The 70609-nt window shown below is 46.2% G+C and overlaps 4 protein-coding genes across 4 annotated transcripts in view; 1 reads left to right on the top strand and 3 right to left on the bottom strand.

Annotated features, from left to right (window-relative positions):
• Positions 1–38818: 38818 nt before the first annotated feature.
• Positions 38819–45573, top strand: Fcer2 (Fc epsilon receptor II). Its single transcript, XM_051161934.1, has 9 exons — positions 38819–38983; positions 39180–39233; positions 40290–40352; positions 40544–40606; positions 40783–40845; positions 40954–41016; positions 41155–41244; positions 44943–45094; positions 45232–45573. Exons 1-9 carry the CDS (start codon positions 38851–38853, stop codon positions 45340–45342), a joined length of 792 nt encoding a protein of 263 aa, XP_051017891.1. The 5' UTR covers positions 38819–38850; the 3' UTR covers positions 45343–45573.
• A 3031-nt stretch (positions 45574–48604) lies between these two features.
• Trappc5 (trafficking protein particle complex subunit 5) lies at positions 48605–52573 on the bottom strand. Its single transcript, XM_051162919.1, has 2 exons — positions 52446–52573; positions 48605–49597 (listed from the first exon to the last, which is right to left on the bottom strand). The coding sequence occupies exon 2, from the start codon at positions 49586–49588 to the stop codon at positions 49022–49024; it is 567 nt and encodes a 188-aa protein (XP_051018876.1). The 5' UTR covers positions 49589–49597; positions 52446–52573; the 3' UTR covers positions 48605–49021.
• A 6567-nt stretch (positions 52574–59140) lies between these two features.
• Mcemp1 (mast cell expressed membrane protein 1) lies at positions 59141–62527 on the bottom strand. The gene is made up of 6 exons (XM_051162861.1): positions 62473–62527; positions 62182–62271; positions 61091–61222; positions 60915–60965; positions 60675–60821; positions 59141–59279 (listed from the first exon to the last, which is right to left on the bottom strand). The coding sequence occupies exons 1-6, from the start codon at positions 62525–62527 to the stop codon at positions 59164–59166; spliced, it is 591 nt and encodes a 196-aa protein (XP_051018818.1). The 3' UTR covers positions 59141–59163.
• Positions 62528–70004: 7477 nt separating this feature from the next.
• The window catches only part of Retn (resistin), a 1696-nt gene continuing 1091 nt past the window's right edge, over positions 70005–70609 (bottom strand). The window contains exons 3-4 of the mRNA XM_051161935.1: positions 70460–70537; positions 70005–70194 (exon numbers count right to left, since the gene is read on the bottom strand). Of these exons, the coding sequence (XP_051017892.1) occupies positions 70049–70194; positions 70460–70537 (224 nt within the window). The 3' untranslated portion in view covers positions 70005–70048. The remainder of the gene's footprint in view (positions 70195–70459; positions 70538–70609) is intronic.

Here is a 70609-nt window from a genome sequence, read left to right on the forward strand (position 1 = left end):
AGTTCCCATAAACCTTGACGCTAAGAAACTGAAGCTTCCAGCCATGGAGATGGCTCAGTGAGTGAAGTGTTTGTTCTGCAAGCATCAGGATCTAAGTTCGATCCCCAGCATTTTTTTTTAATTCTGAATGTGGTGGGATGAGGTTGAAGCCCCAGTGCTTGGAATTAGAGACAGGGGGTCCCTGGAGCTTGCTAGTCAGCCAGCCTAGGATAATCAACGGGCTCCAGGTCTGGGCAAGACTCAAAAATCAAAGTGCATGACTTCTGAAGAACAAAACCCGAAGCTGACTTGACCTACACACACACACACACACACACACACACACACACGTCCAGTGTGACCACAAACTAGAGTCTCCTGGAAAAGAGAACCTCAACTGAGGAGTTACCCCCATCAAATAGGTCTCTGAGCATGTCTATAGGACATTTTCTTGATTGATGATCGACATTGGGAGATTTCCCCCCACCATCAGTAGTAGTGTTACCCCCGGGTTGGTGATCTTGGGGTCTAATAAGAAGGCTAGCTAAGCAAGCCTTGGGGAGCAAGCCAGTGAGCGGCACCCCTCCATAGTCTTGGCTTCAGTTTTGTGATCCTACCTGATTTCCCTCACTGGTGAACAGGGACCTGTAAACTGAGGTAAATCCTTTCCTTTTCCAAGTTAATTTTGGTTAGTATTTTGTCACTCAGCAGAGAAATAAACTAGAACCTGCACCTACACACACACACACACACACGTGAACCCACAGGGACACACACATACTCCACATACATTGAGTGTATTACATGTACACATTGAACCATATAGGACACATAACCTACTATCTCTAGACACTTTCAGCATGTTTTCTTAACATCATCCATGCCCTTACATGAATCAGTGTTTTGCCCTTTTTATTGCAAAGTCATATGACACTGTGTGACTTGACCATCATTTAAATATATGAGTACCTGTCGATAGATGTTTAGATTGCTTGCATATAAATTAATATATATTAAACCTCCATGAATGTTCTTTTACAGCTTTCTGTTGCTATAACAAATCACTTGAGACTAAATCATTTGTAAAGAACAAAAATGTACTTGGCCTTGGAATCTGGGCAACCCCAAAAACATGGTAACGATATCTAGGAAAAAGCTTATATTAGATTTATTTATTCGTTTATACGGAGGTGTATGCGGGTTAGCATGCACACATACATTAATTAGGGTGTCCATGGAGACCAGAAGAGGGCATCGGAGTTATACGTGTTTATGAACTACCCATTGTGAGTGCTGGTAACTGAACTCTGGTCCTCTGCAAGAGCAGAAGGTGATCTTAACCACTGAGTCATCTCTCCAACCACATGTAAGGGCCCTTTTGATTCATGTATTCACCTATTTTTCATTACTCAAACAAAAAGACCCATGGCAAGATACATTGTAGAGAAAAGAAAAGGGCTGAGGTCATGGTTCGATAAGTAAAGTGTTAGGACCCGACTTCAGGTCCCCTGGACCCACATAAATACCAGGCATGACAGGGCACGTCTGAAGGTCACTGTTGTGGAAATGAAATGAATGGATCCTGGCATGGGGATTTGCATCCAGCCAGTAAAGGCAGAATGACAAGCCCCAGTCTAGTAAGACCCTGCCTCAAAAAAGTAAGGTGAAGTGAGGAATGAAGGGCTGAGAAAATTCCCTGACACTGACCTCTGGCTTCCATATGCAATTGTACGCCCATACACACACATCCATACATATATGTGTTCACACATACACACATATACACACAACCAAAAAAGATAAGTAAATAAATATTAAAAATTGAAATTGTCTGATTTTTTTCGCCCAAAGCAAAGGAGTTTGTTTGTCACATTATTGGAAGGTTAAAAGCTGAAACAGCTCTGGTCAGAGTCACTTGGCCACATCACATCGTGACAGATAACGTCATGACGGAAATACACGGCTTGGTTACTTTTCCATTGTGGTGACCAAATAAGCAACAAGCAGCCGAACAAAAGGAGGATTTATTCTGCCTCACAGTTCAAGAGGTTCTGTGCGTTGTGATGGAAAAGTCACAGCGGAGGCGAGAGCTTGAGGCAGTGGGTCACGTGGGACCCACAGTCGGGGAAGCAGAGAATAGCGGACACTCCAATCAGCTCACTCTCTGCTTTTTATTCCGTCTGGAACCCACCACATGGAACCGGTGCCACTCATAGGTCTTCCTGCCTCAGGCAACCTGATCTGGAAACCTTCTCACAGAAATGCCCAGAGGCTTGTCTCTTGGGTGCTTCTAGAGTCCAGAATCTAGACCTTTTCAAACAGTCAATGGTAACAATCAAAGTCGGTGCTTAACTTTGAAAAAAAAAAAAAAACCTGCCAGTTTCTCACGGTTTCTGTATCATCCAACACTCCTACTACCTCTCCCTTGGAGTTTCAGGGAACATCCTAGAAGATAAAGAATTTAAGGGCAAGAAAATTCGGGGGGAGGAGAGGGCTGTGAAATGCTGTCTTCTTGACATGACATGAGCATTGCAGTCATGACCTCACAGGAGCAGAAGTCATCTGAGTGGGTGGGCCTGCACCAGACTCAGCCTGTCAATAGTCAATCGTGAATCAAGGAAGAGCTCTCAGGACCCTACCACCCCCTGCTGAATTATTGGCTATTGTTGAATTCTCAGGGGAGGAAGGCATCATCTGCAGTGGCATACCCAACCTTAAGCCTATCAGGCCCCAGCAAATAATGGTTCCGAACCTACGGTCACACAAATGGTCTTAGTCAAACTCAGTAGGTCACAAAATAAAACAAAAGTCTTGCATGGGGGATAGGGGCCTGTAGGAGGTTTAAAAGGTTTGAGGAAATCAGAGAGGTGACAGTAATCAAAAGACACTGTGTGCGTGTTCAAAACTGTCAAAGAACAAAAATCAATCTTTTATTATTTATTTACCCTGGATGAGATGGGCACACCTTGGGTGGGAGGTTGGAAGACAATTCAATGAAATCTATTCTCTCCTTACATTATCTCTCCTTCCAAGTGCCAAACCTGGTGGTCAGCATCTTTATCTGCTGACCTATCTTGCCAGCCTGGGAGACCCAAATGTAATGAAAGCAAAAAGGAAAAGGTGGTTGGGGGGGGGGCCAGGGGGAGGGAAACAAACCCTACCACAATCAAAGCATGGACACCCTGGTTACTCCAGGAGGAGAAATTTTTCTTTTAGCCCAGAGTTTGTGTAATTCTGTAGCCCAGATGGAGTTGCTTAGTTTGACACTGAGGAGAAAGGCAGGAAGTGAAACAAGAAGTTGAGGCAGATAATGGAGTTGGACAGGAAACGGTGGTAACATGTGTTTGGCTGCATGTGTTTTTGTGGAATGCAATTCCCTTCTGTGGTTTTGGTTGGGTTCTGTTTTTGCTTTTTTTTTTTTTTTTTTTTTTTTTTGTTTCTGTAAGGTGGGGTCTCATCTATCCCCAGGATGGCCTCATACTATGTAATCTAGGCCACCTCCAAGCCCACCAACACCCTGCCTTTGCCTCTGGGGTGCTGAGGTTGTGGATGTGCACCACCAAGGTGCAGCTCAGATACACCTAGAAAGAGATCAAAAGATGTTAAGGACACTCAGCAAGTTAATGTCCCCTGCTCTTGTGACCAGAGCAGCGGTTAACATGGATGTGCAGGTGTCTCTCCGGTAGGATACAGATCCCTTTGGGGACATGCGCAGGAGTGGTTTCACTGTATCATATAGTAGATTGTTCTAGAATGCTTTCTATTGCTGTGATAAAACACTTACCAAAAGCAACTTGAAAAAGTAAGGGTTTATTTATTTGGCTTGCAAATACCAATCAGTTGACCACTGAAGTCAGGCATGAACTCAAGAGGAACAGAGGCAGAAACCATGGAGGAATGGTGCTTGTGGTCTTGAGCTCAGGTGTGTGTTCAGCTGCTTTCTCATACATGTCAAGTCCAGCTGCACAGGGGTGGCACCACCCACAGTAGTTCATAAAAAGAAAAAAATCAGGGAAAAGGCACACAGGCACGCTCAAGGTCAATCTGATGGTGACAATTCCTCAGCTGAGGTTCCATTCTTCCCAGGGAACTCTAGCCTGTCAAGTCGACGAAAATTAACCAACACAACTGACCTCTTGTCAACTTAACACATGAACGTAACACTGCTGAACCATAGCCTTTCCTTTCCCGTTTACCCCCGAGATTGCACGTTACTATCACAGCTTCAAAATTAATATAACTCTCAAATTCCCCACAGTCCTTGAATTTTTTCAGCACCTTAAAAGTCCAAAAGTCTCTTTTAAAGTTCAGTGATTCTTAACTGTGGGATCCTGTACAGTCCAAAATAGATTAAATACTGTCTTAGTCCAAGAGAGAAGAGCCAGGGCACGATTACAATACGATCGAAGAAAAAAACCAAACGCTAACCGTAACTAGGTCAGCTCCCGATGTCTGGTAACTACTATTCATAATCATCCAGGCTCCATAGGACTTGAGTTGTCCCGTCTCTCCAGTTCTGCCATCTGAAACATCTACAGCTTTTCTTGTAAGCTCAGGAAAGCCCTACTCATACCTGCCACTGTCCTAGCTAGTTATCCTACAGTTGTGACATTTCCAATATGCGGCAGTTTCACCTTCCCTAGTGACCTTTCCTGACCTCTCCCAGTGCCAAGCTCCAGCCACACTCTCCAGAAACTTCAGCCACGTGGCTTTTATACCACCAAAGCCAATATACGTGGGAAACTGTTACAGGTTGCCAAGTTCATCTGCCAGCCTGAGATGCCCTCTCTGGACCACAGCTGGCTCAGCTGTGTGCTGAGCCTGAGGAAACGCTCCCAGGTGATTTCACCTCAGTGATGCTGGTCTCTTGTGAGTTACAGATGATTCTTCAGCCCTGGCTAACCAGCACCAATTGTCTCAGTAAAGCAAAGGTTTCACTTCAGTGTTTCTAGTCTCCTGTTTATCACAGATGATTACAACCCGCCCCCCACCCCACCCCCGCCGGCTCACCAGAAACCACAGAGTCTCACTTAAAATATTACACAAACAGCCGATAGAGTTTTTGAAGACTGTCAAAATGTTCTTTTAAAACTTCACTTCCAGGCCACATTGTCTGCATTTCTCCCAGTATTCTCGTCCTCCAGTCTCCAACACTATAGACCAATAAGATCTAAGTGTTCAACGGCTGTTTCAGCTCAAAGTGCTTCCACAATCCTGCCAAAATAACAACACTGTCAGATCCATCACAGCAAGATCCCATTTTCTGGTGCCAATTTCTGTTCTAGTTTGATTTCTGTTGTGATAAAAAAAAAAAACTTACCAAAGTCAACTTGGGGAGAAAAGTATTTGACTTACACGTCTTGGTCACAGTTGACCACTAAGGAAACTTGAGCAGGGACTCAAAGAAGAGCAGAGGCGGGGACCTTATAGTCATCAGCTACCTTTCTTACGCCTTTCAGACCCACCTCCCTCCCACGTCAATCAACAATCAAGAGAAATACCTCACAGATGTACCCACAAGCTGATCTGCTAGAGGTAATTCATCCACCGAGGTTCTCTCTTCCCAAGTGATTCTGGCTTGTGTCAAATTGACAGAAACTAATGAACACACAGATCTAATTTTTTTTTTAGTTTTTCCAGAAAGCTCCCCAATTGATTTCCATATCTCAACTAGATTATGCTTCCACCAGAAGTGAATGAGGTTCCCTTTCCTCAAATCCTAGGAAACGTTTGTTGTCAGGACTTTTCTTTTAAATTTTTTAAATTACATTTATCTATTTCTTTACTTAGTAGCAGGGCCGGCACTACCACCGTGGGTTTGTGGAAGTCCAGAGGACAAATTTCAAGACAATTTTCTCCTTCTACCACATGAGCCCTGGGCATGGAATTCAGGTCATCAGATTCAACAGCTATGCCTTTGCCCACAGAGCCATTCAGCCAATGCAGTCCATAGATTTCTTAATGGTAATCTTTCTGACGGGGCTGAGAAGTCTATCAACAGATGCGTAGATAATGAAAATGGGATTGTGTGTATACACACACACATACACACACACACACACACACACACACACACACACACACACACTGGAAATTTATCCAGCTGTAAGGAAAAATAAAATCCTCAAGTTTGGGGACCTCAGGCCACCTGGCGGGACAGGGCTGCCGCGCGTCGAGGAGCCGTGCGGCCCCAGGGCCAGGGGTTCAAAAGATGAGGTCCTCAATGCATTCTGAGGAGGAGGATTCTGTTCCAGAGCTACACAGAAATGTTCACCCCGGAGAGCAGCCTGATTGGGAGGAAACACTTAGCACAATGTATTAGAAATACCCAAGCTGAGATCATTCAAGATGGCATCAATCGTACACTGTCTGATCCGTGGAACAGCAGTGACTGCACAGTCAACAAAGGACCATACTGCGAGCTCCAAAACACAGTGCTGGTGTTTCCCAGAAAGAAAGAAATTCTGCCATGTGGATCATCCATGCCCTCCCACCACAGGACCATGGGATCACGGTCAAGTGAGCTCCCAGGGACCCCAGGCCATCATCACTGCCTCTGATTTTAGGGATGGCATTTGAAGAGGGGGTGCTGTTCGAGTCGAGCCCAAGCAAGGACTGCACCACCCACACCATAGGCCTCATGGACCTCCTCTCACGGGCTTGGGCCATGCTCAGTGCTGAGAGGTAGATTGTGCAGAGGTGGACACGAGAGGCAGCACCGAGGCAGGAGCCCATGGCAGATGGAGCAGGCGATGGAACCAGAGCCACAAGTTCCCTGGGACAAGCAGCTGAGCTGGCCCAACATCAATGGTTTCTGCGAGCTACTCAAAGAAGACTTTGAGGGGCCTCCACTTGCCACCTGCTTGATGTCTCACAAGATCCAGTACCCACAGGAGTAGGAGGCCATATAGACCTTGACGGCCAGTAACAATCTGGCAAATTGAACGGGAGCAGGAGAGCTGGCCCTTAGGACGCGGGAGTAGGTGAGCCAGCCCTGGGGACATGGGAGCCTGAGAGCTGGCCCTGCCTTGAGGATGCAGGAGCTGGAGAGCCGGCCCTGACCTGAGGACACAGAAGCCGGTAAGCCGGCCCTGCCCCAGTGGCATGGTGGTGGGAGAGAGGGCCCTGCCCTGGAGACGCAGGAGCAGGTGGGCCGGCCATGCCCTGATGGCCCTGCCAGAATGACATGGGATCAAGAGAGAAGGCCCTGCCCTGAGGACAAGGGAGTGGGCCCTGATCCAGGGCTCTGAGTGAACCTCACCCCAACATATACCCCATGTATGACCTGCTGGAACACATGAAGTGACCGGACCTGAAGATTCAAAGATTAAGAATCTCCTTGACAGGCTGGGTGTAGTGGCACACGCCTTTAATCCCAGCACTCAGGAGGCAGAGGCAGGTGGATCGCTGTGAGTTCGAGGTCAATCTGATCTACAAAGCGAGTCTAGGACAGCTAAGGCTACACGGAGAAACCCTGTCTCGAAAAAGAAAAAAGAAAAAATCTCCTTGACACACAGCAACAATGGGATATCCAACAACAGTCCCAGTGAGGATCCGGAAACAATAGTGTAGGCCTCAAACCAGACCCACGACTATAGCAATGAACACTTGAAAATAAACATGTGCAGGCAAAAGGCTATATGACATGATGCACTGCAGCTTCTATGACAAGACTTTTTGTTTGTCTGTTTGTTTTATTTTACTGGGCGAGGGGAGAGGGATTTTGGTGCATGATGTGTAAATCGTAGACATTCAATAAAAGTACAAAAATAAACCAAAAAAGCCTAAATAAATAAAAATTTTTGTAGCACATGCTGGCAAGGCAGGCCTATATTTCACTTTAATGTGTCTCGAGTGTGCCCCATGATAACAGATGAGAGGTAAATACTTTTGATTAATGACATTTTTGCTACATTTGAAATTGGTTTTGATAACGACAGGACGCTACTCACTATTTTTCTAGCATGAGGAAGGACACACTAATAAAACTGTAGTTCTCACTGAAGGAACTAAGGGACCCTCCTGCTATGTTCAGACTCAGCTGACAGTGTCTGACAAACCTTGTACATTGTATATTCATATGCAATTTAAGTAGGTTCATAATAATTAAATTATATAATTGTATAATTATATAATAATAAATTAGATTTCTGTAACATAGTATATTTTTGAGCAAATAATGAAAACAACACCAAGAAGAATACATAGCCAGCCAAAAATATCTGCATGCTGCATTTGAATCATTTGTTAGTGTTTAAGTAAAATTATTTCATTCTTCTGAAAAAAAAAAATAAAATAAAATAAAAAATTTTTTAAATCCTCAAATTTAAAAAAAAAAAAAAAAAAAAAAACAAAAAAAAAAAAAATAAAAAATAAAAAATAAAAAAAAATAAATCCTCAAATTTGCAGGTTAAAAAGAAATGGATGGACCTGGAAAGTGTATCAAGTAAGGTGAACCAGACTTAGAAAGACAAAAACTGCATGTTCTGTCTCATGTGCAGATCCATACGTATAATATTTATATGTGTGCATGTAAGCCAGGCTGAATGTGGGCACAGGCTATGTAGTGAGAATGGAAACCACAAGACTGGGGAAGGGACTTCCAGGAGAGGGGGAGAGCAATGGGACACATGACACTTGAAATGGAAAAAGGGGCAGATGGTAGGGTTCAAAGTGGGGAGGCCTGGCGGCACTCAGAGGAAGGACAGCAGGCTACCAAGAAGAGACTGGATACCCTATGAGCATACACACAGGGAGGAAGTCCCCCTCAGGAACAGTCATAGGGGAGGGGAGTAAGGGGAAAATGGGAGGGAGGGAGGAATGGGAGGATACAAGGGATGGGATAACTGTTGAGATGTAATATGAATAAATTAATAAAATTTAAAAAAAAAAAACAAAGTGGGCAGTGAGATGGGAGACTAAAAGAGGGAGGAGACTCAACAAAACCAGCTCTAGGGTGGAGGATGAGAACAATGGCTTCCTGAGACCAAAACTCTGTATGCTCATTTTTTTTTTTAATTTTCATATTAGATATATTTTGAGATAGTGTATTTTACAATGAGTCAAAAGTGACAGTTTACTTGCAAAGCAATGTTGTTTTCATATGGAGCATTTATTTTTTTAGCAATAATTAAAACATGCAATGGATCAAATGTTACGTTGGTCAGATTGATATGTTGACTCTTAATTCCTAATGCAATGATAGGCACACAGGCCTTCGAGAGGGCCCACGTCTGAGGCCATATAACTGACAACGGTCTGATAAGCTCAGCTGGGTTTTATCTGGCAACTTGAACTTTTCAAAACAACTTAAGCAAATAATTCATTATCATTTTGATGCATTATTAAAATCAAATGCTGAGATGGGAGAAAAATATTTGGGGAAAAGAAAGTGGTAAATATTGATCTATGTTCTGTTAGGTGGATCAAATCTGTGATATGAACATTGACAATTTAATAAATGGCTAAAAAGAATGAGAGTCACAGTGTAAATGAAGAATAAACTAAAATAGTCAAAGAGAATTGAGACATATTTATGATGAAATATAAAGATATAAGGAAACTAGTTGAAAATAAATCTGTTTATAGGGACATACTTAAAATGTCAAAGCACTGACATGTTTGTGTGTTATTTGGTTTTAGGTACCTTAAAACCTATAGCAGTTGATACATAAAAAGGTCTATCAATATTTATCCAATGGATAGAAGACTAAATAAATATGATCCGAATATCTAGAGCCTATACTTAAGATATGGCCATCATATTTCTCTCCTTAAACATGTAGGGGTATTTACTCATAACTAAAATGGTTTTATGTCAGAATATATCCTGAATATGTCTCTTCTCATTGGGAAACCTGATTCACTGACTTCAATTTTGTATGCTCATTTTTTAAAAGGAGGGCGTGGGGGCGAGAGAGGAGATAGCTCAGCTCTGCAAGAGGACCTGAGTTTGGATTCGCAGAATTTACATAAGCACCTGGTGGACATGGCAACCTGCCTGTAGTTACAGCCTGGGAAAGTAGCCAGTAGATCCCCGCAGGAGGCAGGCTGGTGAGGCTTGAAGTATTGGAGAGACTTCGCAAGTTGCCTTGCGAGGGGGTCTGAGGAAAAGGAACTTGACTAAAGGGTCAAGAAATAGCTTTCCATGTATGTGTGACAGTAAGTATGGCTTACCAGCCCCACAACTGGAAGAAATTCCGTTTTGTGTGCTTCGTTCTAGGGTAATTTTCTTTAAATGATTATATTTGGCACATTAAACTTGCATTACAGGTATTTACAAGTTTGGAAGGTGGCTGAGCAGATCAAAATTCTTGCTTCACACGCATGAGGAGCAAAACAGATAAATTTGTGGTAAGATTAGAAATTAGGAAGCTGTGGACTGTGGAATCTAGCAAGAAGCTGCCGCTCATTGCAAAATTCAAATGTCTTGAGTGCCTGAAAGTTGTCCTAATGAAATGTTGAGGTTCTGGTAGTGATCGCTGCTCTTTTGGGAGTGACACACAGCCCAGGAGAGAGTTGGAGAGGTGATGAGGATGACTATAAGTAGTGTACTTGTGTGGTATGGTTGCAAATGGAAAATTCTAGAAAAGCAGGCTCCCTTTGCCAGCATTGCTGATTGAAGGCAGAGAGCTATTGGAGAATGAGGAGGGAGAGCAGGGTCAAAGGAGTCACCTCCAGTTATCCCCATCCCTTTGCAGAAAGTGACTCCACAGCAGCAGGTCTCTGGAGTGTCACATGACCACCTTATCTGAGGCTGATTCAGTGACTCCTGGAGTCTGTAGGAGCCAAGCCCCACCATCACAGCACTCCCCAGAAAACGGCCTTGTGATGGGGCACTTCAACCCATCCCAGGAAACTCCCTTGCATTCCAGTTTCTTCTTCCCAGTAAGGCCGAAGCACCTGGGGAAGCTCCCAGGGGAATCTCCAAATGGGGGGTTGAGGGGACTGACTATTCTCCTCAAGCTCTCAGGAGCCTTTTCCCTCATCAGACTCATCCTTCTGTACTTAGACTCTTGTCACTCAGGAGACCTAGCACAGACATCTCTGACAAATGGGTTCACAGAAGCACAGAAAGCTGTGCTGGATGCTGGCTGTGTGAGCTTGGACTTATGGCTTTGCCACTCTGGGGTTCTTTTCTGATATGTACCCACTGAGCATAACAGTAGCATTTACCTCCCCAATGTGACCTTTAAGGGTACTCCCCCCACTTCCTAATTCCTGGAGTCTGTGAGCGCTAGCCCTTCTGACAAAAGAAATGCTACAGACCTGTTGACATTCCCTAAGGATTGGTAGGCAGGTGGCTGTTGCTAGGAGAGCTGGTAGGACCCTGCTTCATCCTGGGGATCCCTGGCCAGTCGATGTTGTTCCAGGGAGAGAGAGCCACTTTCTTTAGTGGTGTGATCATTGGTAAGATGCACACATTCCTGGAAATAACCCTCATCCGCACTACTGCAGGGACCCCAGTAAAAGTAAATAGAAGGGGAGTTAATTGGAAGAGGAAGGCATAAAGGGAGCTGGAGAGAGACAAGAGGGCTCCAGGGTGACGATGATCACAATACACATGTATGAAAATGCCATAATGAGAGCCGGACGCGGTGGTGCACGCCTTTAATCCCAGCACTCGGGAGGCAGAGGCAGGCGGGTCGCCGTGAGTTCGAGGCCAGCCTGGTCTACAAAGCGAGTCCAGGACAGCCAAGGCTACACAGAGAAACCCTGTCTTGAAAAAAAACAAACAAAAGAAAAATGCCATAATGAAACACGCTGTTATATAGAATTAATATCCAATAACATAAGGCTTTAAAAATGGCTGGGGATGTGGCTCAGCTGGTGAAGTGTTCACACGTCACTTGCAAAGCCCTGGATTCCGTCCCCAGCATCTCATAAGCCAAACATAGAAGCCCATGCCTCTCACCCCAGAACTGGGGAGGTAGAGGCAGGAGGGTGAGAATTTCAAGGTTAATCCCAAGTACATGGTAAGTTTGAGGCCAACCTGACCTACATGAGATCTTTTTTTTTTTTTTTCTTTTTGTATGTGTGAGTGCTCCATCTGCATGTACACCTGCATGCCAAAAGAGGGCATCAGATTCGAGTATAGATGGTTAAGAGCCACACCGTGTGGTTGCTGGGGATTGAACTCAGGACCTCTGGAAGAGCAGACAGTGCTCTTATCCACTGAGCCATCTCTCCAGCCCCAAGTTATTATATTTTTTAAAATCTTTTAAGGAAAAACATATAGGAAAAATTTATAAAATTCACATTTGTGTACATGTGAAATGCCTCAGACACAATGTAAAGTATATGTGTGAGCTGAGTACCAGCTGTCCTCCCTCTTTCCTTTTTGACAGTGATACAATTAGATAGCTGCCTCAGGCTCCTGCCACCGTGACTTTCCTACCATACAAGGATTAAGTGTGTGTGTGTGTGTGTGTGTGTGTGTGTGTGTGTGTGTGTGCTCACAACTGCCTGTAGTAACTCTAGCTACAAAGGATATGATGCTCTCCAGAAATAGATCGAAAGAAAGGAAACAGGAAGGGAGGGAAGGAAGAGAGAGTCTGGAGAGGTGATCTAGGCTGAAGACAGAGTCACTGGATGTCAGAAGAGAGTTGGGGTGATTGAACCTGAAAGGTGGTGGCGAGGAGGGATACAAATGAAGCCTACATGCAGGGAGGAGAGCAGAAGGGAGCCAGAAAGCCCATCAGCACCTCCTCTCCTCCTCTTTTCCCTCCCCCTCATCCTCCCTCATCCTCCCGCCCCCTTTTCCTCCTCTTCCTTCTCCAAAACACTCTGCAGGCAACCAGCAGAGGGCGCCTGCATCTGGATAACTGCTTGTCCTTGCGTGTGTGTCTGTGGAAGTGATAGGAATGTGCTGTGTCTGCATATGGCATGTGCGCTTATCCGTGCACGTGCTTTGTGTCTGTGTCTGCCTGTGCTCCGCGTGCGTTTGGTTATGACCGAACTACCATAGTGCCCTTCACTCTTGCAACCTCCCCATCTCAAAAAAACACACATAGAAAGATTATGGAAACTATAGTATTTCACAATGTGTCCCACAGTATATCCCTCTGTCCACACGTCTTCACTTGCCAAAGTCTATTGCAGTGTCTTTGGGCTGTTTCAAGGTCTCTGGCTTCTGTGACATCAACATTGAATCCTCATCAGAACTCCTCCCAGTTATCCTGTTGTTGCTGTGTGTCGTAGAGAGCCTGCAGCTTTTGGATCAGCAAGACCGGCCCTTTCATGTCTTCCCAACTATTCAAAGATTATATAGATTTTTGGTATGAGCCAACTCAGAGGCCTGGATCTGGGCCTGGGTAGGAACTGAGCTGGTCAGCGCACTGGCTCTCCCTTATCCACACCACCAGGGTGAATTCTCCAGTACTGCTCAATCTAGGCCACCCAATGCCACCACTGGCAAGAGGCAGGGCCAACTTTCCCTTGCTCTCACTCTCAGGGGTGGCACACCCACACCCAGGTGAGGTGCTGGACCCGCTCTCCCAAGTGCTGCAGCCAGTAAGAGGCAGGGCCTGCTCATCCTCTCTCATGATCCTCGGGTCAGCTCTCAGACTGCCTCTAGTGGCAAGGGAGCAGAGAGCAGCTGCCAGCTCTGCCACCAGGCCACTTCACAGCAGAGAAGTATTGGATCCAGCTCTCACTCACTCACATCCTTGGGGCCTGCTCACCCGTGCCCCTGCCGTCAATGCCATCTCTGCTGCTCAGGTGAGATGCAGGGCCTAATTACCCGCATGCTGCAGCTGGTGAGGAACAGAGATAGTTATTCCATGCTCCTGGCCCTATGGGCAGCTTTCACAAGATGCGCCAGCACACAATAAGAACCATGTTCATAGCAGCCCTATTCAAAATAGCCAGAACCTGGAAACAGCCTAAGTGCCCCTCAGTAGAAGAATGGATAAAGAAACTGTGGTACATTTACACTATGGAATACTACTCAGCTATTAAAAACAAGGAATTTCCGAAATTTATGGACAAATGGATTGAACTAGAAATGATCATAATGAGTGAGTTAACCCAGAAGCAGAAAGACTCAAATGGTATATACTCACTGATATCTGGACACTAGCCCAAGGGACATGTCCCATGAAAATCTTTACTTATCAGGAAAGTGGGATAGAGGGGAGGACATCCTACCGGACTCTAGGTGAGAGAAGCATGGGAGAAGAGCAAAGTAGAAGGATCCAGAGGGTCCTAGAAACCTACAAGAATAACAATATGATGGGCAGATCTGGGTCCAAGGGTTCTGTTCAAACTATAACACCAGCCAAGGAGAATATGTGCAGTAAACATCGAACCTCTACCCAGATCTAGCCAATGACAGGACATTCTCCACAGTTGAGTGGAGTGTGGGGACTGACTTTCACATGAACTCTGGTGCCCTGTATTTGACCATGTCCCCTTGATGGGGAGGTTTGGTGGCACTCAGAGGAAGGACAGCAGGCTACCAAGAAGAGACTTGATACCCTATGAACATATACAAGGGGAGGAAGTCCCCCTCAGTCACAGTTATAGGGGAAGGAAGTAGGGGGAAAGCAGGAGGGAGGGAAGAATGGAAGGATACAAGGGATGGGATAACTATTGTGATATAATATGAATGAATTAATAAAAAATAAAAGTAAAAAAACATTTATGCATCAAACCCAAGGGCAGTTAAGTTCACAAAAGAAACACTACTACATGGCTGAAGAGATGGCTCAGAAGTTAAGAGCACTGACTGTTCTTCTGTTCTTCCAAAGGTCCTGAGTTCAATTCCCAGAAACCACCTGGTGGCTCACAACCATTTATAATGTGATCTAATGCCCTCTTCTGGCCTTCAGGCATGCATGTAGGGAGAGCACTGTATACATAGTAAATAAATAAATGACCTAACAAAAACAAAGACAAAAAAACACTACTACAGCTGGAATCCCATGTTGACCCTCACACAGTGATAATGTGTGACTTCATTATCCCACCCTCACCAATATATAGGGCATCCAGACAAAAACTAAACAGAGAAAGGCTGGAAATAAATTATGTCACAAATTGAATGGACTTAGCAGATATCTACAGAACATTACACCCAAACACAAAAGAACATGCCTTCTTCTCAGCTCCGCATACACTTTCCTCAAAATTAGCCACACACATAAACACCAAAAAAAAAAAAAAAAGTCTTCACAGATACAAGAAAACTGAAATATTACCCCGCATCCTTTCTATCATGGAGTAAAGTTAAATATCAATAATGACAGACACAACAGACAGTTTAAAAACTAATGGAAACTGTACAATGCCCTACTGAATGAAAAATGGGTCAAGACAGAAATTAAGAGAGAATTTTTTTTAGTTAGAACTGAAATAAAATGAAAGCACAACACACCCAAACCTATGGGACACCACAAAGGCAGTAGTAAGAATCAGGTTCACAGCACTAAGTGCCTATATCAAAATAAATTGCAGAGATCTCATGCTAGTAGCTTATCAGCATATACCAGGAAGCTATAACAACAGAAAAAGCAACACCCAAAAGGAGTAGATAGCAAGAAATGGTCAATGAAATAAAAACAAAAAAGAAAAACAGTACAAAGAATCAATGAAACAAAGAGTTGGGTCTTTGAGAAAATCAATGAGATTGGCAAACCTTTGACCAATCAAATAAGAAAATGGAAAGAGAAGATCCAAATTAACAAAATTTGAGATTTTTAAAAAAAAAGTGGAGCATAAGACCAGGCAACAAGGAAGTCCAAAGGATCCTAAGGATATACTTTAAAAACCTGTACTGCACCAAACTGGAAAACCTAAATGAAATGGATACGTTTCTGGATATATACCACCAATCGAGCTTAAATTATTATTAAGTAAGCAATTTAAAAAGACTCAGAACTACCCTGCAGCCAGAACCACACAAAGTCCCAACCAAAAAAAAAGACCAGAAAAATTATAATCCAATATCTTCAGTGAACATACATGCAGAAATTATCAATAAGGAGGAGGGACAAGATGGTGGTGCACAGTATCTACCGTGTCTAGAGGACAGAGGCGCAGAGGCCGGGAAACGGACTGAAGACAGCAAACCAGGAGCACCAAGCTCCCCTCTCAGTGCAGCTGGACAACTCCCAGTTTGGAAGGAACCCTGTGTTCCTCCAATTATGAGAGACAGCATGGACCCCCTGGGGAACAGAGGCTCCTAGCAGCGGCCAGCTGTAAATCAGGTGAGCAAAAGGGCTTCTACTCAAAACCCAGTCTTGGAGACTTCTCGGACTGAACAATTGGGAAGGTTCAGTAGAAACCTTTCCCACCACCCAACCCCGGCTGCACTTCCCCTGGGTTTGGGAGCCACAGACCCTGAACACCCTGCACTCCTCCCAGGGGGAACAGAGGTTCAGAGGCTCAATAATACCCTGACTGAACCAGCTGCTGAGTCAAACCACAGTCTTGGAGACTTCTCAGACTAAACAAGTGGGGAGGATAAGAAGAAGTCCTCACCCCAGGCCCCAGGCCCCAAGCCCCCCCTACATCTCCACCGTGACTGGACTCCCACTCACTCACCCCCCCCCTCATTGGGAACCACAAGCTCCAAGCACACTGCACTCTTTTGAGTACCGGAGCAGGGTAGGCCCCCTGCAGAACAAAGCATCAGCACAGTGGAAACAGCACAGCATTCTGGCATCCAAGCCGCTGTTCTACACTGTGGCTGATTCCTCTGAGGAGAACAAGTAGCCAGAGGAAACCTACAAAATCACAGATCCTAGGTGGCAGAGCCCAGAAGAATCTAGCTCCAGGAAGACAGTGTCTGCCAATCCAGTATATGAAGCAGCTTCCCTCCAAAGGTACGCACCCCTGTGACTACGAGCTTAGAAATTCCAAGCCTTCTCAGCAGATGCCTAAAGGAAAGGGTAAGAAAACAAACAACACAAACCAGGACAGGATGGCTATACCAGAAAGCCCAGACATTAACAGATACTCTAATGCAGACAAATCTCAGGAAAATGACCTTAAAGCTATGGTTATACAGTTATTTGAGAATTATAAAGAGGAAATGAATAGATCCTTCCCTGAACCTTAGGATAATACAAACAAATGAATACAGGCCATCAAGGAAAAACAGGAAACCATAATAAAACAGGTGAGGGAAATGGGTAAAGCTCTTCAAGACATGAAATCGGAATTAGAATCCACTAAAAAGAAAATCAAAAATTGAAAAAAGCGCTTGAAATGGAAAAATTACAGAAGAAAGCAGGAATCCAACAGACAAGTATAACCAACAGAATCCAACACATGGAAGAAAGAATCTCAGGGGCTGAAGATACAATAGAAGAAATTGATACATCTCTCAAAGAAGATATTAAAACAGAAAAATTGGTGACACAAAGCATCCAAGAAAACAAGGACACCATGAGAAAGTGCAACCTCAGGATTATAGGAGTAGATGAAAAGGAAGATATCAGATTCCCAGGACCAGAAAATGTTTTCAAGAAAATCATAGAAGAAAATTTCCCCAACCTAAAGAAAGAGATACCCTTGAACATACAAGAGGCCTACAGAATACCAAATAGGCTACACCAGAAAAGAAATTCCTCCTGCCACACAATAATCAAAACACTATATCTGCAGAACAAAGAAAAAATATTAAAAGCAGCAATGGAAAAAGGCCAAGTAGCTTATAAAGGCAGACCCATCAGAATTACATCTGATCTCTCAACAAAGACCATGAAAGCCAGAAGGGCCTGGGCTGAAGTCATCAAAAGACTAAGAAACCACAGATGCCAACCCAGACTACTATATCCAACAAAATTTTCAATCACCATAGATGGATAAAACAAGATATTCCATGACAAAACCAAATTTAAACAATAAACACCAACCCAGATCTGCAGAAGATAGTAAAAGGAAAACTCCATCACACTGAGGTCAATCAGACCCAAGAAAACACAATATATAGATAATCTCACAACAGCAAAACCGAAACAGGCACAGACACACACAATCATCTCCAACTCCGCAGTAAAAAGGATCCAACAATCATTGATCACTAATAACTCTGAACATCAATGGCCTCAGCCCCCCAGTAAAAAAGACACTGGCTAACAAAATGGATGCAGAAACAAGATCCATCATTCTGCTGGATTCAAGAAACACATCTCACCAACAAAGATAGCCATTATCTGAGATTAAAGGGCTGGAAAAAGATTTCCAAGCAAACGGACCCAGGAAGCAGGTGAGTGTAGCCATTCTAATATCTGATAGAAAAGACTTTCAGTTAAAACTGATCAAGAAAGATGGAGAAGGACACTTCATTCTCATCAAAGAAAAAAATCCACCAAGAGGACATTTTGATCCTGACTATCTATGCCCCAAATACTACGGCACTTACATCCATAAAAGAAATAGTTTTTAAATTTAAACTCTGCCAAGACAGGGTAAGCAAGTCCTCAATAGTTCCTGCCTCACAAATGTCTGCAACATATACTGGGTCAGAAGGCTGAAGACGATGCTCCAACGGTTTAGAGAGCTACGGGTGAATATTCAAGCAACAAATTGTCTCTGTCATTTTTTAGTGAAATTTGAAATGTGTAAACCCGCACTTCCTGTTTACTCAGGTAATTAATTTTACTCCTTCTCAAGTCTCTGATATGAGTGAAAGACCAAATAGTTGAGTTTCACAATTAAGCCTAGTTGTTTAGGAGTTAAGACATTTTTAGGTCTAGATAGAGGTTTTAAGTTGAAAGAGATGAGATATGATAGATATTGAGTTACATTCAGAATTTTAGACTCACTGAGATAGGAAAATGTTTTCTTCAAGGTTGCCAAATACAAACCGCCAAAACACTATGAATGTAAGATGAATATAATTCCTGAATGTTCTGTACATATGTAGTTTATTTTATATAGGTATAATAATATAAATGTATATGTAAAAAGTTAAAAATTAAAGCCGGGCATGGTGGCGCATGCCTTTAATCCCAGCACTCGGGAGGCAGAGACAGGCGGATCGCTGTGAGTTCGAGGCCAGCCTGGTCTACAAAGTGAGTCCGGGACAATCAAGGCTACACAGAGAAACCCTGTCCCAAAAAAACCATAAAAACAAAACAAAAAAAAAAACAAAATAAAAAGTTAAAAATTAATAATAAAAAATTATCAATAAAATACTTGCAAACTGAATCCAAGAGCACGTCAAAAAAGATCACTCACCATGACCATGTTGGCCTCATCCCATATGCGTGGATGACGCAACATACATAAATCAATAAATATAACCCACCACATAAGTAGACTGACATACAAAAACCACATGATCATCTCACTCAATGCAGAAAAGGCCTGTGACAAAAACCAACACGCTTTCATGTAAAAGTCCCGGAGATACTAGGGACACAAGAGACATAGCTAAACATAGTAAAGGCAATTTACAGCAAGTCCATAGCCAACACCAAACTAAATGGAAAGAAACTCAAAGCATTTCCACTAAAATCAGGAATAAGACAAGATTTCCACTCTCTCCATACCTACTCAATAAAGTCCGTGAAGTCTTCAATAAAGCAATAAAACAGCTGAAGGAGATGAGGGGGATACACATAGGAAGAAGGTAAAGTATCTTTATTAGGAGATGATATTATTTTAATCATTAAACACTCTAAAAACTCTACGAGGAAACTTATACAAATGAAAAACACCTTCAACGCAGTAGCAGGACACAAAATTAATACATAAAAATCAATAGCCCTCCCATATACAAATCAAATGAACTGAGGAAGAAATCATGGAAATAATATCTTTCATAATAGCTTCACATAATACAACAGATCTTGGGGTAACTCTAATCAAGCAAGTAAAGACTCATATAATTTAAGACTTAAAGAAATTCATAAATAGACTGGAAAAGACATCAGAAGATGAAGAGGTTTCCCATGTTCTCGGATAAGTAAGATTAATAATGTGAAAATGGCCATCCTACTGAAAGCCATCCTACTGAAAGCAATCTACACATTCAAAGCAATCCCAGTCACAGAGTTTGAAAGGACCATAACACACATGCAGAGAGAGAGAGAGAGAGAGAGAGAGAGAGGAGAGAGAGAGAGAGAGAGAGAGAGAGAGAGAGAGGAGAGAAGAGAGAAGAGAGAAGAGAGAGAGAGGAGAGGGAGAGAGAAGAGAGAAGAAGAGAGATGGAGAGAGGAGAGAGAGAGGGAGAGAGAGAGAGAGAGAGGGAGAGAGAGGGAGAGAGAGAGAGAGAAGAGAGAGAGAGAGAAGAGAGAGAGAGAGAGAGAGAGAGAGAGAGAGAGAGAGAGAGAGAGAGAGAGAGAGAGAGAGAGAGAGAGAGGCAGGGGGGCAGGAATTGTTAAAACAATTCTGAATAATAGAAGAATTGCAGAAAGTGTCACCATCCCTTATTTCTCAAGTTGTACTACAGAAGCATAGTAATAAAAATAGCATGGCATTGTCACAAAAACAGACATGCTGATCAATAGAATTGAACTGAAGACTCAGACATAAATCTACACCCCTATGGACACCTGACTTTTATAAAGAAGCCAGAAATAGAAAAGCACACTGGGATAAAAAAAGACACATCTTCAACGAGTAGTGCTGGTCAAACCGGATGGCTGCATATAAAAGTATGGAAATATATCCATACTGATATCCCTGCATAAAACTCAACTCCCAATGGATCAAGAACCTCAACATAAGGCCAGACACACAAATATGTTAGAAAAAAAGAAAATGGGGAATAGCCTTGAGTTCATTGGCCTAGGAAAAGACTTTCTGGACAAAACTCCAACAGCTCAGGCACGAAGATCATCAATTGATAAATGGTACCTCATGAAACTGAAAAGCTTCTGTATGACGAAAGGATACCATCATGCAGGTAAAATGCATCCTAGAGGACATAACAACATTTTTGCCAACTACACATCCAATAGAGTATTAGTATAAAAAATATATAAAGAACTTTCAAAACTGGACATTAAGAAAACAAAATACCCAATTTAAAATAAGGTACAAAAATAACATAGAATTCCCTAAAGGAGAAACACAAATGGCTGAGAAACAGTTAAAGAAGTATCCAACATCCTTGCCCATCAGGGAAATACAAATTACGTACTTTTTTTAATGTATGTATTTATTTTTACATATACATTTATATTATTACACATATTACAGTAAACTACATACAGCAAGAAGGACAACAAAACAATCAGGAATTATATAAGTGTTAAATTCATAGTGTTTTGGCTATTTATATTTATCAACCTTAAGGAAAACATCTTTTCTATCTTGGTAAGTCTAAAATTCTGAATGTAAATCAATATTTATCATATCTGATTTCTAACTTAAAACATCTATCAGACCTAAAAACATCTTAACCCCTACATAACTAAGATTAATTATAAAATAAAGCTATATGGTCTTCAATCCCATCAGAGACTTGAGAAGGAATAAAATTAATTACCTGAGTAAACAGGAAGTTCAGGTTGGAAGCTTTCAAAATGAAAAAAAAAAAAAAATGACAGAGACAGTTTTCTGCCTGAACAGTCACCCCAAAACTCTCTACAATGTTGGAGCAGCAGCAGCAGACATCTGGCCCAGTGTATCTGACAGAGAAATTTGTGTGGCAGGAACTATTTAGGACTTCCTTACTCTACCTTGGCAGAGTTTGGCATTGACTCTGCCTGCATTGATCCTTGCCCATTTTAGGCAGAATTCTGTCTGTGGCCAAAACGAGGACATTTTGTCTAGTGGCTGGTTTGCTGCAGTTGAAGCCATCTCCATAAGGAGGATCTTTGATGCTCATCATCTTCTTTGAGGTAAGCTGGGTGTTGCCAGGAATTAACCTGTCTTATTGTAAAAGAATCTTTAAAATAACATCTCTGAGATTTTTGAAGACCTTATCTATCTATTTTACCTTACCTAACTATAGAAACATCTACCAGCTAAACCTTGGATGTATATTCTTGTGATTAAAATAGACTGGTAATGGACATGACCATGATTTGACCAACTACCAACTAACTAGTGTTAATTGTCCTAAACAGCCTGCTATAGCACTTTCAAAGTATTAGGACTAAATCTTGTATGGGTACAATAGCACATATTAGAGTAGAAATATATATATATATTATATATATATATATATATATATATATATATATATATATATATATATAAAATGTGTGTGAAGAATAAGCTTAAATTTGAGCTCTGTACCAATATATCAAAATTAATCTTATTTTATATCAACATACAAAACTCTATGCCAATGAATTAAAAATAACCTCGTGAGTAACAATTAAGGCCTTAAGTTAAGGAGTAGATTCAATAATCAACTTTTTTGTCTTATCATCCTTATATATTTCTATATTTCCCCCTTCTTTCTTTTCAACCCTATCTCCATAACTAAGAAAAAAGATAAAGGAAAGAGAGACATCCCTGAGTCCAACCTTGCTTTCTCTCGGAATGAGACTAATAATAACTTATAACCAACTCCCAATGAAAATAAACATCCATATACCAAAAAAACAACCAAAACCTTACCCAATCCCCCTTAAGAGAAATGGGGAGTTGATCTTTTTTCAAGGCTTCCTCCAGGCTGATTTGGGATGAATAACACCTTTGTAGGGGCCCAAATAAAATTGGGGAGAGTGATTAAACAAGCTAGGAATAGCATTTGTAGTTCAGTTTCTAAATGTTGAGAAATTCCAGGCTTAATAGGAGTCCTGTGCGGGACAGCCTGAAATGCTAGACCAATTGGGCTCAGAAGCTTTCTTCCAAGCTCTCCTTTTCTGATGAGGAACAGCAACTGAAGCACTTGGTGCTGGGAATATGAAGGATACAGGATGTCAGCATCCAGCATGCTGGGAGGAAATAATCCTGTCAGGTCTCATCCATCATCAGTGTTTTGTTCTTTTGTTCTGAAAATGTATAAGTTCTCACGAGCATTCTACAGCCCTAAAATTATAAATGTATGAAGTGTGCATGATGCACAGAACAATTAAGGCTGGATCTCTACTCTTTGTATGAGCAGAAGAAAGACATCTGTAAATCTTCATTCGTGCCATACGAAGAATGGCATCTAATAATAAGTCACAGGGATTCTGTATCCAACAAGAAGCACTGTCTACGAATAGACTTCATGTCTCAGCCAGTCTCAGAGCTATTCCCATGTAATGGTATTTGCAATATCAGTTACCTGCTTGTTCTGCAGTTTGGCTTCTTTATACCCCATTTGTAGCTCCACCCTCATTACCTCCAGATACCACTCTCCCTCCTTTCTACCCTCTCCCTCCCTTGCCTAGTCCTCAGAAAGGGGAGCTCTCCTCCTCTGACATCTGATCTCAGACTATCAAGTCACATCTGTACCAACTGTACCCTCTTCCTCTGTGGTCTGGTAAGGCCACCCTGCCAGGAGGAAGTGACCAACATTTTGGGGGGGCAGAGTCCATGTCAGAAGTATTCCCTACTCCCCTTATTGTGGGATCCACCAGGATACTGTGATGTCTATCTACAGCATTTGAGCAGAGGGTCTAGGTCCACATCATACATGGTCCTTGGTTGGTGCATCAGTCTCTGTATTGTAGTGTGGTTAGCCTGTATTATGTGGCTGATACCCACTTATGAGTGAGTATATACCATGTGTCTTTCTGGGTCTGGGTTACATCACTCAGGACGACCATTTCTAGTTCCATCCATCTGCCTGTAAATGTCAAGATTTCCTTGTTTTAAATAGCTGAATAGTATTCCATTGTATAAATGTGCCACAGATCCTTTATCCATTCTTTGGCTAAGGGATATCTAGGTTGTTTCCAGATTCTGGTTATTATGAATAAAGCTGCTATGAACATAATCGAGCAAATGACCTTGTGTATGGTGGAATATCTTTCAGATATGTGCCCAGAAGTGGTATGGCTGGGTCATGAAGTAGAATTATTCCCAGTTTCCTGAGAAAGTGCCAGATTGATTTCCAAAGTGGTTGTATAAGCTTGCACTCCCACCAGCAATAGAGGGGTGTTTCTCTTTCTCTACATCCTAGCCAGCATGTGCTGTCACTTGAGCTTTTGACCTGAGCCATTCGGGTAATTGTAAGATGGAATCTCAGAGTCATTTTGATTTGTATTTCCCTGATAACTAGGGATGTTGAGCATTTCTTTAAGCATTTCTCAGCCATTTGATATTCCTCTGTTGAGAATTCTGTTTAGCTTTGTCCCCTACTTTTTAATTGGGTTATTTGGTTTGGTGCTGTTTAGTTTCTTGAGTTCTTTATATATTTTGGATATTAGGCCTTTGTTGGATGTAGGGTTGGTGAAGATCTTCTTCCAGTCTGTTGGCTCTGGTTTTGTTCTGTTGACAGTGTCCTTTGCCTTACAGAAGCTTTTCAGTTTCATGAGGGCCCATTTATTAATTTTTTTGCCTTAGAGGATGAGCTTTTGGTGTTCTGTTCAGGAATTTGTCTCCTGTGCCAATGAGTTCAAGGTTCTTCCCCACTTTTTCTTCTAACAGATTTAGTGTGTCTGGTTTTATGTTGCAGTCTTTAATCCATTTGGACTTTAGTTTTGTGCAGGGTGGTAAATATGGATTTATTTGCATTTTTATACATGTAGCCATCCAGTTAGACCAGCATCGTTTTTGAAGATGCTATCTTTTTCCATTGTATTTGGCTTCTTTGTCAAAATCAAGTGCCCATAGGTATGTGGGCTTATTTCTGGGTCTTCGATTCAATTCTACAGACCAACCAGCCTATTTCTCTGTCAGTACTATGCTGTTTTATTACTGTCACTCTATATATAATACAGCTTGAGATCCAAGGTGAAGATTTCTCCAGAAGATCTTTTATTGTACACGATTGTTTTGCCTATTCTGGGCTTTTAGCTTTGTTGAGAATTGATCTTTTGAGGTCTGTAAAGAATTGTGTAGAAACTTTGTTAGGAATTGCATTGAATCTGTAGATTTCTTTTGGTAGTATGGACATTTTTACTATGTTGATCCTCCCAATCCATGAGCATGGGAGATTTTTCCATCTTCTGATATCTTCTTCGATTTCTTTCTTAAGAGACTTGAAGTTTTTTTCATACAAGTCTTTCACTTGCTTAGAGTTACACCAAGATACTTTATTTCAGTTGTGGATATTGAGAAGAGTGTAGGTTCCCTGATTTCTTTCTCAACCCATTTGTCATTGGTATACAGCAGGGCTACTGGTTTTATTAATTGATTTTGTACCCAGCCACTGTGCTGAAGGTGTTTATCAACTGTAGGAGTCCTTTGATAGAATTTTTGGGGTCATTGATGTATACTGCTATATCATCTGCAAACAGTGATAATTTGACCTCTTACTTTCCAATTTGTATCCCCTTGATCTCCTTTAGTTGTCTTATTGCTTTAGCTAGGGCTTCAAGTACTATACTGAAGAGATACAGAGATCGTGGACAGCCTTGTCTTATCCCTGATTTCAGTGGAATTGACTTAAGTTTCTCTACATTTAGTTTGATGTTGGTTATTGGCTTGCTGTATATTGCCTTTATTATGTTTAGGTATGTGCCTTGTATCCCGAATTTCTCCAAGACTTTAAACATGAATGTGTGTTGGATTTTGTCAAATGCTTTTTCAGCATCTAAGGAGATGAGCATGTGGGTTTTCTCCTTTGGTCTGTATACATGATGCATTATATTGATGGATTTCCATGTATTGGGCCACCTCTGCATTCCTGGGATGAAGCCTACTTGGTCATGGTGAATGATATTTTTTATGTTTTCTTGGAATCAGTTTGGGAGTATTTTATTGAGTATCTTTGCATCTATGTTCATAAGAGAACTTGGTCTGAAATTCTCTTTCTTTGTCGGGTCTTTTTGTGGCTTAGGTATCAAGTTGACTGTGGCCTCAAAGAATGAGTTTGGTAACGTTCCTTTTAATTCTATCTTGTGGAATAGTTTGAAGAGAATTGGCATTAGGTCTTCTTTGAGAGTCTGGTAGAATTCTTCTCTGAATCCATTTGGCCCTGGGCCTTTTTGGTTGGGAGACTTTTGATGACTGCTTCTATTTCCTCAGGGGATATAAGAGTATTTAATGATCTTGATTCAATTTTTGGTAATTGGTATCTAACAAGAAAGTTGTTCGTTTCATTTAGATTTTCAAAGTTTGTGGCATACAGGCTTTTGAAGTTGACCCTAATAATTCTTTGGATTTCTTCGGTGTCTGTTATTATGTCTCCCTTTTCATTTCTGATTTTGTTGATTTGAATACTCTCCCTTTGCCTTTTAGTTAGTTTGGCTAAGGTTTTGTCTATCTTAATTGATTGTATCAAAGAACCATCTCTCTTGGTTTTGTTGATTCTTTGAATTGTTCTCTTTGTTTCTAATTTATTGATTTCACCCCTGAGTTTGATGGTTTCCAGCTTTGATGATTCAGCTTTGAGTTTGATGACTTCCCCTTTGGTGTATATTCTTCTTTTTGATCTAGAGCTTTCAGGTGTGCTGTTAAGTTGCTAGTATGGGATCTCTCCAGTTTCTTTATAAAGGCACTTAGTGCTATGAACTTTCCTCTTAGCATAGCTTTCATTGTGTCCTATAATTTTGGATATGTTGTATCTTCGTTATCATTGACTTCTAGAAAGTTTCTAATTTTTTTTTTCCGTCCCTTACTCAGATGTCGTTTAGTGGGGAGTTATTCTGTTTCTGTGAGTTTGTAGGCTTTCTGTTGTTTCTTTTGTTGTTGAGTTCCAGCTTTAATCCATGGTGGTTTTATAAGATGCAAGGGATTATTTTGATCTTCTTGATTCAGTTGAGGTTTGCTTTGTGACTACTTATATGGTCAGTTTTGGAAAAAGTTCCATGTGGTGCTGAGAATAAGGTGTATTTTTATGTTTGGGTGAATTGTTCTGTAGGTATCAGTTATATCCATTTGACTCATGACATTTATTAGTTTCATCATTTCTCTATTTAGTTTCTATCTTGATGATCTGTCTTTTGATGAGAGTGAGGTACTGAAGTCTCCCACTATTATTGTGTGGGGTTCAATGTATGATTTAAGCTTTAGTAATTTTTTTTAATGTGGGTGCTCCTGTATTTGGAGCATAGATGTTCAAAAGTGAGACATCCACTTGGAGTATTTTTCCTTTGATGAGTATGAAGTGTCCTTCCCCATCTCTTTTGGTTAGGCTTGGTTAAAAGTCTGTTTTATCAGATACTAGAATGGCTACTCCAGCTTGCTTCTCGGTCTGTTTACTTGGAATACCATTTTCCTGTCCGTCACATTAAGGTAATGTCTATCTTTATTACTGACATGTGTTCCTTGTGTGCAGCAGAATGATGGATCCTTTTTTTTTTTTTTTTTTTTTTTTCCTCTGCATCCATTATGTTAACCTGTGTCTCTTTATAGGGGAGTTGAGGTCATTGTTGTTGAGAAATGTTAATTACCTGTTTTTGTTTTTGTTTTATGTTAATGGTGGTAGAGTGAGTGTGTATGTTTTCTTCCTTTAGGTTTTGCAGATGTGGGGTTATTTCTTTCCTTTGTTCTCCTGGGTAAAGTTAGCCTCTTTGGGTTGGAGTTTTCCTTATAAGATCTTTTGTAGGGCTGGATTTGTGGATACATATTATGTAAACTTGGTTTTGGGGTTTTTTTTTGGTTTTTTGTTTTTTGTTTTTTTCCGAGACAGGGTTTCTCTGGGTAGCCTTGGCCATCCTGGACTCACTTTGTAGACCAGGCTGGCCTCGAACTCACAGCAATCCACCTGCCTCTGCCTACCAAGTGCTGAGATTAAAGGCATGCACCACCACGCCCGGCTCTGTAAACTTGGTTTTTTCACAGAATATCTTGTTTTCTCCCTCTATGGTGATTGAAGTTTTGCTAGGAATAGTAGTCTGGATTGGCATCCATGGTCTCTTAGTGTCTGCATGACATCTGTCCAGACTCTTCTTGCTTTCATTGTCTCTGTTGAGAAGTCTGGTGTGATTCTGATAGGTTTGCTTTTGTATATGACTTGCCTTTTTCTCTTACAGCTTTTAATATTCTTTCTTTGTTCTGTATGTTTAGTGTTTTATTATGTGATGGGATGATTTTCTTTTCTGGTCCAATCTATTTGCAGTTCTGTTTTTTTGTATATTTATGGGCATTTCTTTCTTTAGGTTGGGGAAGTTTTCTTCTATGATCTTGTTGAAAATGTTTTCTGGTCCTTACAGCTGGAGTCTTCTTTTTCTTCTATCCCTATCATTCTTGGGTCTTGAGTTCTTTTATTCATCTCCTTTTCCTGTTTGATTGTAATTTCTTTAAGAGATTTGTTCAATTCATTCATCTCTCTCTTTGTGTATCCCTGTTCTAGTTTGAGGAATTTATTTTCCTCCTTTAAGGCCTCTATCATGTTCATAACCTCAGATTTGAAATCTTTCTCCTGTGCATCAGATGTGATAGTATCTCCAGGGCTTGTCGTGGTGGTGGGACTGCTGGTTTCTGGTGTTATCAAGTGGTCCTGGGAGTTGTTGCTTGTGTTCTTACCCTGACCACTTCCCGTTGTGATGACTCTGGTGTTAGCTGATTTGGTCTTCTCTGATGGTCAGAGATTTGTGGTTAGATATAGAAATGAGGTTTAGGTCCTGCCCCCTGCTCACTTCTGTTGAGGTCCCTGACTCTGATGGCTCCCTGGGGAGGCCAGGCACCTCTGTTGAGATCACTGTCTCTGTTGGATCCATTATTGTGAACCAGGTGAGCTGTGGAGTAGGCAGAAAGCTATCTGACCAGAGAACTGCTCCAGTAGATCTGCTTGCCTCCAGGGGTCAGAGGGCAATGTACAACCCTAGTAATTTAGGAGCCCACAACTCTCTCTGAGCTCCAGGGGTCAGCAAATTGTGCTCCTGTCAGGCAACCCATGGTCAGACCCTGGAGCATGAGAGTGTTTGAAGGGAGCAGGGAAGTTTCTGTGAATTTTCCTGGGGACCTGAGATCAGAATCACCTCTTTTCTATGCTATAGGGTATTATAGGGTATTCTGTTGTCAAGCAGCCCCAGACACTGGAGTTCACCCAGTCTACGGCGCTTTCTCTCTCTCTCTCTCTCTCTCTCTCTCTCTCTCTCTCTCTCTCTCTCTGAGTCCTGGTGGCCAGAAGCTGCACTTCTTCCTGGTTAGCCTCTGCCCCACCCTGGAGCACGAATGCTGGCAGGGACCTGGGAACTTTCTGTGAATTGGCCTAGGGACCTGAGGTCAGGTCTGCTTGTTTTTTAGGCTGTGGGGGTTTCTGTGGTCCAGCAACCCCAATTGCTCGAGTTCCAGAAGTCTACAGATGTCTCTGAGTCCTGGTGTCCAGGAGCTGCATTCCTGCCTGTCTAGCCATGGCCAGACCCTAGAGCATGTGTGTGCCTGACAACAGGCACTGGGAAACTTTTTATGAGTTAAGCTGGAGACCTGAGGCCAGAACCGCTTGTTTTCCAGCCTGTGGGGACTTCTGTGGTCCAGCAACCCCAAATGCTGGAGTTCCAGCAGTCTACCACACTCTCTGGGACCTGGTGGCCAGAATCTATGCTCCTGCCAGGCCAGCCAAGGCCAGATCCTGGAGCATGGGCATGTGAGGACCAGGGATCTTTCTGTGGGTTATCTGGGTGACCTGAGGCCAGACCCAACCATGCTCTGCACAGTTTGCACCCCTGGGGTACAGCAGCACTGGTGTTTTGTATTTCTCAGATCAGTCCCTAGGTTGCTGTATAGTCATTGCTGTCCTGCTGCTCAAACAAAGTGTGAGCTCGTCTCCGCCATCTTGGATCTGCAGCCCACTTTGATATTTTATACCTTTTCAAATGGCTAAATACAAGTGACAGCTTATGCTGGAGAGGATGTAGAGTAAAAGCAAGACACTTCTCTATTGCTGATGAGACTGCAACCCTTGTGCAACCACTGTGGAAAGCAATGTAGTAGTTCCTAAGGAGGCTTGGAATGGGCCCTGCCTCAAAATCAAACATTACCAGGCTTGATATTGCCTTAGACACTGTTCTATTGCTGTGAAGAGACTCTATGACCAAGGCACCTCTTATTAAAGAAAGCATTTAATTGGGGGGGGGGGGCATCCTTACAGTTTCAGAGGTTTAGTCCATTACCACCATGGCAGGAAATATGGAGATAGGCAGGAAGAGACTGGAGCAGTAACTAAAAGCTATGCCCTGATCCATAGGCAGAAAGAGAGAGACTCTGGGCTTGGCATGGGCCTTTGAAACCCCAAAGCCCATACCCAGTGACAAACTTCCTCCAACAAGGCCACATACCCCCTAATCCTTTTAATTTTCCTCAAATAGTGCCACTCTCTGGTAGCTAAGAATTCAAATATATAAGCCTAAGGGAGCCATTTTTATTCAAACCACCATAAGCATATACCCATCCTCCTACAGAGACACTTCTTCGACTATGTTTATTGCTGCTCTACTCAGAATAGCCAGAAATTAGAAACAACCCTAGATGTCCATCAACAAATAACTAAATGAATGAGGCTTGGCAACCTAGCTATTGCCAAGGCTATTGGTTGCTCTCTACAAACTGATTGTAAGGGCCTATTGCTGAACACATCACGTACATAACTCACTGGACATGGAGAATTCAAGCTGGTATCAAACTAGAACCTTCAGCCCCACTGACTAGTGTTCACGGTACTGGAAGATACTTCTGCACACTGCCAGAAGAGAAGGGAAGCCACTAGCTCAGCTACAAGCCCTGTGACCCACAATGGTGACCTTTCTGAAAGAGGTGCTGGTGCAGTAGGCGGCACAAACTTTGCGGGAGTAACAACCACTGTGTGTACTTGAGTCCTAGGTGCACTCCATGAGATGGAACCCACGCCTAACACTGCTTGTTTAACCAAGAACCTGAGACTGGATACACCAGGGAACTATGGAAAAAATAAATGATAGGGTTCTACTAAAGGAACTTAGAAATAAAATGACTCCTAAAAACATTCTTCTGTGCTCATAAATTAACGCATGCTCACCCGCCATCAGAGAAGCTTCTTGCAGTATATTGGAATAAATACAGAGATTCACAACTAGACAGTGCGCAGGGCATGAGAGACCTTGGAGCACTCAGTCTTAAGTGGGATGTCTTCATCAAACCTCTCCCCACTATACAGAAGAGGAGGAGAAAGATTTTTAAGAACGAGAGGGGATGGATGACTACAAAGAAGCAATGTCTTCCAGACACAAAAGAACTGATGCACACAAGAACTCACAGAGACTGTGGCAGCACACACGGGACCTGTGCGGGTTCAAACCCGGAGTCTCAGCACTGAAAATGGGAAACTGACACGGATTCCAACGCCTACAAAGAAGCCATCTGAAATTGATATTCACTAGCAAAGGAAAAATTTGTTTTCTCCAATGGAGTCTCACTGGGTGTTTGAACCATACACACTTCAGAGCAGGCCCCACGGCCTGGAGCAGCAGTTGGGCAACACACAATAGACGCGATGGTATTTTTGTAGTCTTTTTGTCTTATGTAACTTTGTTTGGGCATTTTTTTTTTCCTTATTAGGCTTTTGCTTAAATATTTTTGGTTTCTATTTTGTGAGTTTGTGGGATGGGGTTTGCGTGTGTGTGTGTGTGTGTGTGTGTGTGTGTGTGTGCATGTGTGTGCGCATGTGTGAGAGAGTGTGCACGTGTGTGCACACACGTGTGTGCGTGTGTGTGCGTGCATGCGTGTGTGTACATGTGTGTGCACGTGTGTGTGAGCGTGTGTGTGTGCGTGCACACACACGCATGTTTGCAGGGGTCCAGCCCTGAGTGAGGACAAGGCCTGAAGCAAGGTGGATGCAAGGGTGGTGAGAGAGGAGGCACGGGGATGGGAAGAGTTTTGCACCCTGACTGACTGGCGGTCAGGATGCTTCCTTATTTATACAGAACTCAGTCATCAGGGATAGATTCATACTGTCCCAAAATATAGATCATATCATTTTCGTGCCCAGACACATGTTTCAACTTCCTCTTGGTCATAAGTACAGTCATCCTTGATAAACTAGGACAGAACAAAATTATCTTTTACAGTCGTTTCCCCTCATCAACCCCACAACCCAACTTTTAACATTCTTAACGTTTCAAGGACATTAGACAGAAAGAAAATCTCCAAGCCATCCTGGGCAGATTGTCATGTCCCAAGCAGTGTATTATCAGCTTTTAACGGTCACAATCCTAATTGTCATTAGGCCCAGGAAAAGTCTTCATCCCAAAGGCGCTGTAGTTATTACTCAGTTTCTGCCATAACACAATGTTTATTTTTTATATATTTGTAAATGTTATTTATATGTCTAATCTTGGTATTCTTTTGTTCCTTGGTCACAGTGGCCCTGTATGAGTTAACTTTTTCTCAGAAAAGGGAGGTGTTAATACTTTATCCTTTTATCATTTGTCCACACCATTCTTTGTCCATCAGTAGGAGTGGGAAGAAGCTTTTGATTTGACCGGCTGCCAAATTCTCCAGCCTGCTGAATCTTGTTTGCCTTCTTAGGTTTACTTTGTTCTCGTTATCTTGTTCCTCGGTAAACGCGGTGGCAGATGTTCCGAGAGCATCTTGGAATCAGAGAAATCGTAAGAAGGTCTCTGGCATCTTTGAGTCACAACCTCCAGGGTGTAAGGAAGACCTTCAAGTAGGCCAGACAAGGATATCTCCTTAGGAGCAGCACCCATGGAACAAGGTGTAAATGACTGCATTTCCATCGATCCAATACCCCCAAGTTGTACAAATATTAAAAGTCCCCCGACAAGGCAACATGTGGAGATCAAGACCAAAAAGGGGGAGATGACACTACAGCAATTGCACCACTTGGATCAGCTTGGCAGGACCTTTGTCAAGGAGCTGTGCTGGCTTGATGACTTTTGCTGTTTCCAAAGATATGGCTGTGCCATTTGTCTTTCAAGAAGGAGAACGGGCATGGAATTGGGTAGATGAGGAGGTGGGGAAGATCTGGGAAGCTGTAGGGTAGGAAAAGCATGATCACAATATTTTCAATTAAAAAAAATATCTTGACAAAAAATTAAATAGAGCCAGGCATCATGGTACATGTCTTTAATCGCAGCAATTGTGAGGCAAAGGCAGACCTACCTCTGTGAGTTCCAGGCCAGCCTGGTCTATGTAGCAAGTTCCTGGATAACCAGGGCTACATAGAAAGACCTTGTCTCAAAAAAAGGGAGGGAGGGAGGAAGGGAGGGAGGGAGGGAGGGAGGGCAAAATGGGCTGAATCTATCTGCATCAAATAGCAATCAAGACAATTCCCTACAGACATTCCCATAGGCCCATCTGATCTAGCTAAGTCCTCACTAAGACTCTCTTCCCAGGTGTCTCTAGGCTGTGTCAAGTTGGCATTTGAAACTGACCATCATAGCAAGAATGACAGGCCGGATGAAGTGTCATGAAGTATGCATTAGTGGAAGGTTTGGTAGTAAGCTCCAATATTAGGGATATAGGTGTCCTGCCCACCCTGCCTAGGTTCACATGCCAGCTATGTAAGTCACTAAGAATTTTCCCAGCCTTAAGTTTGCTTCTAAATTACGTGGTGCTACATGATTGTCAATATTGGGTGTTTTATTGTTTCAACTTAGAGCTTTCATTTGCTCTGTGATAAGTTCTTTCTATGTAGCCCAGGCTATCCTTAGACTTACTGTGTAACTCAGGCTAGCCTTGAATTCACAATCCTTCTGCCTCAGACTTCAAGTACAGGGATTACAGACCTGCATCACCACACCTGTGTGTGTGTGTGTGTGTGTGTGTGTGTGTGTGTATTTGCATGTGTGTGTATGTATATGTGTGTATGGCGTGTGTGCATATGTGGTGCGTGTATGTCTGTAGGAGTGCGATGTGTGTGTATGTGTGCATATTTATGTGTGCATGTGTGCATGTGTGGTGTGTGTATATGTATGTATGGGTGTGGTGTGTGTATATGTTTATGTGTGGTGTGTGTGGTGTGTATATTTGTGTGTAAGTATGTGTGTGTGTGTGTGTGTGTTTTACATCTCCTCTTCCTTCTATCTCTGTCCCCCTCCACAGCATGCCTTTCTCTCTCTTATCTCTCTCTTTTATGCTTCCTCTTCTATCCTTGTCCCTCCTCTCTTTTCTCTTTCTTCTGTCTCTTTCTGTCCTGTGCCTTTCTCACTTATCTCTTCTCTTCCTCCACCCTGTCCTCTGTCTCTTTGTTTACATCTCCACTGTATCTCTCTGTCTCGCACACTCCTCTCTTCCTCTTTCCTCCTCTCTTTCCCCTCTCCCTCTGTCTCTCCTTTTTCTTGTTCTCTGGCACTCTTGTATTTCTCTCTCACACATTCGTGTGTGTGTGTGTGTGTGTGTGTGTGTGTGTGTGTGTGTGTGTATACATACATACTCCCATATCCTCCCTTTCTCTCTTTCATGTCTTTCTCACACGCTCCTTTCCTCCCCCCATGCCTCTGTCTCCCTCTTTCATTTGCTCTCTTCCATCTTTCCTATACACTCCTCTCTCATCTCCTTTTCTCCCTCCTCCTCTGCATCTCCCCCCATTGTCGCTCTATCTCTGACTCCATCTCTCCTCTCTCTCCCCTCACACTGTGATTCAGTCCACCGTAGGTTTGCTTCATATCTAGGCTGTGTCACTTCCTTCCTTCTGCATTTCAAGAGTGCTGGCTGCCATCGCTGGGTCTCTCTTACAGTTCATTTACCTGAGAAATAAAAGTAATAATAGCCCGGACTTCCCCAGGTTCCACAGAGTACCAAAAAAGGCCTTTATGTGCTGAGGTTGCCCAGGTGGTGAGCCCATAATTAGATCTATTAAAATAGAAGCCACTAGTGAGCTGCTCACAGAAGAAAAGTGTCTTTACCACCCTGGCCCTGCTGCCCTCTCCAACTGGCCCACATACACGAGGAGGACAAGGACAGACTCCAAGTTCAAGTAAGTTTGTATCTATATGTGGGTTGTGTGTTTATATGTGTGAGAGTATGTGTGCATGCATTTGAGTGCACATATGTCTGTTTGTCCATGCATGTACATATGATATTTGTCTTTAAGTGTGTCTACATACGTCAGTGCTTGTCCGTGTGTGTGCATGTATGTATGCACATATGTCTATGTTTGTCTGTGTGTGTGTGTGTGTGTGTTTGTCTGTGTGTGTGTGGTGTCTTGTTTGTCTCTTTGTATTAGAAGCTACTTGTGGGTACTAAATAGAAAAGGTTCCTTGAAAGAAACTACCGTTGACTAAGCCAGGAATGACCAACAACTGAGCCCAGTTGGCAAGCAGAGGTAATAGCGGAGAAAGAATCAAGAACCACATAGGCCTCAGCTTTAGAGATGAGCCTAGGCCTCAGGGATCCAGACCTGGGCCTGAACTAGGCTTCTCCTTAGGTGAGCAAATTGGTTTACTTATTTACAAATGGAGTAAGCAGCAATTTGACTCTATTTGTATGAAAAACACAGTATACCTACTGGTTGGTACCGGGAGGTTGTTACTTATAAGATACTGCAATCTAGCATGGCCGAGCAAAGAAGATGAGACGGTTAAGCTAGAGGCTGAGCAGTGAAAGCTATGGGGAGCTATAGAAAGTTTTGTCCAAGAGCAAGGCTTCTCAGGTCAGAGAGACACTCTGGGTGATGAGGTTCTGGTACTCTGACTGTTAGCGGCAGCCTCCCTCATAAGGCCAAGTTGTCAGACAGTGGAGAGACAGGGATACGAGATTCAGTGTTCCAGTCTCGCCATGTGTGAGGTGGACAGATGGCTCTGACACTTTTGATTGCATGAGTAAGGCTAAACTCCTCCAGTATCAATCAATCAGTGGTGTACTGAGCACCCAATATGGGCTTTGCATACAAATGAAAGTCAAATTGCTGCTCAGCCATTTTGTAGATGAGTTGGAGAAGCTGGTTCATTCCAGCCCAAGTCTGGTCCCTAGGGCCTCAGCTCCAGCTTCCCAGAAGCAGTGATGCCTCTGGCCTCTTCCTCCTCAAATGGCAGAATCAATCTAGGATGCTTTAAAGCAAAGAATGGCCACCCCATACCATTATGTCCCTAAGACTCAGAAGACAACTGGCAGTCTGCCCATAGTCACACAGCAAAGGCAGTAAGTACAGCTGTTGACTGCCAGGCTTGCTTGTGGCGTGTACTGCTTTAAAGTCAATGTGTAAAGAGCCAGGGCTAAAGCTCAGTTGGTAGGGTGCTTACCTTCATGCATGTGTGAAGCTCTAGATTCCATCTCAAGTGCTACATAGACTGGACATGGTGGTACACACTGGAGATCCCATCACTTGAAAGGTAGAGACAAAGAGGTCAGAAGTGTATAGGTCTGGGCTACATGAGACATTAAAAAAGCAAAAAACAAAAAAAACCACTGTCAACAAGAATTGAATTAAAACTGTGTTTTAAATGTAAGAGCCAAAAGCTCGGGAGAAGTGCTGAAAATGCTCTCTGGCCGCGACACAAACGGAACCCTTCAGCAAGACTTTAGTCAGATGCAGCGGTGTTCGGAGTGCTAACCGTGCATGTTGTTCAAATGGACTTCCCACAGCCCCATGGCATTGCTAAGTGTGCCGGGCCAGACTCGAAGGATGGCTCAGTGGGTAGTTCCCATGCCCTTCAAGCGTGAGAGCCTGAGTCCAGGTCCCCAGCACCTACATAAATCCAGGCCTAGCTGTGCATGCCTGGAGTCCCAGAACCAGGAAGGTGAGCACTGAGGAACCCTGAGACTTTCTGGACTTCCTGCCTTGCCCAAGCCACAAACTCCAGGGCACTGAGAGATCCTATCTCAAAAAATAAACAAACAAACCCTCTAGGGTAAGGACTGAAAACAAGGCTCAGTGGGTAAGTGTTCTTGCTGGGCAAGCAGCCCCCACAGAGAGATGGATAGACAGACAGGCAGACAGGTAGATGGATGGATGAACAGACGGATGCCTGGATGATGGATGGATATAGAGGGATGATGGATGGATAGATAGATAGATAGATAGATAGATAGATAGATAGATAGATAGATAGATAGAAGGTAAGCAAGCCAGGTATGGTCATATACAAACATGAAAGTAAGCCTGTAATCCTAATGCTGAGGTCAGAAGGTGGCGACGAGAATTGCTGGGCTTGCTGGGTGCTAACCTAGCTCCAGGCTCAGGGAGAGAAAGTGACAGCGCCAGACCATGATGTCCTCCTCTGGCCTCTGCCCTAGCTCCAGGCTCAGCGAGAGAAAGTGATAGAGCCAGACCATGATGTCCTCCTCTGGCCTCTGCACACACGTGCACAGTCATGTACACTAACACACAGGCACAAGCTTACGATGCACACACGCATGCACTACATGTGCACATATACATGCACACCTGCACACACACATGTTCCTGAATGCACATGTGCATACACGCAGATGCAACCTCCCCTTTTACTGTTAAGAAAGACATTTCTAGCTTCAGTCAGCAGCTGACACTGCACACGTGTTGAACACCTGCTCTGTGCCTGCTGTGGGATATGTTCTGGGTATTCAGTTTGTAGTCCCAGGCTTCTGAGACTGCGTCTATTTCCCGAGATCACCACCACATTCATCTTTTAACTCCTGAACTGAACAAAATCAGCCAATGCTCCTGAAATCTGTCCTACACCCATAACGAAAGCTTGACACCTTCCTTACCCTAATGTCCTCTGAAGCCAGGTCACTCCGGAGCTGTGACGATCTGTGGAGTGAAAACTACCTTAGCAGGTAGTGTGTGCCCCGTCACGGAAAGGACACAAGCAGGATTGCCATGGAGGAGCATGAATACGCCGGTAAGAAGGTGCTGCTGATGACACTCACTTTCCCCGGGGAGAGATGGGGGCCTCTTCAGTCCCTCTTTACCCAAGAGGGTGAATTTCCAAGAAAGTCCAGGATCTAGGGTAAATTGGGGAGGTGAGAACTGACCGGTGCCAGTGGCACACAGCCAGGTGGAACAGGGAAACTCAGGGACCCTCCCTTCTGTGACTCAACACCTTCCCAGCAAAACTCTACCCTAGCTGGAGAGCTGGGGCTCAGAGAGAGTTGAAGGCCAATTTGAACAGGAACTCGGAATTCAGAATGAGTTCTCAAGACCAGGGTAAGGAAGAGGCTGGGGGCCCTGCATAGGGAAACATCAAGACAGAGTTGGGGGGGGGGCTTGGGTATTGGGGTGAAATCTGGAAAGTATGGTGCCTGGGGAGTGGGCTTCAATATGAGGCAAAAATTGGGATGTGGTGTCTTGTAACTAGGGAAGGGGCTCAGAGTTGGGGAAAGATGCCAGAGTAGCTAGGACGTGACCATCAAAGTGTAAGCTTAAGGAGTTAGAAGTCAGAGCAAACAAAAAGCCCGAGCCCGCTAGAAGTGAGGCTGGGAGAGCCAGGCACTGCAAGAGGGAAGGGTGAGTCTCAGCTCCTGATTTTAAGTCTATCTCTCTGGAAATGACCTGGACTGAAGTCAGACCCATTGCTTGCTGGAGTGTGGACAGACTCTGGCTGTACAGGCCCAGAGAGGCAGACTCAGAGGTACACAGATGAGACATAGATAGAGCAAGCTCAGGAGGATTGACAGACGTGCACCATACAAGTAGACACAGTGAGGAACAGTTTGCACATGGAGAAGAATGAGAAAGAAGAAGCCTGGGGTCAAGAAGAAACTTGATACCCTGGCATCATACTCAAGGGGAGGAAGTCCCCCTCAGTCACAGTCATAGGGAAGGGGAATGGGGTGAAAGCGGGAGGGGAGGGAGGAATGGGAGGATGCACAGGATGGGATAGCAATTGAGATGTAATATAAGTGATTTTATTTTTCAATTAAAAAAAAAAGAAAGAAGCCTGGGGTCCACTAAGACCCTCTGCTTCAGGTAGGGCTCCGGGTAAGCTCCTTAGATGTTGAGACTGTGAGTGATGGGGAGACCAGGGAGGAGCCACAGTCTCCTGCACCCATCAATACTCCTGCATGCTGCCAACAGGATACTGGGAGCCTCCTAGGAAGCGCTGTTGCTGTGCAAGACGGGGGACACAGCTTGTGCTGGTGGGGCTGCTGAGCACAGCAATGTGTGCCAGCCTGCTGACCCTGCTTCTCCTATGGCGTAAGGACATCCCCAGCCCACGTAGCTCTCCAGCCCAGCGAGCCATTCAGCTCCCATCCCATCCCACCTGATCTCCTGATCCTCTGTTCCATCCCAGCATCCCTAGTTCACCTATACCCCCGTGCCCAGCTACCAGGTGTGAGGAGGCAAATAACCGTTCTTCTTGTCTGCTCCTCTTCCTGATGACCCCCTCTAGACTGGGAAACAGAGAAGACTCTGAAACAGCTGGGAGACACTGCCATCCAGAATGGTATGAAGGAGTCAAAACGGGATGGCGGAGGTGCAGGTTGGGGTAGCCTGCTATTGCCATTTCCCTGCCACTGACCACTGTGGGGGCTGCCTCAATGTCATCCTCTCCCTGGGGAACCAAATGGGCAGGTTACATTACCTCTATCCCAGTAGGAGGCTTTTTCAAAGTCTAGAGAAGCAGCATTGTCTGTTACCTGATTTCTGTTCGGATTTCAGGGTTCACAGAATCACTTGGGCCTCCCTTTGCCCTTCTGTAACATGGGTGCGAGCTAACAAGTAAAGAAAGATTAAGGCCTCCAAGGCTGGGAGTGTAGTTCAGCTGGTGGAGTGCTTGCCCTGGGTCCCATCCCCAGCCACTGCACACCTGGCAATCGCAGCACTTGAAACGTCGAGGCAGAAGAGTCAGAAGTTCAAGGTCATCCTTGGCTATATAGTGAATCCCAGACCATCCTGAGCTACATGAGACTCTGTCCAAGAAAAAGAAAGAAAGAAAGAGCAAGGGAGGTGGAGAGGAAAGTCCTCAGAAAATGTGGTCACTGTTCTCATGTTTACATATACAATGTTCTGCCTGCATGTGTGCCTACGTACCAGAAGAGGGCAGCAGATCTCACTATAGCCACCATGTGGTTGTTGGAAACAGCCGCTGCTGTTCACCCCTGAGCCACCTCTCCAGCCCTCTGTTCTCATATTTAATCCTGGAGAACACGCCTGATTATTCAGTTCTAGCCTGTACCTCCTATGTTCTAGCCCTCCCTTGCTCCATCCAAAATATATACTCTTTAAAGCTGCAGTTGTTGTGATGATGTGAAAAAGGCCACTGCACTGAGGACCGGGATGAAATACACCTTAACTGGGGAGGGTGTGCGTGTCGGCCTGTGGGGTCAGGAGTCGGAAGCAAGACAGCTGTGAGAGTGTTACAAGCTGCCTATCAAGGGAAGTAGAAAGGATGGGAGGGGAGGAGGAGAGGGAAGGGAGGAAGAGCAAGGGAAGGGGAAAGGATGGACTGAACGTGGGTCTTTGTGATTAAAAATCCCTCTTCTTCCTCCCTCCGTCCCAGTCTCTCGTGTTTCCAAGGACTTAGAAAGGTACCAGAGTAATCAACTGGCCCAGGAATCCGAGGGTGAGCACGTCACCTCCTGTCAGTCTGGGATGGGGAAGGAGAAAAGGGCTGGGGAGGCCTTGGATAGTTAGTGGTGACCAGCCATGCCCTGCTGCAAACCATACAGGAAGCAGGGAGCCCAATAGAGAGAGGGGGCGATGGGGGGAACGGAGGAACCTTTTTACCACCAAGCTCTTCTGTTCTGTGGGCAGCTGCTCAGATGTCACAAAGCATGCAAGAGCTCCAAGCTGAACAGAAGCAAATGAAAACTCAGGGTAAGACAACGGGGAACGAAGCAGGAAGTGCCCCCCCTCGCCCAAGAACCACAGGGACACATGAAGCTGGAGGCCCAACTCGGGGTGGGGGTGGGGAATGAAAGGAAAAGAGAAAGGGGGGAGGGGAAGGGATGACCCATATGCATCATCTCTGAGGCCCGACATACCCCTTTCAGACTCTCAACTGTCCCAGAACCTGAACAAAATCCAAGAGGACCTAACCAACATCGAATCCCAGAGTGAGACTCGGAGCGGCCAGGGGAAATGGGTAAACTGAGTAGGGAGGGGGTGGCGCTGGGAGATGCCAGTCAGTCTCTGAGCGCTGCACCGGTGTCCACGCCTTTCAGACTCTGAGCTCTCCCAGAACCTGAACAGACTCCAGGAGGATGTAATCAATGTCAAATCCCTGGGTGAGACCCGGAATGGCTAGGAGAAGTGGGCAAACTGGGGGGGGGGGGGGGGGGGCAGGGTGCTGGGAGGTGCCAGTCAGTCACTGAATGCTGCACTCTATCCCTGGTTTCCCCCACCACCACCCCCTGCCCCCCAAGGCTTGAATGAGAAGCGCACAGCCTCAGATTCTCTGGAGAAACTCCAGGAAGAGGTGGCGAAATTATGGATAGAGGTACTAATGTCAAAGGGTGAGTCTGACCTACCTTCCATGGTGGCCCGTAACCACATCCTGTGACTTCCTGTGTGTGCCATGTGAGGTGGCTGACCTGACACGACTGTGTGGCATCGTGTATGATGTTCATGGATCCGAGTCTATGTTGGGACCAAGACAGATGAGGACATAGGACACCCTCTGTTGAAGCGGACAGAGTCCACACTGGCTCCCTCCTCCAGGGGTAACGCTAGCCACCACTAGCTTCCCTCCATTCCTGTTGTGTGCCCAGTCAGACTTAGTGGGAGATATGGTCATCAGAAACCATTTCAGGGGAAGTAGGGACAGAGGAACAGCTCCATGCTGTGAACCCCAGGAGCAGCCTGGGGAGTTTCCCTAACCCTCTAGGGATCTCAACTAAGATAAAACAGAATCTTTGTCTTCGATTCAGAGAATTTCAGGACAAGCCGACATGAAGCAGAATTGGAGTTTGCCCAGAAAGATTTTAACGTGCATTACATTATTTTTATATTTTATTTCTTTTGTCTGCAATATGTAACACAAAATCGATATGGTTTTTTGTATTCTGGATGGAGCAAGGGAGAGAGGTAGAACATATAAGGTACAGGCTAGAACTGAACAATCAAGTATGTGTTCCTTTTCCTCCAGGATTAAAAATGAGAACAGTAGCCATATTTTCTGAGGACTTTCCTCTCCACCTCCCTTTCTCTTTTCTTCTTCTTCTTCTTTTCTTTTTTTAAGACAGGGTCTCCTGTAGCTCAGGATGGTCTGGAACTCACTGTGGAGCCAAGATGACCTTGAACTTCTCATTCTCCTGCCTCTGCTTTCCAAGTGCTGGGATGCAGGCATGCCCTGCAGTGCCCAGTGTATGCAGCGCTGAGGATGGGACCCAGGGCAAGCAAGCCCTCCACCAGCTGAACTACATCCTTGTTTTGTGGTGGAGGATATACAGGCCATGGCACATGTGTGGAGATCAGAGGGCAACTTTCAGGAGTTGGTTCTCTCCCTCTACTGTGTGTGTGTGTGTGTGTGTGTGTGTGTGTGTGTGTGTGTGTGTGTGTTGGCAATGACAGGGTGGGAGTGGGGGTGCACATGTGCCGTGGTACATGTGTGGAAGTCAGAGGACAACCTCATCTCTTGCTGTTAGCCACTGCATATGCCAGGCTATAGGGATGCTGGGATTATAGGTGCAGGCTGCCAGGTCCAGCTTTAGTTGTTCTGGGGATCCAAACTGAGGTCCCCATGATCAATGAGATCACAGGGCAGGTCCCAAGAGGGTTACAACTGGTCACAGGGTTGTTGGAAGACAGGACATTCTTACTGTAAACAGAACCAACAGTCTTGTTTGATAGTCCTAGACCATAGCTGGGCGAGGAAGGAAGTCCCACCTGAGAGCGTTGTTCATTGTTGTTTTAATATAAAGTGTCCACGTGTGGAAAGAATACAGTGATATCCACGTCACCATCTCTATGCCGGCAGCCTTCAAAGCAAATGCTAACTGCTCTGAAACGCTTGCCTCTCTGCTGTTGAGAGGCTCCTCCCAGACTCCAGCATGAGGGGACCCTTTCCTTGTTCGTGTCCCACCACAGCAGCCTCCATAGACTGCCCCTCTCAATGCTAAGGGCCATGACATCTCCACCAGGGATGGCACAGACGGAAATAGCGTTGATCCCAGGAGGCCAACAAGCTTGCAGCAAGAGCCACTGTAGTGCCTTTAGCATGGGATATGAGTGAGATTGCAGGGCGGCCCTCCCAGCACCAATGCCTCACTGCCCTTGACTCCTTTGCCTTCCACATCTGGAAAGTCCCAGCTGCCCCAGAGGGATAAGATTAGAGGAAGGAACTTTGGTTGGTCAGAAGGCGTCCCCATCCCCTGGGACGTGCGGCTCTGGGGATCCCAGCAGAAAACCCCTGGGGTTTCTTGTGGTAGATAATGAGGGGACTCTAGGTCGTGTTCAGTGCCCACAGATTTCCAACCTCTTACCCTTTCCCTGAGCACACACATGCATACACACCACAGATAACTCACACATACACACATGTATACCATGTGCACATCACACATACATATCAACACACCATATACACAAACAGCACACTTCACATATACACACATACATCCCGCTACACACACATACCACATACACACACATACTACATACACTCCCACATGTATATACACACACAAAACCTACATACACCACATACACACATACCACATACACAGACAACCTACACACACACACACACCACATACACAGACCAACGACACATCCATCAATACACAGACCACATTCACACCACCAAATATACACACCACATACACATATACCACATATACACACCACAGGGATACCACATGCACACACACCATATACACAGACCAAATACGCACACACCATATGCACAGACCACATACACAAATGCATAATACATGCACACACATCAGATACACATTATGGTCACGCATGCCACATGCACACACACCACATACACAGACCAAATGTGCACATGTCACATACACACATCACACACACACACACACACACACACACACACACGCCGCGCGCACATGCCACGTGCACACACACTCTGCTTCTCACATTACCACAGAACTAGAAGTGCGGATGCATTCATCCACAAGATCCAAATTCAGGCCCTGCTGCTTGCTCAGTGCTTTACCCACTGGGACATCTTCCACATACAAATCCGGCCCCACACCCTGGGGTCTGAGCTCAGCTCTGGGACTGTCCCTAGGTATGACATCCAGGAAACTTTTCCCAGTGTGTGTGTGTGTGTGTGTGTGTGTGTGTGTGTGTGTGTGTGTGTGTCTGTCTGTCTGTCTGTCTTGTCTGTCTGTCTGTCTCTCTCTCCCTCTCTCTCTCTCCTTCTCTCTCTCCCTCCATCCCTTACTCTTTCATTTCTCTTAATACCTACTTTAAATTATGGAGGGGTACTGTGCAAGTGAGTTCAGTGCACCTGCAGAGACCAGATGCATACAGCTGCAGTTACAAACAGTTGTGAGGCATCTAATGTGAGTGCTAAGGAACAGAATTTGGGTGTTCTGCCAAAGCCATACATGCTTTTAATCTCTGCTTTGACTGAGGGGGCGCTGCAGTGTCTATAGGGGCGGTGCTGTGCTGAGGTATCTGTCGGGGGTAGCTGAAGTATCTGTGTGGGTGGGAGTAGCTGAGGTATCTATGAGGGTGGGGCTAGTTGAAGTGTATACGGGGCTGGGGTAGCTGAAGGGTCTGTGGGGAGTAGCTGAGGTGTCTGTGCTGGTGGGGTGGCTGAGTAGTCTTTGGTGATGCTTCTGGTAGTTGAGGTATTGCTAGCCATGGGGGTGTTTGTTAGATGCTAGTAACTTTGAAACTGGGAATGTTTCACATGTTGGCGGCTTGTTGGGGCTGGCCTTGGCTGTTTCTTGCTGGCCTTAACAGTTGAGGTATTAATGATGAGGTTAGTGACAAATGTCATTCTGCTAACTGCTGAGGTTTCTGTGGTGATAATGTGGGTGGCTGAGAAGGCCCCACCAAGGAACTGGCCAGTTTCGGGGATCCCACACAGAAAGCAATCTGCTGACTGGCGCTGTTGGGCTCTAAGCTCGGAGGATCAGGATCAGGACAGTTCTTCCAGCCCAGATCCCCAGATGACAGTGGGAGAGACATTACACACCACAGTACTCCTGAGCCTTTCTTTTATGTGTGGCCCCAGGAACTGCATGCAACACGTGCCCCAAGGACTGGCTCCATTTCCAACAGAAGTGCTACTATTTTGGCAAAGGCTCCAAGCAGTGGATCCAGGCCCGGTACACCTGCAGTGACCTGGAAGGGCGGCTAGTCAGCATTCACAGCCAGGAGGAGCAGGTGGCTTGAGCTCCATATAGACTATGGGCAGCAGGGGGGAGTCGGTGGGGGGTGAGGGGGTGGGAGGGGGAAGTGGAGGGTAGATATCCCACTCTGGCCATGGATGGATGGGAAGGACCATACACATATCCCTCTAGGATTTCCTGATGAAACACATGAACAAAAGGGATTCCTGGATTGGCCTCCAGGATCTCCATATGGAGGGACAGTTCACATGGATGGACGAGAGCCCTGTGGATTATAGGTAAGGGGGCTTCTGGGAAACAAGTGAGGTGGGAGAAACACCAAGGAGGGAGCAGGCTCCTGAGTACCTCGCGGCAGAGTCCAGGGCTCAAGGAAAGGTGCTACAGGCCACAGATGAAGGAGAGCCCTGGGTTCTGGACTTCTTAGCCTTCTTAGCCACAGGGAAAGGATGAAGGGCCAAGGAAGTGAGCAGCAAGCACAGATTGGAAAGGTGGGCCTTGGGCTGCATGGGTAGGAGGAGGCACAGGTACAGATGGCCAAAGGCTATGAACGGAGGAATGGGCGGGGCGGGGCGGGGCAGGGGGCGGGGCTCGCAGCGCTCAGGCTAGAAAGACCTGCAGAGAAGGGACACCTCCCTCATCACATCCTATGGCTGGAAGTGTTTCTTGTTCCAGGAACTGGAGTCCAGGGGAGCCCAACAACTGGGGCCAGGGTGAGGACTGTGTAATGATGCGGGGGTCCTCCGGTCGGTGGAATGACGCCTTCTGCCGGGACTACCTGGATGCCTGGGTGTGTGAGCAGCTGGCCACATGCGAGCTAGCTGGCCTCTTAGCCTCTCCAACAGAAACCACTTCAGGAAATGAACCCTGACAAACCTCTTCCCACCCTCTTCTAAATTTCTTCCCACATTCACCGTGGAAACAGCCAGGCCCTGAGGACACCCCTACCAAAGCCTGGGTCCCACTCTGTGACGAAAGGCCTCTGTGCTTATGCTCCCACCCACACTAAAGCAGCTGGTGGATGCCAGCTCCTGCCGGCTCCCCAGAAAGTCTCTACTGCTCTCCAGCTAAGGTGACCATCCCATTCCCTCTGCCCTCCCCTACCGCCATGCATGTGGGCAGCTGAGGTCAGGGAGGTGCTGAGAATACAGATTTCTCAGGCTTCTTCTGCACACCCCACCTCCTCTCAAATTTTCCCCTTCCTCCAACACCAGAGAACAGAGTGCGGTCCCCCTGCCCCCCCACCCAGTCTGGGAGTGAGTCCTCCCATCAAATTTGCTTGCATCAGTGAAATGGGATCATGGCTGGTCCCCACGACCCTCCTTGGAGGCTACACCAGGTGTGCTCCTGGTGCAGCAGGCATTGAAAGGACCCTGGCGAGCTGGGCTCTGAGAGGTCTTGTCCTTCTTTCTCATGCCCTCTGCCTTGCTTTAAAAACTGTTAGGTCGCATTCCTAAAACTAGCCACCAAGGTCTAGTCCCTTATTTGGCCACTTCCTCCTCCTGAGGCTGACTACCAAGGTTCAGCTATTAAAAGTATTAAAGTCCAGCAATCAAAAGCCCCCTTGGTTCACCTCATTAACATGCCCACTCAAAATATACCAACTGCATCCTAGCCCTTTCTAACACAGCCCTTCCCCTTTCTCTGTTAAAAAAAAAAAAAAAAAAAAAAAAAACCTGCAAGGTCACTGGCTGCTGTTTTTCTGCCTGAGTCAGAAAGCACTTTAACTTTTCTTCCCTCCTCCCCCTCCCCCCTCCCTGCTTAATAAAGGATCACCTGGTGGAAACAGGTGTTTGGCTGTGGTTTATGACTAACCCCGGGTATGGGAGGGAACCCCCGCTGTGGGAAGGGGAGGGTGTTCTCCTTCGGGTATAAGCTGACAGTATCAGAGACTTGGTGCCCCCTTTGAGAATGCAGCACAACTGATAAGGAACTTACACTTGGCTATTTCTCTTTCTGCATCATTTTAACATGCTAGGTAGGGGTAGCAGCGAGGCTCAGAAGCATGTGATCTCAGCCAGGTGGGTTGGTGCTTGCTTATAATCCACATAAGCTTGGACTCCATGGCTTTAGGCAAGCCTGGCCAAATCCATGAGAGCAAAGTAAGAGGAGGGTCAATCCCTGAGTCTCCTGAGTCTACGTAGTGGAAGGAAAGAACCGAGTGCCCAAAGCCAGCCTCTCACTTCCACACTATCCTGTGGCATGTGCAGCACCACACACTTAAGTAACATAAACACATTTTTTAAAGATGTTTAAGGTGGAATGCAACTGAGGAAGACATCTCACGTCCACCTCTGGCTCTACATGCACACACAAAACAAGTAAACGTAATTTTTAAAAATAAAGTGGAGGGGCTGGAGCGATGGCTCAGCAGTTAAAAACACACTGCTCTCCCTAAGGATGGGAGTTCTGACAGCAACACTCACACTCCAACTGCAAGAGCACTAGGGGGTCTGATGCCCACTTCCGGCCTCCAGTCACCTGCATTCAAGTCCACAAGCCCACATACAAACATACACATAAATAGAAAGTCTTTTTTAAAAAATAATAATAATAGCCTGGGTGGTGGTGCACAACTTTAATCTCAGCACTAGGGAGGTAAGCAGACCTCGGTGTGTTTGGGGCCAGCCTGGTCTACATAGTGAGTTCCAGGTCAGCCAGGACAACATAGTTGAGACTCTGCTGAAAATAGTAATGTTAGTAATAGTAATAATGAGCCACTAAGTTAAACGCCTAACCTAAGATAGAGTCATCAGGGTTGGAAATTCTTGGTCATCCTTAAATATGGAGCAAGGCTGAAGCTGGCCTGGGCTGACAGCAATCTGTCGCAGAATAAATTTTTTAAATGTCAACCTTAAAACCCTCCAAGCTTCCAGATGATTCTGGGCCCTTCCCATTTTGAGAGGCTGGTGTGCCACTGCTCTCAGTGTGATCCCTGGGGCACGTGGCAGCTCTCCACAACGTACCAGACACAATTTCTTAGGCATACCCCAAAACTCCAGAATCTGACCGTAGGAGTAAAACCTACAGTATTTTGGTTCGTTTGGTTTTGGGTTGGTTTTAAGTACCTGAGTTTTAAAATGTCCTCCAGGTGACTCTGATGCCCTGAAGTACCCGCTTCTCAAAATGAGACCCATGGACACCTCTGGGGATGGGGCTGAGATGCAAACTCTCGTCCAGTAACTCTGCATGTTGGACAATGATGTGGACACTGATAATGACGCTGGTGTTGATGCTGATGCTGACAGTAATGATGCTGGCAACACTGCTGACGCTGACAGGCCACAGGCCACTTTGAGCAGGAAAGGTCTACAGGGAGACTAACCACTCTCCATGATTTAGGCACAGCCACGCCCACTACTTTACTATCCGTTTTGTTTTGTTTTGTTTTGTTTTAAAGAGCAAAGGTAGATTAAGGAAAAGTGAGTTTCAAAGGACGAGTACCCCTGCCTGACACTTGTTTAACAAAGAGTCCGGTGCTGTCGAAGCTGGTCTCAAACTTGCTGGGTAGCAGAGGGTGGCCCTGAGCTTCTATCCCCCCCCCCCTCTCTATTCCTAGTGTTGTGGTGGGCAATTTGACCACTATGCCCAGTTTCTGTGGCTGAAGGAATCAAACACAGAGCACTCTAACAACTGGGCTGCAGCACTGGCACTTTGCCAGGCCCTGGTCCTTCTTAACCTCATATCCCTGCCCTCCCCGTCCAGCCTGCAGGCTCCAACGATAATCCCATAGATGCCCTATATCCCCAGTATACCCAAGCCTCCAACCTCATCTGAACGGCAGAACCAGCTCAGCCAATTGTCCACTTCTCCACGCTTCACCTAGGCCTGGCAAGCTTGCCTCCATACTCTCTCGTCCTGGGACATAGGGCCAGGATCAGGGTGTGGGCAGATCTGACACCCCTACACAAGACACAACACAGGCTTGGGAACAGGATCTGCTCATCCTTTATCTCCTGTGGGGTCAGCGTCCCTCCAAGGCCCGATCTCGGGCAATAACAGCCTCTTCGAACTTGATCATGAGTGTGGTCCCCTTGTGCCAGTGTGCTGTAACCTTGGCGGGGAAGCCGCTGTGCGTGAGCACTGCCTCCACGATGCCCGCTGTGAAGCTGGCGCAGTTGAGTGTGCTGTTCTCCTTGGGCACCGAGATGTAGGTGTTGATGAGCGGCTCTCTCTCAATGATGTAGAAAGTGCGGGCATCATCGTTGGCCTGCTCTAGCTTATCCGCCTCCTTGCCGAACAGAGCCTTCCACACCGGGCCCTTGACGAACAGCAGTGCACCCAGCACCTTGGTCTCGCGCCGGGCACCCTTTTCGCGAGCCACCAGGGCATCTAGGACCCGAGCGCCCACCTGGCGGCCCAAGGCAGCCAGTCGGGCCTGAAGTTCGGCCACAGAGAAGACACGACTCTGACAGTGCTGCACCAGCTCAGAGAAGAGAAGGGCAAAGGCGCTCAGGCTCACCTCGGTGCGCGGCCGCACCAGCGCACGCTCGAGTAGCGCGGACTTCCCGCGCGTGAATCGCGCCTCCATGCCACAAGCCTGCGGGGAGAACAAAAGGCAGGGCGATGGATGGATGGATGAGGCTTAGCAGCAAGGACCAGAGGGAGAAGCAGGAGGGAACTCTGGAACACCCACACAACCCACCTGTCCCAGCGCCGAGTACTGTAGCGCCAAACAGATGACAAGGAAAGCGGACACTCAAAGTGCTGGTACAACACACGCCATAAGGTTTGGAGGAAAAAAAAAAAAGCACAAATACTAGAGAGCTTTCCGATCTTGCCTGCCAGCGGAGAAAAGAGATGAGGACTAGAGAAGACAGAGAGCTGGCTCAGCACTTCAGAGCATGTACTGCTCTTGCGAAGCACTTGAGATCAGTTCCCAGCACCCACTTGAGGTGACTCACAACCGCCCGAAACTCCAGCACCAGCAGACATCAACGCTTCTGGCCTCTGCTGGCACTGCAAATCCCATGCATAAACCCACACCGTGGCACGCATGCGAATACATAATTAAAAATAAAAAACGGAAAAGAAGTCTTGAAAGGGGACTAACAGGGAGCAATGGAAGCCACCCCAAAGTCGGAGGCCCAAGAGATTTCTTGGGGATATGGCTCAGTCAGTACAGTGCTCACCTAGCATGCATGAAATCCTGGGTTTGAGTCCCAGCACAACACAAAGTCATGTACAGTGGCACACTTCTGTAATCTCGGGACTCAGGAGGTAGAAGCCAAAGGAGAAGGATCATGAGGTCATCCTCTGCTATATTTGGAGTTTGAGACCAACTGTCTCAAAAAAAAAAAAGTAGCCGGGCATGGTGGCACATGCCTTTAATCCCAGCACTCAGGAGGCAGAGGCAGGAGGATTGCTGTGAGTTTGAGGCCAGCCTGGTCTACAAAGCAAGTCCAGGACAGCCAAGGCTACACAGAGAAACCCTGTCTTGAAAACCCTCCGACAAAAAAATAAAAAATAAAAATAAAAAGAGCTGGAAACGTGGTTCAGCAGTTAAGATCATGTTTTGCTCTTAGAGGGAGATCGGGTTTAAATTCCAGCCCCCACAAAGTGATCCACAACCATCTGTAACTAGTGCTAGGAGGTCCTCTGCTGAGGCACACGCATGATGCACATACGTATGTGCAAATAGAACAATCGTCACATAAAATAAACCCTCAGACAAATAAAGTGCCTTCCTAAAGAACTATCAATGGCGCCGGCAAGACGGTGGCTCAGGAGGTAAAGACACTTGTCTGTTAACCCCAGTTTGATCCGAGAACCCAGAGAGTGAAAGGAGAAAACTCACTCTCAAAAGCTGTCCATGCATACTCACATATGCACACAAAAATACACGTTGGATAAATAAAAATGTCATTTTTAAGCTGCTAGTACGTGGCAGTGGGATGGTGAAAACTGAAAGTCGAGAGAATACAGAGACGACATAAAGCTATGGAGCCTCAGGCAATAGGATGGCAGAAAGAGGCCAGCCCGGATGAGTTCCAGGACTGCTGAGGCCACAGTGAGACCCTTTTCATCACCAAGATTTAGAATCAGCCGGAGGGGGTGTCACATGTCTTTAATCCCAGTACTCAGAGAGGCAGGGGCAGGCGGATCACTGTGAGTTTGAGGCCAGTCTGGTCTACAGAGTGAGTTCTAGGACAGCCAAGGCAACACAAGAGAAACCCTGTCTCAAAAAAACAAAAAACAAAAAACAAAAAACAAAAAAAGATCTAGACTCACCAGACAGGTTTAACTCAGGGAAGACCCACTCTGTATGTGGGCACCACCACCCTAAAGCTGAATCAAAACAATAAAATTATCTGGTGCAACGCTGGGCACCAGCACTCCTCTCTTTCTGCTTTCTGGCTAAATGCAATTCGACCAGCTGCCTCACTCTAGTGCCACGTCTTGTCGATGGTCAAATATAACAGACCTGTTCTTTTGGTTGCTTTTGTCAGATATTTAACCACCGCGACGATGAGAAAAGCTCTAATACACCCTGCCTTTAAAGCGGGGGGGGGGGGGGGGGGGGGGGGGTCGAGGGGGGATGAGGGGGGTGGGGGAGGCGGGAGGTGAGGAAGGGAGAGGGAACAGAGGACAGTCAGTGATGTTCTCCCTAGCTGGCATCCAGCTCTGACTACCCTAGAGATCCTCCTGCACAACTCCCTTCGGGAAAGCCAGGGGAAAAAAGTAAACGACAGGGGCCTGGAGAGATGGCTCAGCGGTTAAGAGCACTGGCTGCTGCTCTTCCAGAGGTCCTGAGTTCAATTCCCAGCAACCACATGGTGGCTCACAACCATCTATAATGTGATCTGGTGCATACTGTATACATAATAAATAAATCTTTAAAAAAAAAAAAAAAGTAAATGACAGTAAGTGGCTGGGGTGATTCAAGGCCAAGTCAAGAGCGAGTGCAGAAAAACCCCAACCCTATATCCTGAGTGGGGAGGGGGTGGGTCGGAGAAAGGTGTCTATTTATCACTAAGGAATCCGTCTCCACAGTGACCCTTAACACTTAAGAGATACTCGCACTCCCACAAACTCTCTGGAAAGCTGCACGGATCTCGACCTCCCGTGCCTGCAGCAGGGAGCCGCAACCGTGAAGGGAGACCAAAATGGAATCCGGAGATTGAGGGCCCTGATGCGTCTCCAGGTGAAGCCCTCGTCACTTCTGGAGGATGGCTTGGAGCCGACAGCCCGCCGCTACAAAGCACGACCCAAGGACAGGGTCTTGGGGGACTAGGATTGGACCTTCCCGCACCCCAGCTGGGGAGGGGACCGTGCGGAGAGCGCCACTCGGCTGCACTGGGAAGCTAGGCTGGGCTGCTCAAGGTCCGGGACACCGGAACTCGCATCACCACCACTACCACCCCCAGGAAAACCCAAAGCCGACTGACCCGGGAACGCTGCTCGAGATGCACAGAAAACAGACGAGGGCCGTACACACCGGACTAGGTTCTCCGGTATAGAGAGGTCTCCACCGGAACTCGGCAGCCGTACGTTCAGCGGAACTTCCTGATGACGTTGTCAAAAAGGCCTCCTAGTGCGCAGGCGTGTATGGGTTAGACGGTGCGCGCACACGGAAGGCGGGGCGACGCTGTGACCGAGAGCGGACGCCAGGGGGCGCGCGTGCTCCACCTCAGCGACCCAGAGCTCCTCCCTGCAGTGGGCTAGGAGGTCTTGCTTTGTGGGAGCTGGCCTTTGAACAAGGGGGTGGCGCGCAAGTACTCTGTCCTAGGAGAACGTAAACGCCCCATGTTTTCTTATGTATATTCTTGAGGTGTGGGCTTGATGTATTTACCCGCAATTTGCCCCTATAATTGATTTTTACCTGTGGATGAAGGAGGACACTTGATCTAAGGGGTGTTTTTCCATCTTCCGTAGAAGGTGTAGATACCGATCCTTTAGTTAGTAGTAGTAACAGCAGCAACACTAACAGTAATTCTACCTACGGAGGCATCTGACCCCCTTGTATCTCCTTTGTGTGTCTGTGTGTCCATGTGCCCAACACTCTTGGGTGCAGAGGCCAGAGGCTCTGGACCTTATTTTTAAGACAGGGTCTAGTTACTGAACCTGGGGAAAACATTTCTTTTAGCTGGCTAGCATCTCAGGGAATCTGTCTGTCTGTCCCACAAACACCCCATTGGCAGCAGTTCTGGGGTTACGGGTGTAAACCAACACACTCAGTTTGTTGTTGTTGCTTTGTTTTGTTTTGTGGTGTGGGCGCTCAGGATCAAACTCAGGTCTTCACACTTTTACTTTATCCATTGAGACACACACACACACACACACACACACACACACACACACACACCGAGCCCCTTAACTTTTTGTGCTGTTTATCCATTGGTTGTTGGTTGTTTGAAACAGAGTCTTGCTGTCTACACAAAGTCAACGTGACATGTGTGCCCAGCTCTTCCCGTCTTTAGCTGACTTTGATAAGAGGAGCTGCAAAAGGCAGAAAGAATGTAGGCCATTTTCTCCTGGAATGTATTCGTTTCTCCAGCAGGCGTAAGTCGGCCGCATGTTTAACTGATCTGTTTCACCGTCCTGGGAATGAAACCCAGGGCCTCACACGAGTTGGCCAGTGAGTGCTACGCTCCCTGAACCAGGCCCCCAGCCCACAGTGTTCAAGTATAATCTCCTAGCTGTCTCATTGTAAAAGGTAGAAAGCAGTAAGCTAAACTGTTTCTCTTTGTCTGTGCTAGGGATGGAGCTCAGGGCCACCGGTTTGATGGGTAAGCCTTCTATTGTTGAGCCGTGCCCTCAACCCCAAGCTGATTTTAATACTTAGTCTGTTCGTGAGTGCAGATACATTCAGAAACGTGCATGGAGCCAGGCATAGGGACACACCCCTTTAATAAATACCAGCTAGTGTAGTACTGTGCTCGCAGACGAGAGCCCAGTATAACCGTCATAAGGAGACTTCATCCTTTGATAAGAGGAGCTGCAAAAGGCTCCAGCAAGGTGATGGGAACCGGAGCAGAGACCCATAGCCAACGTTAGGCAGAGCTCGAAGGATTCTGCCGGAAAGGTGAAGGAAGGATTGCAGGGGTTGGGGAGCGTCAAGAACACCACGCGAGAACGGTCCACAGGATTAACTAACCTGGACCCAGAGCGACTCACAAAGAATGAAGTGACAGAGCCGGGCGTGGTGGCGCACGCCTTTAATCTCACTTGGGAGGCAGAGGCAGGCGGATCGCTGTGATTTCGAGGCCAGCCTGGTCTACAAAAGCAAGTCTAGGACAGCCAAAGCTACACAGAGAAACCCTGTCTCGAAAAAGAAAAAAAAAAGAATGAATTGACAGTCAGGGAGCCTGTGCGGCTCAGACCTAGGTCCTCTGCCTATGTTGTGGTCGCGTAGTCTGGTGGTGTTTTTGTGGGACTCCTAACAGTGGCGGGGGGTGGGGAGGCGCCTGTCTCGGTCTCTTTGGCCTGCTTTTGGGACACTTTTTCTCCTGGGTTGCCTCGTCCAGCCTTAATACGAGATGAGGGGATATGCCTAGCCTTACTGCAGCGTGATGCCATGTTTCGTTGATGTCTCTGAGAGGCCTGGCCTTTTCTGAAGAGAAACAGAGGCGTGGACATCGGGGAGAAGGGACGTGGAGGGAAAAGCAGTAGGAGGGGAAAAAGGAGAGGAAACGGCATTTGGGGTGTAATATATGAGAGAAGAGTTTTAAAAGAAGAAGAAATGTAAACAACAGGGGCCTCTCTGGATAAAGAATTTTAAAAAAGAATTTTTTTTAATGAATAAATAAACACTGGCATTCAGGAAGCAGAGGCAGGCGGACTCGTTGAGTTCAAGGCCAACCTGGCCTACAGAAGGAGTTCCAGGCCTGCCGGGGCTACATAGTGAGATGCAGTCTAAAGAGGAAGAGGAAGAAGCCACGTGCCTATGGAGACCAGAGGTCAACCTTTCGTGTTTAGACCAGGTTGGCGTCAGACACAGGACCTGTCTCTGCCTCCTGAGTGCTGAGATTAAAGGCGTGCTCCTCCACCCCTGGATTCGGTTTTATTTTTGAAATAGAGTCTCTTTCTGAGACTTGGAGTTCCCTAACAGCTGACTATGAACCCCAGAGATCCCCCTATCTTCATCCTCTCAGCACTGGGGTTACAGTCCTGGCCTTTCACGTGGGTTCTGGAAATTGAAGCCAGGCCCTCATAGTTAGACAGAGTGGGTTATCTCCTGGGCCAAAATATTATTTTTTTTCAATGTTTTCTTACATTTTGGGTCTAGAGAAATGGCACAGTGGTTACTTTTGCTCTTGCAGAGGACCAAGGTTCAATTCCCAGCACCGACATGATTGTTCATACAACCATTTCAGGAATTCACCGCTCTTTTCTGACCTCCACGGGCATAACGCATACGTGCAGTACATACAGGCAGGCACACGTGCATACCCATAAAATAAAATGAATAAATCTAATTTTTAAACTTTAGTAAGTCTATTACCTGTTTGTATATTATGTGTGCACGTATATTTGCTTGTATATATCTGTGTGCCATGGTGTAAGTAGAGGTCAGAGGACAACTTTTGGTAATCAGGTCTCCCACTAGAGATAGAACGCAGGTTGCCAGCTTTGGCAGCAAACACCCTTATCCATGGAACCATCTTGCCAGACCCAAAATGCTATTTCTAATTAGTATAACACCTTCCTGGTGGGTTGTTTGCAACTAGACACACAAACCTAGACATACTTGAGAAGAGAGGCCTTGATTGAGAAAATGGGTCCACCAGATCGCCTATGGGTGTGGGAGGAGGCAGCTCACTGCAGCAAGTGGTCCTGGGTTGTGTTAGAAAATGGATTGAGCAAGCCAGTAAGTGGAAATCCTCCATGGCTTCTGTTCAGTTCCTGGCTTCCTAAGATGATGAGTCGTGAGGTGAGCATGTAAGCCAAGTAGACCCACTCCTCCCTAGGTTGCTTTTGGTCATGGTATTTTATCACAGGAATAGTAACCCTAACGAAAAAACAACCTATTATCAATTCGTCACATAGATGCCGTTTTTAAATCACTAAAGAAACTGGCATAACAGTAATCCCAGCTACTCAGGAGGCTGAGGCAGGAGGGTTGCTTAAATCCAGAAATTTGAGGCCAGCCTAAGCAATAGTACCAAGACTCTGCCTATAAATAAACAAATGTTAATACTGGATACTGGTAGAGCATTTTTATTTTCCTTCCCTCTTTTTCCTTTTCCTTTTGCTTTGCCTCTTGTCTTTGTTATTGCTGTTTCTTCCTAGGGTTAAAACCCAAGTGTGGCCGGGCGTGGTGGCGCAGGCCTCTAATCCCAGCACTTGGGAGGCAGAGGCAGGTAGATCACTGGGAGTTTGAGGCCAGCCTAGTCTACAAAGTGAGTCCAGGACAGCCAAGGCTAACACAGAGAAACCCTGTCTCGAAAAACCAAAAGACAAAACAAGTGTGTATTTTTGAGGTGGATACAGCTCAGCTCATGCTGCCCATCCTCGAAGGACACAAAATCTGCCACTGGACAGTATGACTGGGGAATGTTATCATTGTCTCTCTTTCAAAAGGAGGCTAGCTGGGTGGGGTGCTACGTGCTTTTAATCCCCCGCAGGCAACAGGCAGAGGCAGGTGGAATTTGTGAGTTTGAGGCCAGCCTAGTCTACATAGCAAGCTCCAAACCAGCCAAGGCTGCATAGCAAGACCCTGTGTCTCACACACACACACACACACACACACACACACCACTATACCCCACCCCCACGAAGAGAAAACCCTGGTCCAGGGACGGATGCTTATAGTACGGGCACTTGGGAGGCTGAAAGAGAACGCCTTTTGAGGTCAACACCAGCCAAGTAACGAGAGTAAGACCCTGTCTTAGAATAACCAATGAGAGGGAAAAAAAAAAAAAAGGGTTCAGCTCCACGGATAAGATGGCTTGTGTCCCGTGCACAAAGCCCTGGGTTTGTCAGGGAGCTGAGAACCGACCTCAGAGTCCTCTGGAAGACCAGCAAGTGCTCCCAACTGCTGAGCCATCTCTCCAGCCCCAGCATGCTTTATTTCCATGCCATTCATCATGACGAGAGCGTTTTCTATTAATAGACAATGGCAGATATACACTGAAGCTGAGGTGAAAAAAACAACCCCCACTTGCTATTTCTTTTGGGGGGGCTGGTGGGAGACTCCACAGAGCGCTGGCTGTACTAGAACTCTAGATGCCAGGCTGGCCTTGAACTCAAAGCTATCCACCTGCTTCTGCTTTCTGAGTGTTGAAATTAAAGACATGTTTTAGCATGTCTGGCCTAAGGTAATTCCCCCATTTTTTACCTTCACCAGCAGAGGGCAATATAGAGTCTTTCCTGGTGTGCCTTTGATGTCTTTCTGTTACAACTGGCCATGGGGACAAGGAGACTTGTGTCAGTCTGGGACTTTACTCCATGCCCCTCTAGGCTCTGGCTTATGTGTATTTGTCTGCCCCTCCATGCCTCGAGGGTTTCTGTGATTTGGATTACAGATGGTGGAAGGAGTCACATGATGCTCAGGCACTGTCAGCGTGTGCTTAACTACACATATGCCCTCGTGGGCAGAGACACTCATGGGTACACACACAGAGACTCATATATAGCCAGAGTTCGGGGACAGTTAGGGATGCATTACACTTCTTGGGCGACATGCTCACAGAGGCACACTTATGTGCATCCTGGAGCATAAAGGCTCTGTCATCCCCTGGGGACATGTTCATGTACATACAGAAACCTACTCTGAGGCATTCGTTCTTTTAGTGGTGTTTTGAATTAGCTTGCTTTATGATGTATTCATGCAGATCTAGCTTGGGTCAACTATCCCATCAACTCCCTGCTCCTCCATATAACCGACCTCCAACCCCACTTAGATCCTACCATCCCAGTATCCCCCCTTCTACTTCCGTACTGCATGTGTTCTAGTATACAGTCTTTGTCTTTCTCATTCTGGCTTATTTCACTTAATACAATGATTTCCAGTTCACTCCATCTTCCTACAGATTTCATTATTTCATTCTCTTTGGTGCTGAATAAATTCCATCATGTGTATATGCCCCCTTTCTAGGCTGTTTTCATTTCCTGGCTGTTGTGAATAGAGCATCAATTGCTCTATTCTATCATCATTGAATGTATGAGCAAGTGTCTCTTTAGTAGGATACAGAGTCCCTCGGGTTTTTTAATTTTTATTTTAGTATGTGAGCGCATGTGCCTTGGTATGCATGTGAGGCTCAGAGGTGGTCCTTTTCTCTCACTGTGTAAATCCCAGGGGTAAAACTCAGGTGCCCTTTGCCTACTGAACCATCTCACTACCCGACCCCAACCGCTTTTGTAGCCAGAGCTGGCCTTGGATTCATGATTCCCCTACCTCAGCCTCCCGAATGGTGGAATTAGAGCCCTGCTGCATCGTGCCTGTCTTTATAGCATTGAGTGTTTTGTTCCATCCCCAAATCCAAGCCCTACATCAGGTCTCCCACCGGGTCCCAAAGTGCGTCCCACAGGCATCACAATAACAGCTCTAGAACCAAATCATTTCTCTTGGCATATTTATCTTCATGAACCATAAAATACAAGTGCAGAAAATGATGGCTGCATTTGTGTACATGCTCTGAACACATAAGGTGACGTAGCCAAGCACATTAAGAATGACCCAGCCATGACACATCCCCAGGGTGTCCAGTACCCACCACTGCAGTGACACACACACACACACAAAATAGCCAGGCACACGAATACATGCTCAAGCTAATGCGGAGGCACATCCTATATCTCACCTACACCCACACTCACAGTGACATATTTTGGGGGCTTCACGGGAACGGCTACCCACCAGGACATGCCTATGCTCATATATGTGAGGCCATACACCTATGTGGCTCATAATGAGTAACACCTGCTGTGACTTCCACGTTCTCCTTGAATACATGGGAACTCCACGTGCCACAAAAGGCTCATTTGCATACGCACCTCTTCAGCACTCATTGCCTCGGATGGATAATTTTTTTTCCTATGGCAAGTTCACACTCTAGCTAGGTATGTCCGTTTATCATCTTCACTAGCAGGTGAAATCCCGAGGGCTCCCAAGTGGTGTCCTCTTATTTACTGGGTTCTGTCAGAGAGGAGAGAGATTTGAAGTCAAGCAGACCGGCACCAGATCTGGGACTCCACCCCAGACCACCACACTGCCCCTGGCTTACGAGCTTGTGTCCTCTTCTCTAGTGCCTCAAGGGTTTTCTTGATCTGGGTTATATCTGGTGGGAGGAGGGAAGACAGGTAAATCTGGGATGGGGCCACAGACAAAGTCCTGACACCGTTAGCCGGTTCCGGTTTGAGGGAAGCTGATTCCTGTAGCTGAGGGTCACAGTAATGGAGTGGTGCGTGTGCAAGACGCCTGTGGGTTTCGATGGGGGCGGGGGGAAGCTGGCTGAGGCTTGTTCTGCGAACCAGCCACGCAGAGCAGAGATGAATGTGCCCTTACATTCTCAGTCGGCGTGGGAGGTTGAGCCTAAATTCTCACTCTCCTCTATTGGGGCGGGGGTGGGGGTGGAGCGGGAAACGGAGCTCTCTGTTCTCCATCTCTCCGCTCTGCTCCAACATCCCGGGCTTGAGAAGCGCAGAGCAGCCGGCTCTTAGCTAAAATGAAACCCCAGGAGTCTGCGTCTCTTCCAGCGGGAGGGGTGGTGGTGGCTGGGTAAGGGGCGGGGAGGGGGGAGCTCCAGACTTAAGAGAAATCCAAATAGCCAAGCTCAGTTAGTCAAAATAAAAACAGCCTAGAGTCAGAGAGCTAGGTTTTAATTTACTAAACGAATACTCTAACCAAAGTTAAAAAATAAGAGACAGACAGGGGTCAGGGAGCTAGGACAAAAGAAAGAGGGTGCACTCCCCACTCTGAGATCCCTGGGTTTTAAGCAGGGGGCTTACCCAGGGACACCTCCTCCCGGAAGTCCCCAGGATCATCCAGGGCAGCTTTGATATGTGTTTCTTCAAAGTCTTTGCTGTTTGCTTTGAAATGTGTCTCTGAAGGGAACTAGCCTTTTGACACCTTTTGGGGGGGCGGGGGGGGGCGCGGGCCTTCTGAACAGCCGCTAGCAGCAGGAGAGACTCCTGTTGCCAGCTCAGATCAGGAGCTAGTTTACCCGGAGTGTGTGTGTGTGTGTGTGTGTGTGTGTGTGTGTGTGTGTGTATGTGTGTGTGTGTGTGTGTGTTCATATGTGTTTGCACTTGTGTAGGCAAATATGTGAGGAGGTCAGAGGTTGACTTCAGGCAGCTGTTTTCCTTTAAGGCCACCTCTCACTGAGCCTGAGGTGTCACCCATTTGGCTAAACTGGGTGACCAGGAAGGCACATGTGGAAGCCTATCCCTACCTCCACCACCCTTCCCAAGAGCTGGGGCTACGCACCTGTGCCACCATGCCCAGCTTTTGTGTGAATCCTGGAGACCTAAACTTGGGTCTTCATGTCGTACTTTCCTGACTGAGCCACCACCACAGCCCCCTCCTCTCGCTCAGGGGAGACTTCTATTGCACCCCCCGCTTCCAGACCCAGAGAACAGGGGCCCAGATATCTCCTCCCTGAGAAGCCAGCAACCCTATTTATTCTGAACATCCAAACAAATTCATCCAAAAGGGGCCTGTTTGCAAGGGGTACCTTCGGGCACCGTCTTCAGTCTGTTGTTTCCGTTCAGGACATTGCTCAAGACCATACCAGTGCTGCTCTTGACCTCCTGCATAACCTTCTGAAGATCCTTCCAATAACGCATTTGCTGATCCTGGCATTTCAGCGCCGTGCTTGAAACTAAGGGTACGGAGTTTGAGGTTGCTCAGATGGCCACTCCTCTCCTGTTTCCCCAGCAGCACCTGAGTGGCCTCCTCTAAGACTCCCACTCACCGTTCGAAAGCGCCTCGTTCAAGCTCCATAGCTCCCTGGACATTTCGGAATCTGTTTGGGAGAGGGTAAGAATGCTTTAAATCTTAGTCTTGTTGGAAACGGAGTTGAGGGCAGAGGAGAGGGATTGGTGGGAATTCTGCAATCCCATCACCGCCCCGGCCCCCAGGATCACTTACTTTTCACCAGGACTAAAGCGGAGAGGACGATGCAGGATGAAAAGATGAGAGCAAGGAGAACATACAAGACCATAATGGTTCTGTGCAGCCAGGCGGGGACATGGGCTGTGTCCTGGGATGCCTTGAACGCAGCTGGGACAGAGACACAGGACACGTGAGCTCCACAGCCCAACCCCACCGGCCAGGCCATCAGCGCTGTCACACCCATCAGCTGCATCAAGAACCACCAAGGACACGCTCAGCCAGTCAGCATCAGTACCACCAACTTGTATTCCTCACATTGGGACTATCACATCCCTCTCAGCGAATTCTGCCCCCTAAGATGAAAGGCACAGCCAATAGCACTGCCAGAAGCATTTTCAAAAGCCCTGCCTCCGTCCTTTCAGCTACAAAGCTTGCCGAAGTACCATAACGGTGGTGTGTGTGAGAGAGAGAGAAAGGGACAGAAACAAAGAGAAATCAGGCAGGCAGGTAGGCAGGCATGCATGGATGGATGAAAAAACCGGAAGCACAGAGTATCCACCTATGTCATGATCCACCTATTTTTTGAGGCAGGGACTCTCCTGTTTATTCACCTAGGCTGGAAAGCAGCATGTCCCAGTAACCCTCTTGTCTCCAGGTGGTGCTGGGATTATAGGCATGCATAGGATGCCTAGTTTGTTCTGTGTGTACTGGAATCTGAACTCTGGCTCTCTTGCTTGTGCAGCATCGCTTTTAACCACTGAGTCACCCACCTCTCCAGCCCCACAATCTATTGATTGGTTAGTTAGTTAGTTAGTTAGTTAGTTAGTTAGTTAGTTAGTTAGTGTTTCCAGTATCCCAAGCTAGCCTCCAACTCTTTATATAACTAAAGATGACTTGCACTTCCACTTTGACCTCCCAAATGCCAAGATAATACGTGTGCACCCACACCCAGTTTGTACAGAGCCAGGCACTGAACGCAGGGCTTTGTGCATGCTGGGCAAGCTCTCTACCAACTGAGCCACAACCACCATCTTGAGCGCCACCAACACCATACTCCCCAGGACTCCGCCCCCTCCACCTCCTCCTTAAGGTTGGGGTTGGGGTGGGCAAGCAGGTGGTCTGCTCACCTTGTTTTGTGGGTGCTGGTTGGCTGTGTTTGAGCTGGTCCTTGTTCCTGAAGCCCAAGGTTATGTTTTCATAGTCAGGATTGTGGTCACCTGGTGTGATTTGGTGAGAGAAGGGTGCTGAGACTCATCCCGGGTGGGATAACTCAGTCCAGGGGATTACAATAAACCTGGGCCAGTTACTACGTAGTGCCGGCATTTGTGAGCCCTTTGCAGGAAGGATCTCTTCCGTCCCTGACTGCTCCCACCTCAAGCCATACTTCTTCATTTCCCTTTCCCACCCCATGTTCTGACCTTCATTATGGACTGGCTTCCTCCAGTTCTTATCCTGGGAGGCCAACGCCTGCATTCTGCTTGGTTGATTCGCGTAGATTACCACAGCCTTGAGCCCCGCACCTTCCCAAGTGTCTACACATCCCCCACTTACCGGAAGGTGTCATGACAGATTGGGAAATGTGGGGCAGATGGGGAGGGAAGAAAGGGTTCACCTTCTCCTTCCAGGGATCCATACCAGTTCTCCTGCCCTGTGGGTATCTCCCACTTCCCCATCAAGAGAGAGTCTTCAGAGAGACAGACCTTTCATGGGTGGCCAAGAAGCAACACCAGCCATGGGGTCAGAAGAGAGATTTTTTTGAGGAAGCCAGAGGGTCTGGGCAGAAGACAGACAGAGGAAACAGACAGATGGAATGTGCCTGATTTAATCTGCCTGACATTTTTTTATGTATAGGGTAAGAGGCAGAGGAGAACGTTGGCTGTCACTTCTCAGGCACTGACCACTTGTTTTTTGGGTTTGGTTTTGGGTTTTGGTTTTTGTGGTTTTTCGAGACAGAGTGTCTCTGTGTAGCCTTGGCTGTCCTGAAATTCACTATGTAGACCAGGCTGTCCTCGAACTCAGAGGTCCACCTGCCTCTGCTGAGATTAAAGGAGTGTGCCACCACAGCCCGGTGGTGCGCTTGTTTTTTTTAAGGCAGCATCTCTCACTAGCTTGGAGGTCACAAAGTAGGCTAGACTGGCTGTCCAGCAAGCACTAATAACCCACTTCTTTCCACCTCCTCATCTGGTATTACAATTATGCCCCATATGCCCAGCTTTTCATCTACGTTTTCTGTCTACACACACACACACACACACACACACACACACACACACACACACACACAAAAGTTATATCAACTCAAGGGTTTAACTTTTAGAACAACAGCTAAGTTTCCCTGCCCCCAACACCTCCTATCTCCAGCCTCACTCCACAGTTCAACCCTGCCCTACCCAAGTTCTACTTTTCATAAAAGGACCACATGTTAACCAATTGCATCACTGGAGCCAAGGTGGAACTTTCTGAGGCACCACAGAGAGCAAAACGGATGTTAGGCAAGGAGGGGAAAAAACCACTGTGACTACATACCTGCATCTAATGCTGAGGTCAGACCCATATCTTTAACACTTGCCCTGCTGGGGACCTAATGGTATTCTCCCCTCCACATGTACACAACAGAAGAAAAGAGGCACTCACTCCAACTATCTGCTCCCCTACCTGGCTCACACATTATACGCACACAGGCTTTATTCAAACCTCCAAATACCTTCAGTCACAGATCAAAGATGCAAGTCAAAGATTCCCTCGCACTCTTTTGTGAAGAGGATGCCCATATGAATATTCATGTATAGTTGCATGTTTAGCATATCTATACTCTACGTGATGTCTGAAACTATTTAAGGCTTTACTTATTTAAAGAATTACTGGAGGTATCACCCTCCCTGACCTCAAACTATACGACAGAGTTATACTAATAAAAACAGCATGGTATTAGCACAAAATAGACATGTTGTTGACCAATAAACTTGATTGAAGGCCCAGATATAAATTCACATATCTATGGGCACCTGATTTTTGAAACAAAAAATGTTATTGTTATGCCAAGGGAAGATAGCAACAAAATGTCTCCTGACAACATTCTGTAGGACCCAGAGAGCAGTTTCTTGTTCAGCCATCATCAGAAAAGCATCTTCTTGCAGTAGATGGGAGCTAACAAAAAGACCCAAACTGGACAGTGTGCAGAGAGTCCTAAATCGAATGTGTTCATCAAACCGGTCCCCCTCAGGGCTCAGGGAGCTATGCAGAATAGGAGAGGAAAGATTGTAAGAGCTAGAAGGGATGGATGACAACAAGGGAACCGTGTCTTCCAAACAAAATAGGACTCACATACATACAGACTTACAGGGACTGTAGCAGCACGCACAGGATATGTGCAGGTCCAAATCAGATGGAGTGTAAGCACAAAAAAAGGGGGGGGGGGGCAGTGGGAGTAGACATGGGCTTCCATCCCTAGCCGCTTGACAAGTATATACACTTGACAACTGCTTGCAAAGGAAAAAAATTCGTTTTCTCAAATGGAGCCTTACTGGTTTAATGAACCAGAAAGATGGTGTGTTTGTAAAACTTTTGTTTCATATTTTATCTTATCGGCCTTTCGCTTGTGCTTTAGGGTTCCCAATTTTGTGGCTTTATGGATCTGGGGTTCGTGTTTTGGGACGTGTATGTGCGTGCGTGCATGTGTGTGTGTGCATGTGCGTGTGCGTGTGTGTGTGTGTGTGTGTGTGTGTGTGTCTTGTGCTTTTTCTTTATTTTTTTATTATTATGGGTTTGGTTTTTATGTTGTTGTTGCTTTCTGTTTGTTGTTTGCCTATTTGTTTTCTAAAAAGAGGGAAAGATGTGGCATTGGATGGGTGGGGAGGTGGGAAGGGGAAGCCCTTATCAGAGTATATTGTATGAAAATAGCTTTCAATCCCAGGATGGCAGGAAGTTCCAGGACAACACCTTAGTCCCAAGCCCAGCCCTGGCCTGTGCAACAGGAAGTGAATAAGTAGGGGGTGGAGTGATGGGAGAGAAAGAAGCAAGAAAATAGGTGGCAGAGAAATGGAAGTCTAAACGTATCCGAGCAGTTTGCGCACTACAGATTGAGGCAGAGCCAGAGAGGAGAAGGCGGACGCTGTTCCCGCTCCCTGGGAAGTGGCGACTCACACTGTCCATCAGCAGAGCCAGTAACAAAGCCAAGTGCTAGTGGGTCTGTGTGTGTCTTCTTCCTTTGAGAAAACCAACCACTGCGTGAGTCACTATGACTGCCAGAGCTGCATGCTAGCCCAGGAAGAAGAGCAGTGCCTGCAGAAAGGAGACCCACAACTAACTGGACACGCCCTGCTGTGTTTACTTTCTCGTCATTGGCCTATCTGTTGATCTCTCTAGTTGGTTGTGGTAAGGGTTCAACCAGGAGGCTGGACAACTCCATGCTGAATTACAGTTTTACTGTTTTCTGTCTAACTTTGGCCAGGGATTTATTTCCTTTGGAATCGTTGGGTTGAATAAACATTTGAAGACACCCAGAGGCCCTGCCCACTGCCACACAGAGCAGGCAGGAGAAAGACACCCAGAGGTCGGGAGATAAAGTAGTGGAATGGTTTTGAGCACTGCAAAGAGAGGCAGCTCTAGAGACCCCAGGGTAGAGAGGAACACACTGATGTGAGTAGCCTGAGATGCCACCTGAGGCCATAATGAAGCCCTGGCCCATGCTGTCATTGAGGGTCATGTCTGGGTCTGGGTCCCTGCAGCAGCAAGAGCTTCTATTACCATCAAATGCTATGCGCATGTTCCTGATCTGGGCTGCCTCGTAGGACCATGTTGGTGTCCAAGGGTTGTGCAGCACTCAACAGAGCTGGTCTCACCCCTCGCCAGCTGCAGCACTCCAGAGAGCAGCCCCGCACTTCGCCTGGGCAGCACAGTAGAGCTGGCTCCGGTGCCAGGGATGATGGTGAGCAGGTCCCTAGGGCATGCTGAAGCTTTGGGTGAGCTGGCTGGGGCAATGCTGAAAAGCCTGGCCCTGGTGGCGAGGGTGCAAGAGGGCTGGCGGGCTGACCAAGCCAGCTACCACCCAGGTCCAGATCCAGGGCTACCAGTTGGCCCACCTCAACATCTACTCCATCTAGGAACTTCTGGAGCACATGAAGGGCCAGTCCTGCAAGATCTCCATGACACAGGCAACAACAGGATGGATATCGGAGAGGAGTCCCAGTGAGGAGCCAGTATTAACAGCAGATGCCAGAGGCCATGAACCAGACCAATGACTTATTGCAATGAACATTTGCAGTCAAAAATATATAGACAAAAGGGTATAGTGTGTGCCACAGTACAGCTTCCATGATGAGATGTTTTTGCTGTTGTTGTTTTCTTGTTTTTTGGGTTTTTGTTTTTGTTTTTTTGGGGGGGTTGGTTTGTTGGGGTTTTGTTGTTGTTGGTTTTGGGTTTTGGTTTTTTTGTTTGTTTGTTTAGTTTCTTTTTTTAAGATTTACTTACTTATTATTATGTATACAGTGCTCTGCCTGCACATACACCTGCATGCCAGAAGAGGGCATCATATCACATTGTAGATGGCTGTGAGCCACCATGTGGTTGCTGCGAATTGAACTCAGAACCTCTGGAGGAGCAGTCAGTGCTCTTAACCTCTGAGCCATCTCTCCAGCTCCTGCTGGTTTGGTTTCTTATGTTTTCTTTTGGGGACGAGGTTACAAGGGCAGAGAACAGATACAAAAGGATGGGAAGATGAGTAGGAGTGGGCTGCATGATGTGAAATTCACAGAGGACCAATAAAAAGTTTAAAAAGGAAAAAGAGGGGGAAAGCAACTTTCAGTATCAAAGACAATTTAAAATAATTTATTCATCCTTAATTTATTGCAGTAGGGTCTTACTGCATAGCACTGGCCTCGCATGGGACTCACCGGGTTGACCAAGATGGCCTCAAACTAACAGTCTGACTTTACTTCCCAAGTACTGGAATTAAAGCTGTGAGGGCACCACACAAGCAGCCTGGTTTATTTTAATTACCTGTTCTCATGTGTGTGGGTGTGTGCATGTGAGTGCAGATGCCTGTGAAAACCAGAAGAGGGCGCCAAACATCCCTAGAGTAATAGGTGACTCTGCTGGAACTTGAACTCAGGTGCCACTCCAAAACCCGGGATGGTTGGGTGGATACCCTTCTCCGGTACAGCTCCTTCCAGTGATACAGCTCTGTTTATTGGGGAGAATCGGGGCTGTATAAACCTTGGGGGTGTGGGTAGGGGTTTTCGGGATGAGCGTACATCATTAGCCGGGGCTTAGGTGCTGGGAATGCTTCATTTGCATGGAAAGGAATTCCAGGTGTAGCTGGTCGCCAGGCTACATGGCTAACTGGAGGTGGGAGTCGAGAGACTCAAGATTGAGATTTTTGGGGTCTATACATGTCTCGACCTCACTCTTGCTTCAGTCCGGTTACCCTGGTTGCCAGTTCACATGGCCTGACAAAGCAATGCATGCTATTAATCACTGATCTGTCATTCCCCGGCCCTCTGTTGTGTTTTTGGTTTTTTGTTTTGTTTTGTTTTGTTTTTTAACATTTAAATTTATTCTATTTTGTGTGCATGTGTGTGTGTACACAGGTATGTAAGCACACGTACCATGGCGTACCTGTAGAAGTCAGAGGACAAACTGTGGGAATCCATCCTCTCCCTCTACCATGTGAGTGTCTGGTTTGGCAGCAGGGGTCTGTACCTGAACCCACTGAGTCATCTTAACAGTCTCTCTCTCCTTCTCCCCCCACCCCCGTCTCTGTCTCTGTCTCTGTCTGTCTCTCTCTCTGTCTCTGTCTCTCTCTCTCTCTCCTGTTTTGTGTTTGAAGACAGGGTTTCTCTGTGCAGCCCTGACTGTTCTGGAACTGACACTGAGAACCAGGCTGGCCTCAAACTCAGAAATCTACCTACATCTGCTTCCCAAATGCTGAGATTAAAAGTGTGTGCCTCAGATGGGCATAGTGGCACACACCTGTAATCCCAACACTCGGGAGGCAGAGGCCGGTGGGTCTCTGTGAGTTCGAGACCAGCCTGGTCTACAAGGCAAGTCCAGGACAGCGAAGGCTACACAGACAAACCCTGTCTCAAAAAACACAAACAAACAAAAAGCATGTGCCTCTACCCAGCTTATCTTTTATTATTTTCTAATTATGTATAGGAATGTGTGTGTCTAAATGTGAGAATTTGCACATGACTACAGGTTTGTGTACAAGTCAGAGGTGTAAAATCTCTTGTAGCAGAGATACAGATGGTCATGAGCCACCTTGTTGTGTCAACTTGGCACAAGTCAAAGGAAGGAGACTCAGTTGAGGAAATGCCTCCACAAGATCCAGCTATAAGACATTTTCTCAATTAGTGATCAAAGGCAGAGGGCCCAGTCCACTGTGGGTGGTGCCATCCCTGGGCTAGTTAGTGGTCCTGGGTTCTATAAGGAAGCCGACTGAGAAACTACAGGAAGTAAGCCACTAAGCAGCACCCCTCCATGGTCTATTTGTCAGCCTCCAAGTTCCTGTCTTGTTTGAGTTCCTGCCTTACTGCAATACGGGAATGTAAGCCAAACAAACCCTTTCCAACTTGTTCTTTCGTCATGGTAACCCTAAGACACATTTCATTTGGGTGTTCAGAAATTAACTTGGTCCTTTGGAAGAACAGCAAGTGCTCTTAAGCTCTGAGCTATAGGCCCCATTGCTGTTGTTCGTGTGTGTGTGTGTGTGTGTGTGTGTGTGTGTGTGTGTGTATGGTGTGGATGTGTGTGTGGTGTGGTGTGTGTGGTGTATATGTGTGTGTGTTGTGGTGTGTATATGTGTGTGGTGTGGTATGTGTGTATGGTGTGTGCGTGTGTGGTGTGTGTGGGTGTGTGTGTGTGTGTGGTGTGTGTGTGGTGTGTATGTGTGTGTGGTGTGGTGTGTGTGTGTGTGGGTGTGGTGTATGTATGTGTGGTGTGTGTGTGTGGTGTGTGGTATTTATATTGTGTGTGTGGTGTGGTGGGGGGGTGGGCACATGACTTAGAGGTGGCTGTCAGCTGCCCAGCATAGGCACTGGGAAGCCAACTTAGGTCCTCCTCAGGAGCAGCAAGTGTTCTTAATTCTCTCTCTCCAGATCCCACTTTCTCCCTTTTATTCAATCAGGACCTCAACAGTGAAATAGCAGCAGCCACATTCAGGACCTTCTCACCTCAATTAACCCAATTTGCCAACTCTCTCCCGGGCATGCCCAGATGCATATCTTCTAGGCAATTCTAGAACCTGTCAAGTTGACCATCGAGATTAGTTTATTAATTAAACAAACATCTTTATTGCCTTTGTTCTCTGTTTATTCTGTGTGCACATAACGCACAGCACTTCCGTGCACATGCAGAAGTGAGAAGACAGCTTGCAGGAGTCAGAGCTCACCTTCAGCCATGTAGCCTCCAGGAATCAAACTCAGATCTTCCACCTTGGCAGCAGGCATCCTTCCCCACCGAGCCATCTCACTGGCTCTCATTCGACAGACATTTACTAGCACTCAGGAAATGCTTTATTCTAAGCTCAAGATACAAGGAAAAAGATATCCTCTGCCCTGGGCTTTTGTATTGTAGTATTCACGGGGGTGTAAGTGCCCTGGGTGCCTCTGATTGAAAATAGGTATTTGACCCTGCATCCACAAAGGTGAAAATGGACTTGAGTGCTGCGGATCCCCGGTCCTGTGAAGGTCCTGTCTCATCTATGACGTGAGCATTAAGGCCAGCCTGGGCTACATGAGACTCTATCAAAAAGATGGGGTAGGAAGAAGGGGAAAAAAAAAAAAAAAAAAAAAGAACAGAGAGTGTGATAGGCCGGAAGTAAACCCTTCAGTGCTGAGTAGGGATCCCCATATACCCCCTTCTCCACTAAGGAAGTCACACAAGGCCCATGTCCACTTCAGCAGCAACATGACCATCATCTTATTCTTCGAACTGCCCCAAGCTCGCTCTCTCCCCATCCTTCTTGCTCCAGCACATGGCAGGCAAGCTCAGCTCTCAAGACCTCGGGGCACCAACCCACGGGGCACAGCAACGGGCCGCTGTCCAGTCTATGCCCGCACACTGGCAGTGACATGTTTTTCCCTCGCGAACGTCCCATGAGCCACAGGCAGAGCCGCAGGAACAACCCGTAACTGCTTCGCCTGCAAGGAGAGAAGCCCCCACAGGGGCTGGAAGACTGCAGTCGTGGGAGGTAGAGATGGGGTAAGGGGTGGAGGCTGTTGCCCTGGAAACAGAGTGCAAGATGTCTAAATGGGGCACTGATGGAGACCTGGGCCTGGATTGGGAGGTGAGAAGACTGGAAGTCTGGGACAGAGCCCTAAGGACATAGATATTGATACCTCAGACAAGGAAGGCAGAGGAATCTCAGGGGACTTCCATAAAGTCTGAACAACAGTTAGGACTCACCTTCCTGGCAGGAGGCCAAGTCTCCTCTGGAGGAGACTGTCCGGCATTGTATGCCAATGTTCATTAATGCTTCTGACACTGCAGAGAGAAAGATGGAAGGGATTATACAACGTCATCCTTGAGCAGGGAGATCTTTGAGTTTGGCACTTA

Source organism: Acomys russatus, chromosome 19, assembly GCF_903995435.1.
Source record: "Acomys russatus chromosome 19, mAcoRus1.1, whole genome shotgun sequence".
Taxonomy (NCBI): Eukaryota; Metazoa; Chordata; class Mammalia; order Rodentia; family Muridae; genus Acomys; species Acomys russatus.

What these genes read in the sequence shown, in the direction of transcription:
- Fcer2 (XM_051161934.1), top strand. Translation starts at nt 38,851, where the DNA reads ATGCTGCCAACAGGATACTGGGAGCCTCCTAGGAAGCGCTGTTGCTGT. An exon ending in AGACACTGCCATCCAGAATG is followed by an intron (nt 39,234 to 40,289) that starts GTATGAAGGAGT and finishes CCTCCGTCCCAG; the next exon opens with TCTCTCGTGTTTCCAAGGAC. An exon ending in TTCACAGCCAGGAGGAGCAG is followed by an intron (nt 45,095 to 45,231) that starts GTGGCTTGAGCT and finishes ATATCCCTCTAG; the next exon opens with GATTTCCTGATGAAACACAT.
- Trappc5 (XM_051162919.1), bottom strand. Translation starts at nt 49,588, where the DNA reads ATGGAGGCGCGATTCACGCGCGGGAAGTCCGCGCTACTCGAGCGTGCG.
- Mcemp1 (XM_051162861.1), bottom strand. Translation starts at nt 62,527, where the DNA reads ATGCAGGCGTTGGCCTCCCAGGATAAGAACTGGAGGAAGCCAGTCCAT. An exon ending in CGCTTTAGTCCTGGTGAAAA is followed by an intron (nt 60,966 to 61,090) that starts GTAAGTGATCCT and finishes TCTCCCAAACAG; the next exon opens with ATTCCGAAATGTCCAGGGAG. An exon ending in ACTGAAGACGGTGCCCGAAG is followed by an intron (nt 59,280 to 60,674) that starts GTACCCCTTGCA and finishes TCCTCCCACCAG; the next exon opens with ATATAACCCAGATCAAGAAA.